The 61,203-nt window shown below is 41.1% G+C and overlaps 1 protein-coding gene across 2 annotated transcripts; it reads left to right on the top strand.

Annotated features, from left to right (window-relative positions):
- The first annotated feature begins 29,229 nt into the window (after positions 1-29,229).
- Positions 29,230-60,672, top strand: RBBP6 (RB binding protein 6, ubiquitin ligase). 2 transcript variants are annotated; one of them, XM_029946064.1, is made up of 18 exons: positions 29,230-30,506; positions 35,289-35,388; positions 37,733-37,769; positions 42,197-42,241; positions 44,334-44,422; positions 44,536-44,632; positions 45,033-45,172; positions 48,042-48,214; positions 49,677-49,780; positions 49,893-50,230; positions 51,178-51,274; positions 51,421-51,499; positions 51,602-51,656; positions 52,967-53,035; positions 54,699-55,061; positions 55,350-55,451; positions 56,308-58,065; positions 58,684-60,672. In XM_029946064.1, the coding sequence occupies exons 1-18, from the start codon at positions 30,341-30,343 to the stop codon at positions 60,251-60,253; spliced, it is 5,382 nt and encodes a 1,793-aa protein (XP_029801924.1). In that variant the 5' UTR covers positions 29,230-30,340; the 3' UTR covers positions 60,254-60,672. The 2 variants fall into 2 exon arrangements, with proteins under 2 accessions (XP_029801924.1, XP_029801925.1); XM_029946065.1 differs by lacking the exon at positions 55,350-55,451.
- The last annotated feature ends 531 nt before the right edge of the window (positions 60,673-61,203 follow it).

Consider the following 61,203-nt stretch of genomic DNA (forward strand, 5'->3'; position numbering starts at 1 on the left):
GTGTGTTACAGAAGAATACTCAATGGCTGAGGAAGACATCCAGGATACATCAGTTTTAAAGAGTGGGACCTCATTTTCTTCAGAAAGACATTTTTTAAAGGCAGGGAAAATGGACATCAAATCCTAAGGCATGCTGGATTACTGGCAGTGTGGCCCATATTTTTATTTCCTTAAATTTTCTAAATGTTCTACAAGGAACATTTTGGTAGTAAGAAACAATAAAAGGAACTTTTAATGAATAAATGTAACATTGATACTAACCAAATTTTGGGGAAAAAAATAGCCACTCAGACAAGCAGGTGCATCAAAGGAGATAATTCCAACTCATTAATTAACGTCTACAGCCTTAGTGAACTAGAGATTGGCTTCTTTCTAATACTTGGTCCCAGGGATCAGTCAGGAAATAGCATGTCTGACCAGAGCTCAAACTAAAGTTTCAGAACCAAGTAAATCTTTCAGAATGCAACAAGAGATACTTTAGAAGCCCAAGTACACTCATTTACTCAATATGCTTGTGTGTACTTCTTTTGAGATTCGACAATATTTTTTAAACTTTTTTTTTTTGGTTCATTTATTTATTTTGAGAGAGTGAGGGAGAGACAGAATCCCAAGCAGGGTCCACCCTGTCAGTGTAGAGCTCGATGCGGGGCCCCATCTCACCGACCATGAGATCATGACCTGAGCCAGAATCAAAAGACCGACGCTTAACTGACTGAGCCATCCAGGTGCCCCTGGGATTTGACAATATTCTTAAACAAAACAAAAAATACTCTGTTTTGGTGACTCAAGAAAGAGCAAAGAACATGAAGAGCCTTCAGTCAACTTCTCTTTCTTTGCTCAGTTTTCCTGACCGTAACAGACACATTCCATGTAAAATGGAAGAGAAGGAAGCTTCTTCATTCACTTCCTCCTCTCCAGGGAAAGAGCAGGAGATGTGGGAAGATATCCAAGGGACCTGAGGGAAGCAAAGGTCCTTCAGACAGCCCAGAGGGGGCGGTGGCCTCCTGAACCTTCTCCCCCTACAGCTGGGAAGTACTGGTGCTAATGCTCATGCCAGGCCTGACAGACCCTACCTCTCCTGACACCAGCCATTCTGTACCCACCTGAAGTTTTCATTTATTTTTTGCTTTGAACAAACACTCTGTACAAAGTGAATGTTTCACACAGATTATCTGGTTTGGCCATCACAGGGTGACTACGGTTGATAACATTGTATTCTATAATTGAAATTTGCTAAGATAGTAGATCTTAAATGTCCTCACCATTCTCCCCAAACAACATACACGTGAGGTGATGGAGGAGTTAATTAACTCGATGGGGGAAATCCTTTCACAATGTATACAAATACCAGATCATCATGTGCACTTTTACAATTTTATTTGTCAATTATACCTGAAAAAAATTGAAATCTTAGGGGTACTTGACTGGCTCAGTCGGTAGCGTGTACCACTCTTGATCTTGGGCTTGAGAGCTTGAGCCCCACGTTGTGGGCGGTTAAAGATTAAAAAAAAAAACCCAAAACTGAAATAAAAAAATTTTAAAGCCTATGCAGCAAACGCGATCCTTTCCCCAATCTTATGGCATTGAGAGAGGCAGAAGCATATGGACGCTAAGAGCTTGGGCTCTGGTTTGAATCCTGCCTCTGCCAGCTCTCTGTGCTATGTACGCTTCCGCAAGTTATGTAAGTTTCCTGTTCCTCAACCTTCCGTTATCCTCATCTAGAAAACGAAGACGGTGATAACAGTACCCGCATAGTTTCGCTGTGGGAAGCTCTAACAGTGCCTGATACAGAACAAATTGTCAATATACATTAGCTACTGTGCATCGAATGAGGAAATCTGGTTCAGACAGATGTATTAACTTGCCCATCATTACACAGCAAGCGTTAGAGCCAAGATTTGCTTGGGTTTCCTTGCGATCCTCAGATCTTGAAGTTCGATTTGGGTCTGTTTCATATCTCCCACGCCTCCTGTTAACATGCTCATGCTTCCCTGTCCCTTCCTGAGCATATGGAGTGCATTTCTAATGGTTGCTTTAATGTCCTTGTCTACTAATTCTATCATCTGTGACGTTCCTGGATCTGCTTCTATTGATTGATTTCTCTCCTCATTATAGCTCATATTTTCCTGCTTTGCATGCCTGGTAATTTTTTATTGGATGCCAGACATTGTGGATTTCACATTGCTGACCACTGAAATTTTTTGTTTTCCTTTAAATATGTTGGGGGGTCGTTTTAGGATGATGTAGTAGCATTACTGGAAAGAATTTGAATCTTTCAAGGCCTGTTTTTAAGATTGCTGAGCAGGTCCAGAGCAGCCTTTAGTCTAGGGCTCATTTGGTGACTCCTGAGGTAATACCTTTCTCAGAATTCTGCTCAATATCCCACATGTTAGGTGTTCTCCTCTTTCTGGCTGGTGACGACACAACTTCCGACCCTGTGGAAGCCCCCTCCACCTGATTCTTCTGGGTGGTCTTTCCCTGGACTCCAGTAACGTCCTCTCTTGCATGCACTGATCAGCACTCAGCTGAAGATTTGAAGGGAACTCTCGGCAGACCTCCTGAGTCCTCTCTCTGCAGAGAAAATCTGCTCCCATTTCCCCAGGACCTCAGACAGCCTTTGAATGGAGTCTTGAACTAATGAAGTTTTTAATTAAGTAGTTGTTGAATAAATAAATATTGTCCTGCTCTCCATTGTGTTAAGCAAATTTGGGTCAGGGCTTAGCAGTTACCTTCCAGAAAACATCCCACAACCTGGCAAACCAAGGGCAGAATCTCCACTAAAAGAGAACAAAGCTCATTTCTCCAGGAGGGATTAAGTTGGAGATAAACATAGAGCCAGGACTTCAAAGCTACCTGCCAACATCAGCAACCCTGGCGACACTAGGTCCCCAAATGTGACCCCTCCAGACAAGAGATTCCAGGGCCGAAGAGCTGCTATATTCAATAAGTGGCCACTAGGCATGTGTGGCTACTGAACACTTGAAATATTGTTAGTCTAAATTAACATGTGATTGCAAGTATAAAATACACACCAGTATTTTTAAAGATTTAGTATGGAAAAAAGAATGTAATGAGGTTGTCTGCTGATAATGCATTGAAGCAATGATAGTTTAGACATACTGACTTAAATAAAATGTTATTAAAATAATTTCACTTGTGGGGAGCCTGGGTGCTTCAGTCGGTTAAGCATCTGATTTCGGCTCAGGTCATGATCTCACGGTTTGTGGGTTCAAGCCCCGTGTTGGGCTCTGTGCTGACAGCTCAGAGCCTGGAGCCTGATTCAGGTTCTGTGTCTCCCTCACTCCCTGCCCACCTGACCCCCCCCAACTCATGCTCTGTCTCTCTCAAAAATAAATAAACAGTTTTTAAAAATAATAATAATTTCACTTGTGTCATTTTATTTTTTTAAGAGGGAGAGCACATTGGGATGAGCACTGGGTGTTGTATATAAGTGATGAACCACAGGAATCTATCCCAAAAACCAAGAGCACATTTTACACACGGTATGTTAACCAATTTGACAATAAGTTATATTTAAAAAAAATAAATGTATCTTTCAATCAGAAAAAAAAGAGTGTGATCAGAATCAGTTCATCGTCTTGAAAAATGGTTTAAATAAAAACAATGAAGGATCAAAAAAAAGAGAGAGTGTTTGCAAGCTTGGGAGAGTGGCAGAGAGAGGGAGAGAGAGCAAAAGAGAGAGAGAGACAGAGAGAGAATCTGAAGCAGGCTCCATGCTGAGCATGGAGTGTAACATAGGGCTTGACCCCACAACCCACAACCCTGGGATCATGACATGAGCTGAATCAAGAGTCTAAAGCTCAACCGACTGAGCCACCCAGGCACCCCTCTTTCTAAGGTGGTTACAAGAAAGTTTAGGGGCACGTGGCGGGCTCCGTTGAAAGAGCATGTGACTCTTGACCTCAGAGTTGTGAATTCAAGCCCCATGTTGGGTGTAGAGATTACTTAAAAATAAAATCTTTGGTGGCTCAGTAGTTTGCGTTTCGGACTTTGACTCAGGTCATGATCTTGCGGTTTGTGAGTTTAAGCCCAGCTTCCGGCTCGGTGCTGACAGCTCGGAGCCTGGAGCCTGCTTCCGATTCTGTGTCTCCCTCTCTCTCTGCTCCTCCCGTTTGTGCTCTCGCTCTCCCGCGCTCTCTTTCTCTCTCAAAACTAAATAGACGTTAAAAAAATAAAATCTTTAAAAAAAGAAAGAAAGTTTAAAATGACGAGTCTGGCTCAGAATGTATTCCTTTTAGCCATGGAGGAGAGGACAGAAGGACAGCTCTGGGCTGAAGGCAGAGTCTTAAACCTCATCCCCAAGTCTGAGGCTGACAGGAAGACAGGAAATAGAATAAGGGAGGGAACAGTAGGCACAGAGACAGATGTGATAGATTCACTTTCTTGTCACTCTGAGGCTGTTCCCTACGCCACCCCCCAAGCAATTTAACATGAGTCACCGACCCATTGCCTTAGGGAGAAAGTTGTCAGCGTAAAGCCAGAGAACAATGGCAGCAATGCCTGAGTTTGTAAGATCAAAGGCCGAAAAAAAAGTCACACTCCTGACTATGGAAAGCCAACACAGCCTCGTCTCTTCACAACATCCAAGAGGGGAGAGTTAATGACCTCCGACCAATGACTCAGATTTGTGCAACTCAGTTTCTTTTTCTGTAAAATGGGGCTGATAACAGCACCTGCTTCACAAGGTGGCTGTGGGAGCTCATTTATACACAGAACTGGGAACAATGACTGACCCCGGGCCAAGTCCAGCCGTGCCCTTACTTGTGAGTGAGCCCTGCCAGCCTCCGAGTGGAAAGGCCACGCACCTGGTCTAGTAAGGGCAGTGGTAGAAGCCATGCTGCTGATTGATTACCACCGGGAACAAGGCCCCTTTGTGCCCGCCCCCCCAATCCTCAACGTCCATCTGATCTACCTGGTGTTGTCAAACCTGCCCACCTTTCAATGAGCCAGAACATGCAGACTGCTCTCAGAGAATGGTGGAGCTCTGGATTCCTAGTGGTAAGGGCCTCCTGGGGCCATCTCCTCTGGGCCCTGTGATACACCCCTTCATAATGAGACTCTCTCCCTTCTGTCCCCAGACTCCCCGTAATTTGCTGAAACCTGCAGGCCTTAAAACAAACAGGTAAGACTGGGTTAGAATGCTTCCAGCTGCATTTAGGATCTAAGGTTGTGTAAGAAATGTCTGGGCATGGGTGGCTTTTGAGCAATCAATGTTAGGAGCATTAGCAGGTTACTTGGACCAGGGAGACCTGGGTCCTTCTGTGCCTCTCCATCCAAACAGGAGCCCAGACTTGAGCAGCCTGTGCAGGGCCATCTCTCCAGGGCGGCCTAGAGAGGCTCCCAGGTCTCGCACGCCTTTGGCAGCTGAGGAGTCTGCCCAGCCCAAGTGTACTCTTCCCTCAGCAGAAGAGGCCGCAGTGGGTTCTGCTTCTAAGGGCACAAGGTCAAGTACACAGGAAACGTCCACGGACAGTGGAGGCAACAGAGGAGGAACCTACTGAGATCTGAACTCATCGTTGCCAGCAGGTCTCATCCTGGCTTGAAGCTCTCAAGAGCAGGCATCTCGGGGCTCATGGGTGACTCAGTTGCTTAAGCACGTGACTTTGGTTCAGGTCATGACCTCCGAGGTTTGTGAGTTCGAGCCCTGCATCGGGCTGTGCATTGACAGCTCAGAGTCTGCTAGGGATTCTTTCTCCCTCTCTTCCCCTCCTCTGCTCATGCTCTCTCTCTCAAAAATAAATATTAAAAAAAGAAAACAAGAGGAGCTCTTGGGTGGCTCAGTTAGTTAAGCATCCGGTTTCAGCCCAGGTCATGATCTCACACTTTGTCAGCCCCATTTTGGTCTCTGTGCTGACAGCTCGGAGCCTGGAGCCTGCTTCAGATTCTGTGTCTCCCTCTTTCTCTGCCCCTTCCTGGCTTGCACTCGCGTGCTCTCTCTCTCTCAAAAATAAATAAACATTTAAAAAATGTTTAATAAAAAAAAGGAGGTATCTTACACCTCTTTATGGACCCACAACTTATCCGAATAGAAGCACAACAGTGTTTCGGAATGAATGAATGGCTTAACAGTCATTAGGAAATGACTGAAGTCATGCACTCTCCGTGAGAATACAGAAGGGGAGACACTTCCACTTTAAGGGACATTCGGTGGGGAGGGTCAGACAATCATCCAGAAATAGTTCTTGAGCACCTACTGTGCCAGAACCTGTCCTTTGCATCAGAAAGAATGTACTAAGCCAAAATTCTTCCCTCAAGAACCTCAAACTGCAGAAGAAACAAGAACCAGAGAGGTTAGAGAGTGACCCGTGACAAGGTTCTACGTCTTTCAGTGGGGGAAACTGAAGCTCAGTGAAGTGTGGACTTGCCCGGGCTATGTGGCTAACAAGCAGCAGTGCCAGGATTTGAATCTCTGTCTGTGTGACCCCCAAAGAGCCCCAGACAGAAAGGGAGGAGACAGGGATCAGGAGTCTGCCCTGGTCCAGCACCCCGGGAGGATGCAGCCCAAAGACGCAAAGGTTCACCACCTGACAAGAGCTCAGATCCCAGGCCTGAAGCGAGTCAGCTGGTTCTTAGCATCCCAGAGAGAAGAACATGTGAATGGGGCCGGCACCCAGGCAAACCCCAGCTGCTTAGGTCCCGCTGCCAGCTTCTCGTCTGTGAAAAGAAACTAATGATACCCCCTCCCATAGAGCTTTGTAAGCCCTGAATCAGTTAATATGCGTAAATCTCTTTTAAAAGCTGTTTTTATTACTTCTAGTTTTCTCTATCTTTTGTCCCCTTTCCCTGAAGACTTCTGAGAAGTAACTCAACGTATTTATCCCCGACAGGACTGCCCATCCTCTCAGCTGAGTGATAAAATCCGGGTGCTGGCTGACAGGGACAGAGACACATCTGGGGAGGTGTCCATACACAGTTTCTTTTTCTTTTTTTAATTTTTTTATATATTGAGATTTATTTATTTATTTTGTTAAAAAGTTTATTGTCAAATTGGTTTCCATACAACACCCAGTGTTCTTCCCCACAAGTGCCTTCTTCCATCACCACCACGTCTTTTTCCCCCTTCCCCCTTCAACCCTCAGTTCATTTTCAGATTCAGTAGTCTCTCAAGTTTTGTGCCCCTCTCTCTCCCCAATTCTCTTTCCCTCTTCCCCTCCCCCTGGTCCTCCATTAGGTTTCTCCTGTTCTCCTGTTAGACCTAAGAGTGCAAACATGTGGTATCTGTGCTTCTCCACCTGACTTATTTCGCTTAGCATGACACCCTCAAGGTCCATCCACTTTCCTACAAATGGCCAGATTTCATTCTTTCTCATTGCCATGTAGTACTCCATTGTGTATATATACCACATCTTCTTGATCCATTCATCAGGTGATGGACACTTAGGCTCTTTCCATGATTTGGCTATTGTTGACAGTGCCGCTATGAACATTGGGGTACATATTCCCCTAAGCATCAGCACTTCTGTGTCCCTTGGGTAAATCCCTAGCAGTGCTATTGCTGGGTCATAAGGGAGTCCTATGGATAGTTTTTTGAGGAACCTCCACACTGTTGTCCAGAGCGGCTTCACCAGTTTACATCCCCACCAACAGTGCAGGAGGGTGCCCGTCTCTCCACACCCTCGCCAGCATCTATAGTCTCTTGATTTGTTCATTTTAGCCACTCTGACTGGAGTGAGATGGTATCTCAGTGTGGTTTTGATTTGTGTTTCCCTGATGATGAGTGATGTTGAGCATCATTTCTTGTGCCTGTAGGCCTTCTGGATGTCCTCTTTGGAGAAGCGTCTGTTTATGTCTTCTGCCCATTTATTCACTGGGTTATTTGTTTTTGGGGCATACAGTTTCTTAACACAGATCCGCTTTTGCCCCTGGACGCTGGTTTAAGGGGCTTTGAACTTTGGGGTTAGCCTGACCTCTAGTGGTCAAGCAGAAAACTGAGCAGACGGCTGGTTGCAGCCGCTCAAACGTGCCAAAGCTGAGGCTGGACCCCCCTCCCTCAACGCCCCAGTAAGCCGCTTTCCGAAAGCTCACGAAATGCTGAATGGTGCTAATGCACAGGGAAGTTACACCCCACCCCGTGGTGAAGTCCACTCATTTACAAGTGGCGGGGTGGGGTTTTAATCCAATCCTGTCTGGCTCCAGAACCTTCTTGTTTGAGTCACAGTGGCTGGAGAGAACCATCATTTGCATTCAGACAGATAATCCTGCCTACAAAGCCCTTCACTTACATCTCCGCAACAACACAAACATCCTGACAAAGGTTTTTACACCTACTTTTCACACCTAGAAGCTGCAGTTCCAAAGGGCCTGCCCACAAACCCATACTTGGTCCCCCTTTCGATACATGTTTATCCACCTGCTCTGGGCCCTACACTAGAGTGTGGCCATACATAGAAAGCAAAACACAAGATCCCTGCCCGCAGAAACTCAGAGACTAAACGAAATGGTTCCAAAACGGAGGTCCTCTGCTCCTCATTCAAATGTTCTCTCTAGGACACTAGAAATGCTGCCATGGAAATGGATCCTTTCAGGGTGCTGGGCTTCCCACCTGGACTAGAAACTCAGGGAGGCCACAGTTCTCTGTCCCCTCCCTCCATCCATGGAGCCTCGTCTAGGGCCTCGCTTGCCATCAACCAGGAGCTCCGGCTGCCCCTTTGGCCCTATGGGGGCTGAAGGGATTCAGGTTTGCCGCTTGGATCAGTCACGGTTTATCAAATATGGCCCACCCCACAAGTGCATTTCACGTGCATTCTTAGTCCTCTCTGACAGTGTTCCCATGAGGCAGGTCCTACTGTATGGTCGTTTTATAAAAGAAAACTCTGAGGCTTCAAAGTGGTTGAGCAACCGGTCCAAGAGATGAAGAGCCAAGACTTGAGTCCAGTTCTGCCGCCTCCTGCCTGACTTCTGAGCATTGCGGCTTGTAGAGCCCCATGTACCCGGTTCCCTACCCCGTTCCCGGTCCTGCTCTGAGAGGTAGGATCTGAGTGCAACGAGTTTATTTGGGAAATGACCTCAGGAGGCACCAGGAGAAGACTGGAGAAAGTGTATACAGGTGCTATAATAAAGGAGCACACACCCGGTGGGCTTACACAGCAGACATTTATTTTTTCACAGTTTTAGGGGCTGGAGGTCTAAGGTCAAGGGGCCAGCAAGGCTGGTTTTTCTAAGGCCTCTCCCCTTGGCTTGCAAATGGCTACCATTTGGTTGTGTTCTCACAAGGTCTTTTCTCGGTGCAAAACCCTGGTGTCTGGGTGTGTCTTAATCCCCTCCAGTCTGGACACCAGTCCGATTGGATGAGGACCCACCCAAATGGCCTCACGTTAACTTAGTCACCTCTTTAAAGGCCTTTGAGCCTTCAGATAGTGGTGCTGGCCACAGTGGGCAGGAAAGGGCTCGGGCCCTGAGTTGGGCTCTGCGCTGACAGCTTGGAGCCTGGAGCCTGCTTCAGATTCTGTGTCTCCCTCTCTCTCTGCCCATCCCCTGCTTATGTTCTGTCTTTCTCTCTCGCTCTCTCTCTCTCTCTCTCTCTCTCTCAAAAATAAATAAACATTAGAAAATAAATTTTAAGGGGGGTGAGGCACACGGGTGGCTCAGTAGGTTAAGCAGCAGACTCTTGGTTTTGGCTCAGGTCATGATCTCCTAGTTTCATGAGCTCAAGCCCTGCATCAGGCTCTGCACTGGCAGCACAGAGCCTGCTTGGGGATTCTCTCTCTCTCTCTCTCTCTCTCTCTCTCTCTCTCTCTCTCTCTTCCTCTCTCTCTGTCCCTCCCCCATTCATGATCTCTCTGTCTCTCTCAAAATAGAAAATGAAAGAAAGAAGCCAGACACAAAAGGCTCACAGAGTGTCTGGTTTTCCATCATGGGACCTTAGGTTACAAAGTCTTGGGCCAAAAAACTCCTATTTTATGATGGAGTGGTCACCACGGGCATGGTATTCCATGTCGCTCAGAAGCTCCCTAATAGAACACAGATATAGCTTCTTAAAAGCACAGTTAGGAAACCTGGGTGCCTCAGTTGGTTGAGCATCTGACTCTTGGTTTTGGCTCAGTTCATGATCTCATGGTTTGTGAGTTCAAGCTTCACGTCAGGCTCTATGCTGACATTGCAAAGCCTGCCTGAAATTCCCTCTCTCTCTCTCTCTCTCTCTCTCAATAAATAAATAAATAAATAAATAAATAAATAAACCTAAAATAAATTAAATTAAAAAAAAAAGTAAAAGCACAGCTAAGACATCAGCTTAGGGATGACACCTTGCAGGGGTCATGATGCTGTCCTTCAAGATGCAATAGGCCCTTTGCCCCAGTGGCCACTACATGGAATAAAGGTCTGATGCATGGATCTGAGAACCAAGAGTAGCATCACTCCCCCTCCGCCCTCACACCCAGTGACCCACTTAGGGAACCTGTGCCTCCTCTCCCTGCGGCTTTAAGCTCCGCTGAACTAAGGCCCTAATTCCTGGGGGAAGGACGTTCCTGCCAGGTGACACGCTAACCATTCCACTGACCTAAAGCGAAGCTGCTGCCTGGTCATTGTGGGCTCCTTCCGCCACTAGCCCAGCAGGCAGGAAAAGCAGTTACTGCATTAGCTGAGCTAATTGACTCTCATTATCACTAGGACATAGGATCACTGCTATGTAATGAGGACAGAGGAGAGGATTCTGAAGCTCTGAGGGTTTGCTGGCATGCCCCTTGGTGCTCCGGTGCCCGATTTTAACCATGAAGAGGCAATTACGCAGCCCCAGCCTCCTCCAGGCCTGGAAACCAGGGGCTTGGAGCCCTTAGGGATGAAGATCTAGGCTAAACCTCCAGACAAGCAAAACCGGGGGCCAAAATAAGCACATGAAAAGATGCTCGGCATCATCCGTCTTCAGGGAAATGCAAATCAAAACCAAAATGAGATAGCACTTCCCACCCACCAGGATGGCCATAATCAAAAAAGAAGAACAAGTGTTGGTGAGAAAGTGAAAAAATCGGAACCCCCGTACATCGCTGGTGGGAATGCAAAATAGCGCAGCTGCTTTGGAAACCAGTTTGGCAGTTTCTCAAAAAGTTAAACTATGAGCTACCATTATGACTAAGCAATTCCATGCCAAGGTAGAAACCCGAGAGAGATGAAAACACCTGTCCGCACAAAAATTTGTGCCCGAATATTCCCAACAGCATCATCCGACATCGCCAAAAAGTGGAAACGACCCAAATGCCCACCTTACATGGGTGAACAAAATAGTATATTCACGCGATGGCATCACCCAGCCACAAAGGAATGCGGTACTGATACATGCTGCCACGTGGACAGGCCTTGACGTATGCTGACGGGAAGGGGCCAGACACGTAAACTTAGGAAAAGGTCGGGGGGCACCTGGGTGGCTGTGTTGGTTAAACAGCCGACTTCGGCTCAGGTCATGATCTCGCGGTTCGTGAGTTCGAGTCCCATGTTGGGCTCTATGCTGACAGCTTGGAGCCTGGAACCTGCTTCAGATTCTGTGTCTCCCTCTCTCTTCCTCTCCTAGGCTCATGCACGCTCTCTCTCTCTCTCTCTCTCTCTCTCTCTCTCTCAAAAATAAATAAACATAAAAAAAAAAAGAAATGGTGATGATGGGCCCCCACCCGGAGGGACAGGTGACAAGACAGAGTGAGGAACCTAATAGGAAGTAGGGGGGAGTTAGCAGCCCCTGGGGGCAGCTGCGATTCTTAGCCTGAGGCTCTGTCTGGCCACTGAGGCCACTTGGCCCATCTGCAAGAGAGGCTGGGCGTGCCCTCAAATGCTGATGAAAATGGAAGGACCAATACCCCATCTCTGTAGTCAGGATAACTCCATAATGCATGTTCTAAAGGTTTGTGTTTTTTTTAAATGTGTATTGATTTTTGAGAGAAAGAGAGTGGAGAGGAGGTACAGAGACAGAAAGGAGGACAGAGGATCCTCAGCGGTCTCTGCACTGCCAGCACAGAGCCCCATGAAGAACCTGAACCCACAAACCACGAGATCATGACCTGATCAACCTACTGAGATGCCCCTGTGGTGCATGTTCTACGCAATCCCCCAGAGTCCCCAGGGGGTTCACACCCCAGTTGCCCACAGCAATAACCTGTTCCTTAAAACGCTCCTAACTGGCTGGCTTCCTTCCTGTGTCTCATGACTCTAACTCCCTGTTGGCACTTCCTGAGGTCAATTGCCAAGTACGGGCTCACGGCCTGGTGTTGAGATCTGCTTCTAGAAGAGCTCACTAGGGGTCGAGACCACTCCAGGCAGGGTCCCCCCAGTGGCCGTCAGTAAACTCAAGTTTATGACTTATCTTTTCAGCAATCTAAACTGTGGGGGAGAGATAGAGCTAGAGCGCTTCTCCTGAATGACTTTGTGGTCCTGCGAGGGGGTGGGGGGGAAGTAAGGCTCCAAGGCATTTACCAGTAGAAAGGGCAACTCTCTGAGATTTCTGGAACTTCCTTGGCCACATTTCCAGCAGCTGCTAGTGTAAGAAGCCACCACTGTCTTGAAAGAATCTTGGTGCCCCATTGGGGTAATATCATGGCTTGTGAAATATTCCCAAACTCTTCCTTTAAGGGGAACAATCTAAGATGTCTCTAGCATGTGGACAGATGTTTCTAGATAGAACAATGTACATGACATAAAGCAGAGTATTTTAAGCGAAGGGGCAAACAAAGTAAGTTATTGCAAGCCACTCCGGAAGCCTAAGCTTTTAAAAAAATTGTAATGTTCATTTGTTCACTTATTTTTGAGAGAGAGAGAGAGACAGACAGACAGAGGATGAGCAGGGAAGGGGCAGAGAGAGGGATACACAGAATCCGAAGCAGGCTCCAGGCTCTGAGCTGTCAGCACAGAGCCCGATGCAGGGCTCGAACCCATGGACTGTGAGATCATGACCTGAGCCGAAGCCAGATGCTTGAGCCTCCCAAATGGCTCCAAAGCCTAGATATTTTGATGGCCCCACAAAGCTCATCATCTGAAATGTGGGATCGGGGGTGAGGGTGGAGGCCTAGAAAGTAGGCTTGGAGGCCGCTCTGAGGCTGTGCAGGCCTGGGCTGACACAGAGGCCCCGTTCTCTTTTTGGCAGGGGTGGGGTGGGGTGGGGCATGAATAGCACCTCTGCATGGAGGGAAGTACGTAATAAACCAACTCTAACCTGCTGGGTATGGCTTTGTAGATAAGTAAAGTTGTCAGTTAGCTCCAGGCCCCGGCTAAGGCAGGCCTGCCCGGGATGATCTCAGGTCCGTGTTCACACACAGAGTTCACACGGGGCAGTTTCTTTTGGAAAACAAAGATTTGAGATAAGCGTGGAATGCTGTGACCCTTTCTTCTGCTATGTGGGAATGTGCCTGCACGGAGGCTCTCTGAATCCGCATACAAGACTTAGGCCCCTGTGACTAATATGGCATCAAAAACCCGTGATAAATATGGCCTCTCTGTATAAAGGGGATTCATGCGCAGCTCTGCTGCTGTCCTTGCAGCGGTGTGGGTGAGGGGACAAGATGAACTATGTGCATGGGTACCGCTGGCCCTCCTGATGAGGTAAAGCTGTGCAGGCTGAGTCTCATCCTTGTCAACCGGGGGCTGTTTGTCCCCCATGAGACATCTGGCGATGTCTGAGGACATTACTGGCTGTGACAGCTAGGGAAAGAATGCTACTGAAACCTAATGAGTAGAGGTCCAGCACGCTGTTGAGCATCCTAGAATGCGCAGGACGGCCGGCCACAACAAAAGAGCATCCAGCCCAAAATGTCAGGAGCTCTGAGGTTGAGAAACTGTGTTGCATTAAAACCTGTTGTGCTTTTCAATCCGAGAGCCACAACCCAAGCTTGTTACCAAAGCTATAACAGGCTGACCTTGATGAGTCCCCAAGAGTGTACGTATACAGCCGAGGTAAGCATGTCATTGCGTGGCTGAGGATGATCAGGTAGTTTTTTCTCTGCCGGAAGCAGATGCTAATACAGAGCTGAGGCCTCCCCACCCAGCAGGGTATTGCTCAGCGCGGCTGAGGGAGTTTCTTACAATCTAGCGGGAGCAGTTTTTCATGAGTCCACTAGGGGGCAGCCATCAGCAGCATCCTCTTGTGGAAATGTGGCTTAAAATTAAACCAAAAAATAAGATAAAACAAGAAAAGCTCTGCTGCCTGTCTTAATGGTGTCCTAAAGAGAAGCAAAAGAGCCTGGAAAAAGAGAGACACGGGGCGGACATACCAGCTCTGCCATCCGCCCGTATTTGCCAAACAAATAATACACGGAGACAGACGGCACTTCCTATTTTTCTGAGGAAATTTTTTCAGTGAAAATATATGTAAGCGTTGTCAACATATGGAAAGTACTTTTAAAGTAGATTTATAAAGACACATTTTTCTTTTTAAAAACATATTGTGTACGTTTCATAAGTGTACATGCATACGGAACAAAATTCCAAACACGCAAAAGAACACATAATGGTAAGCAGATCTATCACACAACTGCAAAGTTGGCAAGAAAAAAAATTAAAAGTGTTCTCATCTGTATGTTGTAAATGTAGAGCTGGTAGGAGCACAAGTGGGTCTGACCACTTTGGAAAACAGTAGGACATTCTTCAAGTTCAAGATGTGCAATTCCTCTCGTCATGCAGATGGGCACAAGGAGACATTCAAGGTTATTCATAGGAGTATTGTTCTTTTTTTAAGTTTATTTATTTATTTTGAGAGAGAGAGAGAGAGAAACAGAGTACACGAGAGGGGAGGGGCAGAGAAAGAGGGAGAGAGAGAGAGAAAGAATCCCAAGCCGACTCCACACTACCAGCCCAGAGCCCAGTGCAGGGCTTGACCATGAGATCATGACTCAAGCCAAAGTCAAGGGTCAGACGCTTAACCAACTGAGCCACCCAGGAGCCCCAGGAGCTTTGCTCTTACTGCTGTCGGAAACACCCCACATGTCCATCTGCAGTAGAATACATACAAGAATTGTGGCATATCCATGTAATGAATATGATACAGCAGTGATTGTCAGTCATTTTTGTCCCAGAACTTCTCCACTTCTTAAAATCTACCAACTACTCTCAAAGAGCTTTTGTTTACATGGGTTACATCTCTATGTATTTGCCAGATGAGACATTTGAACTGAGAAACTTCTGATACATGTATGTATCAATTCATTCCTAAAATAATAAATATACAACATAACAAATTCTATTGTTTTAGACAATACCTTGTTTTAAAAAAACTAGCAAGAATGGCAGTATTATTTTACATTTTTGCAAATCTCTTTAATGTCTTCCTTTATAGAGCAGGGCGCCTGGGTGGCCCAGTCGGTTAGGCATCCGACTTCAGCTCAAGGCATGATCTCATGGTTTGTGAGTCTGAGCCCAACGTCAGGGCTCTGTGCTGACAGCTCGGACCCTGGAGCCTGCTTCGGATTTTCTCTCTCTCTCTCTCTCTCTGCTCCTTCCCTGCTTGCACTCTGTCTCTCTCTCAAAAAATAAATAAATAAATAAACACTAAAAACAAAAGAAGATAAATGAGTTCTTGAATTTGCTTCTGTATCCAGTCTGTTGCAATATTGTACATCACTTGGTTTCTAGAAAGCTCCACAGAACCCTAGTGAAAGAATGAAGATTAAAAAAGGCAAATAACTTCTCAGGCAAATTTATATATACTATGTATGTGTAGTGGAAAGTATGAAAATAGTTTTGACTTCTTGGATGGCCTGATTTTGAGAAGCACCACAATGTAGCAATGAAAATGAATGAGCTAAATCAGTACGTGGGATGTCATAGACAGCTCTCACAAACATATTGAGCAAAAGAAGCAAGATATAAAAGAATACATTGGGGGGTGGGGGAGGAATGGGGAGTTATTGTCTCATGGGTACAGCTTTAGTTTTGTAAGATGAAGAGTTCTGGAGATGGATAAGGGTGAAGTTGGCACAACACTGAAGCACCCAATTCCAGTGAAATGTACACTCACAAGTGGTTAATATGGTAAATCATATGTTATATGCATTTTACCACAATTAAAATGTTTTAAAGAATATACTCAGTTAGATTCCATTCATATAATAATGTTTCAAAACAATCGCAACTAAACTAAATTATTTAAGTATAGGTACATGCATAGTAAATCTTTAAGAGGACCAGGAATTAATGCAAAATCAAGATGATAGTACTCTTGGGAGAGAAAAATGGGGCTGTAATTGGAGATTGATGTGAATAGTACTGAACATACTCTTTTTTTAAAGATTGTTATTTATTTATTTATTTATTTTTAAAATGTTTTATGTTTATTTATTTTAGAGAGTGAGAGAGACAGAGTGCCAGCAGGGGAGGGGCAGAGAGAGGAAGAGACACAGAATCTGAAGCAGGCTCCAGAGCCTGACTTGAGGCTCAAACTCAGACTATAAGATCATGACCTGAGCCGAAGTTGGACGTTTAACTGTCTGAGCCACCCAGGCATCCCTTAATTTTTTTTAATGTTTACTTATTCTTGAGAGAGACAGAAACAGAATGTGAGGGAGGGAGAGGCAGAGAGAGAGGGAGACCCAGAATCTGAATCAGGCTCCAGGCTCTGAGCTGTCAGCACGGAGCCTGATGCAGGGCTCGAACTCACAAACTGCTAGATCATGATCTGAGCTGAAGTCGGACGCTTCACCAACTGACCCACTCAGGTGCCCCAGAGGTTTTTTTTAATTTTCAAAGAATCTTTAAACTCAGGGTGGGGCTTAATCCAACAACTCTGAGATCAAGAGTCACATGCTCCATCGACTGAGAGCCAGCCAGGCACCTCTGTACATAATTCCTCTTTAAGCTGAACGCATTTTATGCATTTTCTACATATATACATATATATAATTGATTGATCTCAATAAAAGTCAAAAGGCATTCAGGGAAGAAAGGAAAGACTATTAAGCAAACCGTACTATTACAATTGTAAACCCACATGGGAACAAAAATAATCCTTGACCCATAGTCAAAAATTAACTCAAAATGGAGGATAGGCCTAAATGTAAAACCTTAAAAACATCCTGAAGAAAACATAAGAGATTTGTTTTCTTACTTATGCAAAAACTTCTTAGATAAGACAGAAAAAGCACAATCCACAAAAGAAAATTTTGATGTATTGAACTTCATCGAAAATTTAAGACTTGTGCTGTTTAAAAGACATGAAGGAAATGAAAAGACAAGCCACAGGCTAATAGAGAATATTTGCAAAATACATTTTCTATATATAAGAAAAACACAAAGAACTTATGAAACTCCATAGTAAGAAAATGAACAATGCAGTTTTAAAAAGGTTAACATATTTGAATAAACAATTCACTGAAGAAGATACAGAGACTATCAGTGAACAAGCCAAAAATGAAATTAAGGAAATGAAAAGACAAGCCACAGACTAGGAGAGAATACTTGCAAAACACTTTCTATATATACAGACGAGAAGTACGATGAAACTCCATAATAAGAAAATGAACAACTCAGTTTAAAAATCAGCAAAATGTTTGAAAAGACAATTTGCTAAAGAGGATACAGACTATCACAGATAAGAAATCCTAATAATGTTAAGATGGCAATACTTCTGGTTGACAAATTCAGTGTAATTTGTATCAAAATTCCAGCAGGAATTTTTTGCAGAAATTGACAAGCTAATCATAAAATTCATATTCTTGAATATCCAAAACAATCTTGAAAAAAAACAAAGTTGAAGGGCTCACACTTACTTATTTCAAAATATGCTATAAAACTGCAGTAATAAGAAAGTGTTACTTTCTCACTTACTGGTTTAAGGATCCACTTACATAGATAAATAGAGTAGATTTGGAGAGTTCAGAAATAAACTCTAATATGTATAGCTAATTGATTTTCAACATTGGGTGCCAAGGCTACCCAATGAGGAAAGAATAGTCTTTTCAACAAAGAGTCCTACGACAGCTTATCACACATAAAAAAGAGTGGAGTTGACCCCCACCTCACACCATGTGCAATACTTAACTAAAGGTGAATCATAGACCTAAATATAAAAGTGAAAACTATAAAACTCCTAAAAGAAAGCATAAAGAATAAATCTTTGTGACTCTAGATCAGGCAATGACTTCTTAGATATGATACAAACAAAAGAATTTTTTTCATCAAAATTAAAGCTTTTGTGCTTCAAAGGACATCAAGAAAAGATAAATCACATAATGGGAGAAAATATTTGCAAATTATGCCTGAGAAGGAACCTGTCTCCAAACTATATAAAGAACTCTTATAATTCCTATAACAAAAAGGCAAATAACCCAATTTTAAAATGTTCAAAGGACTTGAATACCTATATCTCTAAAGAAAATATACCAATGGCCAATAAGCACATAAGATGCTCAACATCATTAGTCATCAAGGAAATGAAAATCAAAACCACAATAACATAGAACCTTCTAATAACCCACCAGATGGCTATACTCAGAAAGGGGGGCAATCACGAGTGTCGGTGAGGATGTGGAGAAACAAGAACCCCCACACACTGCAGATGAAAATGTAAAACAGTATCCTTGCTGTGGAAAATAGTCTGGTGGTTCCTCAGAGGTTAAGCAGGGAGGGGCACTTGGGTGGCTCAGTCAGTTAAGCATCCACCTTGGGTCAGGTCATGATCTCACAGTTCATAAGTTTGAGCCCTGTATCAGGCTCTGTGCTGATAGCTTTGCACCTAACTATATATTTTGAACATCTTTCCACATCAGTATATAGCAGCTGGTCTCATCCTTTTTCTTTTCTCTTTTTCTTTAGTTTTTTAAAATATTTATTTATTTTTGAGAGAGAGAGCTAGTGAACAGGGGAGGGGCAGAGAGAGAGGGAGACAGAATCCCAAGCAGGCTCCACGCTGCCAGCACAGAGCCTGACATGGGGCTCAGTCCCACTCATGGTGAGATCACAACCTGAGCCAAAACCAAGAGTTAGATGCCCAACCGACTGAGCCACCCAGGCACCCTCTTTTCTTCTTTTTTTTTTAAAGCAGGCAAGATTATTTGGTGAAGCTCAAATCACAGAGTGCCTTCCCAGGGGGGAGTGGCAGCTGAAATATCAGTTCAATTTGCTTAGCTTTAAGCCTGTATACAAACATTCTGCTAGAGATGTGAGCAGAGCTCATATAGAGAACGTAGGGCTCCCTCCTCTTCTCCTAGGTCTTCCTCTTCCAGGATTCCCGACTCAATACCCAGAGGCTGTGTTTGGGCCCCCTCTCTTGGCACAGATTTGTCCTGCCCTCGAAAATGGGACACTCCCGCTGTATTGCCCCTTTCTTCCAAGTGATGACATCCCTCTGGCACCTCCCTGTTTGGGGTTGTTCCCCAGAGTCTGCAGAAAGTTTGGTATTGTAGGGGGACAAGGGGGTTGCATTTTGTCCAGAGTTTATATTGTTATCTGCCTAGGATCCGTCTGGAAGGAGTTACTCAGCCATGCCTGGGGGCAGAATTTCGCCTTACTCTGACTGCCACATTTCACCTTCCAGACAACCTTACAACTAAGGTGTTATTCTCCCTCCTGTCTGCAGCCCATCAGACTTCAAGTCCTTGGAGCACTTGGGAATGGACTCTGTTTTGGCTTTGGTTTTTTTTTTTTCCCTCTTTTTGTTTTAAAATAAAACACTTTTCACTATGACCTTGGAAAGGTCACTTAACCTCAGTTCCTGCTTGTAAATCTGAATATTAGGATACTTGCCTCACAAGGCAGTCCCGAAGGGCAATGAAATAGTGCAACTGCGGCCAACGTCTATGCGGCACTTAACTCTGTGCAGGGACTGCCCTCAGGTGCTTTATTCCTGGCAACAGCCTAGGAACAAGGTACTATTGTTGTCAGCTCCATTGCCAGGGAGGAAGCTGAGGCAGGCTGAGCTTACGCCACTCGCTCCGTGACCTCCTGCCAGAACAGGCAGAGCCCGGCTGCGGCCTCCGTGTGCTGCCTGCATCCGTGCGCTCAGGCACGCGCTCCTGGAACGCAGTGGGTCTCCATCTTGGCCGTGCCTCACACTCAAGTGCAAGTCCTGCCAAGCTCTGCTGAATCAGACGCCACAGCCTCTGCCTTTGGAACAAGCTCCGTGCCTTGACACAGTCAGTGCTACAACACCAGCATTTCCCCCACCCTGTCTTCCTTCTCCTGACTCACTGGCTCGCCAAGTCCTAGGACTAGACTATGAGGGTTGCCTTTGACCCATTCCTGACACATCTACATCACCAGCCTGCGTGTCAGGCGGAACAGGTTCTAATTGCCTCCGGAGAAACAGCCATCCAGGATCATCCTCCACCTGTCTGAGGCCATACCTCTGGTCACGTGACCAGTGTGAAAGCTGCTATGAGACATGGTGGATGTGTCACCCAACCTCTCAGTCTTTTAAATAAACCACACTTGACAACACCATGTTATCCGGAGCTCCTTCAGTTTCCTGGAAACTCTCGGGACGTTTCAGAAGGTAGAGTTCAGCTGTAACTTGGTTGGTAAGAACCACTAGTCATAGTCGGATTGCCCTGAATGTTAAAATAGGATGGCTCTGAGTTATCATACCCCTTTAGGACATTCCTCTCTCAAATCAAAATTTGTTAGTATGGGGGAGTGGGGTGGCACCTGGGTGGCTCAGTAGGTAAAGCGTCTGACTCTTGATTTCAGCTCAGATCATGACCTCACAGGTTATGGGTTTGAGCCTTGTGTCAGGCTCTGCACAGAGCCTGCTTGGGGGTCTTTCTCTCCTGCTCTCTGCCCCTCCCCTACTTGTTTTATCCCTCTCCCCCCCCATATAAATAAACATTTCAAAAAAATATTTTTAATGGCTTTTACGGTCCTACATGGCCCCTGCTTATCTCTCTGACCTGAGCCCAGTCACCCCCGTCGTGATCCACACTTGAGCCACACCTCAAGACCCTTACACTTGCCATTTATCCGATCTAGAAACTTCTTCTCCTGGCACCTCACATGACTAGCTCTCTCTCCTCATTCAAATGCCAGCTCCAAGGTCACCTCCTCACAGAGGCCATCCAGTGTAAAGTCTCCCTTCTTCTCCTTCCCCCCTCACTCTCCATCTGGCTCACCCTGTCTTATTTTCTTCATAATACTTATGGCTTTCCATAACTATCTCCCCTTTGCTCATCTAGGTGTTTACTGTTATCTGTCTAACACTAGGATAGGAAACACTCTGTCTGTCACAGTCACTGCTGTGTCCTGAGTGCTAGAAGCCGTGCTTTGAATACTCCATAAGTATCCAGGAGATGAATGAAAGCTTTTGCCATGAGCGCTTTCCCTCGTGCTCACCGCCCCCTCCCCGTCCTCATCCTCCAGAATGGTGTCCTCCAGAAGACAAATTGTGTCTGGAGACAGGCACAGGTGTAACGGCAGGCCACCAGGAGCACCTGACCGGGAGAGTAAGCCCACCCACTGGATTTGAATCCTGGCTTCATCTCTCTTAGCTGTGACCCTGGCCTCACCTCTGCAATGTGTGACCCTGGGCTCCCCTTTCTGAGGGGACTGTTGTCTTCCTGGATAAAGTCAGGAAAAGAATCAGACCTACCTCCCAGGGTCACGGGAAGGTGAAATGAGATAGGACACATTCAGCACGTAGCACAGTGCCAGGCCTATCAGATTGGGGCGCTTCGGGAATTCAGGAAGCAGAGTCGGGGAAGGGCATGCATGAAGCCTGAAAAGCGTCCCCATTTGCGCTTCCTCAACAGCGACTCAGGAGTCTGAAGGGACTTTTCAAGGCCACTGCCCTGCTATAATCTGCCAAGCTTGTTACTGCTGGAGAAGCCAAGCAGAACCACTTATCAAGAGTCCTTTTGGGGCTTCCCAAATAATTACCCGGCACCTGCCAGGTGCCTCACGAAAGACAGAGATGAGACAGATGAGGAGGTCTGGGAACTTCATCTAGGAGCAGAGACCAGATAAAAGCGCAGGACCAAAGGCAGTAGAGGATAAGCAGGTGACAGAAGAGGGCCAGCGGACAGTCTTTTGGCAGTGGCCTGGCCTTCCTCCTGGTACCCGAAGACAGGGCACCCTTCCACGGGCCCCTCTATAGGATGCCTTGGCTATAAAACAGAGTCAGTGGTTAAGAGAATGCCCTTCCCATGCAGGCACACCCCTTTTTAAATCGCAGCTCCTGTATGACCTCAAGCACATGACCTCACCTCTCTGAACTTCATGGCCGCATTTATAAAATAAAGATACCACTGGGACCCATTCACAGGGGCCTTGAGAGGATTTCAGGAAGTCTGCATTAAAAGTACTTGGCACAGGGTGCTGAATAGGAAGCCCGTGTGGCAAACGCTAGCTGTCTTGTTGTTATGTTTATCTGAGTTGGAAGCATTTCAACTTCAAAGAAACCTCTCTAGCATTTGCCGCTTGAATTTATTTTCCAAACATGTATATGGCACTTCTGTGCCAGGGTCTGTCATGGAATTGTCTTAACCACCGTATAAGAAAGGTTCTATTTTTTTGTCTTTTTTTTTTTTTACACATAACATAAAATTTACCTTCTTAACCATGTTTAAGTATAGAGTTCAGTGGTGTTAAGCATATTCACGCGGTTACATGACAGATGGCTAGAATTTCTTGTGTTCCTTTTTGTTTTCGCAAAAAATGAAACTCTGTACCCAATTGAACATCATCTCTTCACTTCCCCGTCTTGTAACCCCTGGTTTCTGTTTCTAGGAAGGTACTATTTTAACTGTTTCACAAGTCAAGAAACCAAGGTCAAGCTACAGTATTTGAGGGACTTGGTGCAAGATGAAAAAGAAAATGAAAATTATGCGGAACGTCAAGAAGATAAGGGCAGAGCGTTGCACCACGCACAATCACACAGGACTCATGAAACAGGCCCCAGAGAAGTTAAGTTACTTTCCCAAGGTCACACAACCAGTTCTGGAGTATCTTAAAATCCTTTACTTATTGTAAAGTCCCTGCAGCCCGGGGCTTTGGTCTGCTCACCGCAGACTGCACAGCACCCAGCACAGTGCATGGGACTTGCCAGAACTCATTACATGGTTCATTTTTGGGGGAATGAGTAAATAGGTCACATTCACCTGACGGAGAAGGGCCTTGTCCGATGATCTGTGCTTTGCCCTCTGCTCTGGCACAATGCATTCCCATTCCTGCTCCTCCTTTGTGTTTACCCAGAGCCCTTGAATTTCTAGGAGAAGCAAGCGTGGCGTGTGTCTATCTATAATGTCCCTGGCACTTTTATGAGAGCCCTCCTTTTCCAAACATTCCTGGGTTTGAGCCCGACATTTATGGGGTGGAGTGGAGTTAGAAGTCACTGGATAGGAATGCTTGGCTGGCTCCGTCAGTACAGCATACAACTCTTGACCTCAAGGATGTAAGTTCAAGCCCTACGTTGGATGTAGAGATTACTTAAAAATAAAATCTTGGGCGCTTGGGTCGCTCAGTTGGTTGGGCATTGGACTCTTGATTTCTGCTCAGGTCATGATCTCAGGGTTGTGGGATCATGCCCTGCGTCAGACTCTGTGCTGAATGTGGAAACTGCTTGGGATTCTCCCTCTCTCTCTCTCTCTTTCTCTCCCTCTGCCCCTTTCCCCCTACTCATGCTCTCTCTCTCTCTCCCAAAATAAAATTTACAAAAATTTTAAATCTTAAAAAAAACAGTCACTGGATAAAGAGAGGTCACTGGTGGTATGTTCTGGTCCCACATCCCCAGGTGTCTAGGAATCTGATGGCCAAGTCCCCTCCCTGATCTCGACACAAGAAAACTAGAACCAAGTTATAAAAATATAAGCTAAACACAACTTTTATTTACAGCTATGGCATTCAGTGCCACAAAAGAGTTTAGGGAGTTAAACTATTTTTTTGTGTCTAAGAAAGAGACTTCAGTTTTTCTGTCTGTGAGATTCTTTGCTGGTGATGGGAAGAAAGGAGACATGAAATCTCAGGGGTACATCAGTGCATTAATCATGATCCTAATCTCATGACCTCTTATTCTTCTGCACACGATTCCCTTTTAGTTTAAGAATGCTTTGTTTATTTTCAGTATAGTAATAACTCCCTGTGAACCCACCCAAGAGCTAGCTCATTGCTGATAATTCATACCTCCTCGGGGCTCCTTACCCATTTTCCATCTCATTTTCCCATCTCAGAGGTGATCACTAGCCTGGATTTTGCATCTCCCCGTTGCCAGTTTTCAGATCCCTTGCATTTGCATGCCTAGCTAAATAATGTATTGTTTGCTTTTAGTTGTTTTTGAAATTCAAAGAAAGGGTGTTTTATGCCATCTTCTGAGACTTGATATTTTGACTCAGGAACATCGAAAAAGATTCCATCGCCATGTTGTTACACATACTGGTATTTTCTTTACTTTCACCAGTATAGAATATTCCACTGTCTGGATAGACTATAACGTAGTTATACATTCCCCTCTGATGGGCATTCAGGTTGTTTCAGCTTTTTGCTATAAAAAAGAGAGCTTCCATGAAATTCTCATGTAAGTACATGAGTCAAATTTTGCCTTGGGTATATATATATATATACACTCAAGAGTGTAACTGCCGATTCATAGGGTACAGTGATGCTCAAATTTGCAAGAGAATGCCAAATCATTTCCCAAAATTACTGCTCCAAAGTGTAGTCCTCAAGGATCAAAGGGGATCCCACTGACTTCCATCTCCTGCATATGGTATTGTCAATCTTTATAATTTTGCCAATTAAATGAGTGTTGAGTGAATAAATAACCAAATAATGGGGAAACTATTGATTATCCACAAAAAAATCAGTTCATATGGTCAATCAATACCCTTTAGCTTTAAGCAAATTAAATGTACTTTAAAGTGTTGCCAAGAGGCGCCTGGGTGGCTCAGTCAGTTAAGCCTCTGACTTCGGCTCAGGTCAGATCTCACGTTCGTGGGTTCGAGCCCCGCGTCAGGCTCTGTGCTGACAGCTAGCTCAGAGCCTGGAGCCTGCTTCCGGTTCTGTGTCTCCTTCTCTCTCTGCCCCTCCCCCTCTCATGCTCTGTCTCTCTCTGTATCAAAAATAAATAAAACATTAAAAAAAAATTTTTTTAAATGTTGCCAAGAAGAGAGAATAAAAAATTTCAAGTAAACTGTTACAAAAAATCTTATAAAAACTACAATCATTCCATCTGTTAGGAAATGCCATAAAATATAAAAGCTAAAAAACAAAAGACAAGGGCACCTGGGTGGCTCAGTTGGTTAAGCCTCCGACTTCGGCTCAGGTCATGATCTCTCAGTTTGTGAGTTCCAAACCGGTGTCAGGCTCTGTGCTGACAGCTCAGAGCCTGGGGCTTGCTTCAGATTCTGGGTCTCCCTCTCTCTCTGCCCCTCCCCTGCTTACATTTTGTCTGTCTCTCTTTTTCAAAATAAATAAACATTAAAAAAAAGAAAACAAAAGACAGAAACTCCCTTTATAAAACACATGTATAATTTGCATCAAACCGTAGTACATATTTTGTGTTTTTTCCCTCTATTAACAATATATTTCACAATTTAAAAAAAGGGATAAAATGGTCTTTGCTTTTATTATGCCCTATCCACAAAAAATTCAAATCGATTAGGGTTTAATTTAAAATCATGATGTCCATACATAAACTGGAAGGAAACATAAGCAAATAAATAATCTAAAGTGGGTGGGCTGGAACTATTATTTACCATACACAAGTAAAGGTAAAAACCACGAGGAAAAAAGATTGATAGGTTTTATTACATAAAAATGCAAAACCTGGGGGCCTGGGTTGCTATCGGTAAGCGAGCCACTCTTGATTTTGGCTCAGGTTCTGATCCCAGGGTCATGAGACCGAGCCCTGCATCAAGCTCTGCAGTGAGTATAGAACCCACTTAAGATTCTTTCTTGGGTCACCTTGGTGGTTCAGTCACTTAAGCATCGGACTTCTGCTCAGGTCATGATCTGACGTTCATGGGTTCCAGCCCTGCATTGGGCTCTGTGCTGACAACTTGGAGCCTGGAGCCTGCTTTGGATTCTGTGTCTCACCCTCTCTGCACCTCCCCCATTCGCACTCTCTCTCTCTCTGTGTCTCTGTGTCTCTCTCAAAAATAAACATTAAAAAAAAAAAGATTCCTTATTTCTCTCCCTCTCAAATGCAAAACTCTTTGTAGGCTTCAATATTAAATAAAGAAAAATATAAAGGTAATCAACCATCTAGGGAAGATGCATTGATAATATAAAAGATCTCTCTTTTGTGAATTTGGGTTGACAACCTGGAGGCCACACTCAGAATCTGATAATGTGACTGCTGTTGGGGCACTTAGTGGGACTAGATTATAAGCATATACAGTAGCCTGGGCAGGACAGAGCCCATTCCCACTTCCGGAGCCTGGATCATAGCACAAGTATCCTACAGCTGACTGCCAGAGTTTCTTGGGTCTCCCAATTCTGTTCACTGAAACTGAAATTTTGGCATACTAAAACAAGGTAGGAAATCTACTAAGTGCATGTGTTTGGCGGAGATGTGATGGTACAGTGGGTTTGGGAATGACAATTTAAAATCCTAGGAGGCAGGAGTCCCGGTGTTGCTACATATAAGAAGCTTAGATAGGTAGGTAGCATACAAAAGTCTTTTCCAGGGCTTACAAGAACATTGGAGTTGAGGGTGGAGAGAAGTGGCAGGGAGAGCAACTCCATATTACCAATAGAAATTTAAAGTTGTGATTTGTTAAGGGATTTAATGGAATGAACCAAATGTAACATTTTGTCAATTAGGCGAGCAACTGAATGAAATCCCATCACACTCACCATTTAATGTGGGTTGTGGATGAACTTTGATCTGTTTGATGTGATTTGCAGTGAGGTCTCCAAAAGCTTTGTGAAGGGCTCTTGGCTGAGGAGAACCATTGGAACAAATCATAACACTGACTGTGGTCTTTCCAAGGACACTTACTCATCTTCTAGAAGGATGCTAATCCACTCTACCCTAAGGATGTTGTCCCCTTTGAGTTCTTTCAGGCTGATCAAATTAGCATTGAATTAAGTACAAAGGGTTAGCCAAGGAGTAGTGAAAGAACATAGATTTACCACTTTAGAGTGGTGAATACAGATAACAGTACATCATTTTCCTGTCCACCTTTTCTTCCAACAGATGTAATGTTCCCCCTTCCATTCAACAGACTTTTCCAGAAAATCAGCCATTCTGAAATGAACCCAAGAGCATGAAAATTTTGGTTAGTTACCGAAGAAGATAAAGGCGGCAACAACTTGCTAGACGTGGAAAGGACTTAGGCTAATAATGTGGTTGAATTAAACTGTGTTTGTGTCTCTAGAGCTGCCCTTGAGTTGCCAAAATCTTACTGCCATGATCTGTCTATGGATCACATAAAAATGTACTTATTTAACACATTTATTGAGTGCCCACTATATCCAGGCTGGGGTTCTTTTTCTATTTATTTATTTGAGAGAGAGAGAGAGAGAGTTGGAACCTGAGTAGCAGAGGAGCAGAGGGGCAGAGAGAGAGGGAGGGAGGGAGAGAGAGAAAGAGAATCCCAAGCAAGCTCTGCACCGTCAGCCCAGAGACCAACTCCAGGCTCAATCCCACAACCCTAGCTAAGGTCATGACCTGAGCCAAAATCAAGAGTTAGATGCTCAACTAACTGAGCCAACAAGTGCCCCGAAGCTGGGGTTCTAAGAGTTGGGTATATGGAATAACCAAAAGAGATAAAATCCCTATTCTCAGCTGTGGTGGGAAACAGAAAATGAAAAGGTAAATATATACCATGTCAAGTAGGAATGAATGCTTGGAAGAAAATAAAAACAGTAAAGAACAGAGAATGGTGGTCATCCTATTTGGATAAAGTGGTCTCAGGAAGACTTTCCTGACAAGACAATGACTTATTTAAACCAAGTTCAGTATGGGGCATGTAGGTGGCTCAGTCGGTTAAGCGCCTGACCTCAGCTCAGGTCATGATCTCACCTTTTGTGAGTTGTAGCTCCATGTGGGGCTCTCTCTGTTCCGACTGCTCAGAACCTGGAGCCTGGAGCCTGGAGCCTGCTTTGGAATCTGTGTCTCATTCTCTCTGCCCCTCCCCTGCTTGTTGCTCTGTCTCTCTCAAAAATAAATTAATGTAAAAAACATAAATAAATAAACCACGTTCAGTAAGGACCGGGTGTATGTATTTAGGAAGTCCCTGGCAAACTTTAGTCCACCCATGGCTGTGTAATGTTGTTTTCGGTGACTAACTTCTCGGACCCTGAGCCTGTAAAAATCCAGAGAGGATGAGAAAAATGCATTGTAAATTGCAGTAGTTATTGCAGTTTATGAGTGCAATTTTGTTACAGTATGAATTTTATGGGTATAATAATAACTTCCTCATTCCCCCAAGAAAAAATAATCCAATCTACTGAGGGAGTCCCCTGCATAGCTCCCTTCATTTATAATTAGGAATGGGATTTCGGACCTTGCTACAGAGCAAGCATTCCCCTAATTCTGTGAATTCAGAAAATTTTTGATTGCCAGCTTCAGTTCCCTCATCTATAAATCGGAGATAATGGTAGTGCTGAACACTTAGGGGTTTTTGTTGATGTTAAAATGACATTTATTGAGCTACATGTGAGACACATTGAACCATATGCCAGGCATGGTCCTAAACAATGGAAACATATTTATTCAATCCATAACGACCCGGTACACCGAGTACAATTTTAAAACTGCACTTACAACCAAGGAAACTGAGGCACGGAGGAGTTAAATCTAGAGTCCCACAGCTAGGATTCCAACCAAGAAAACTGGGCCCCAGAGCCGGAAGTGTTAACAAAGCGCTTAGCCCCGGGTGCCTAGTACATAGGAAGAGCTCAAATCTAATGGTGGTCTGTTCAAGCCAGGAAGGTGCTCCAGAATTTCCACTTAGGAAGAGCTTAAGGTAGCGGGGTTTGCTGGAGGGGGAGGCTAGGGGGCGCTTGCATAGCAACCATAGTTCACTGCATAGCAACCATAATGTTTACTTGAACTGGGGGACGAGGGAGTTGGTGGGGACTGCGGGGTAGGGGAGTTAATTCGCCACCCCGTGGCACTTCACTTTGCCGTGGATGCTAACCAACCAGCACGGTAGCTGCTGAAATCCGCGCGCCCCTCCCGGAGCCGCCCGGTGAGCCGGCCCTCCGCGCAGCGCCCTCCGCCCTCCCCCCCGGGGTGGATGGTTTCTTCCGTTCTCCCGGCTGGTAAAGGTTCCGCGCTCCCGAGTCACAAAGCGCGGGGTCACGTGGGCGGGCCGGTGCGCTTTGTGACGCCGCGGGCCCCGCCTCCCGGCCCGCCTATCCGCGCACGCCAGCCCCGCCTCGCGCGCGCCGCCCGTGCAGTCCCTGCTTAAGAGACCCCGGAGTGGGTCGCTCGCCCGAGGCCAGGCCGCATCCGCCATAGTGCCTGGCTTGGAGGAGTCGCCGGCGCTGGGTGAGGGCCCGAGAGCGGCAGGGGGGCAGAACAAAAAGAGAGCCCCGAAGCCCTTGCCGTTCCCTGGCCGTTTCCGGGCCTACTCTTGCGGCTCGGGGCCGAAAGGCGACGGGAGCGCAAGGCGAGAGACGCGGAGCACACGGCGAGAGGAAGCGTCGGGGAGCCTCGGCGGCGTCCCCAGGGTCCGCCAAAGCCACCCGGCCGCTGGCTTGGGCCCGGGGTGGTGAGGAAGTGCTTCGAGGCCTAGTTGAGGCCTAGTACCGGCTTTGTGTCTGAGGCGGCGGCGGCGGCGGGGGGGAGGCGGAGCCCGGGGCGGCCTGCGGGAAGGCCTCTCCTCCGCCGACCGCGCGTTTTTGGCCTAGGCCGCGGGCCGCTCGTGGCCTCCGGGGAGCAGGCGACAGGGGTTTATGTGTGGGGGGGCCTGGGCCTGGGGAAGCTGACGCCGGTCGTCCGGAAGCCAGGAGGAGGCGAGAGGCCGCTCGTGGACTCCGGGCCTAGGCCCTCTCCCCCAACCTTCTCCCGGGGCCTGGGTCACCCCAATCCACGGAAAGAGAGACCAACCGGGAGGTGCGGCCGCGCTATGGACCCCTGACCCCGCGGGGTCATTTGGACTCTAACGTTGTGGACTGACCGCTACTGACTGCACCGCCTGCCCCCCGTCTCCTGCCGGCCCTTAGCATGAGCGAGGGGGACCCAGCCGGGTGACATTGTGCCCGTTGGCGGATTCTCGATTTCCCCTTTTCCCGTCCTCGTCCGCTTCCTCCCTTATGAAGTGCTTCTGAGTACCGGGGGCGGGAGGGGCGGTTCTGGATTATTGTTTTTACGAACCCCTGCTTGTGGTTGGGGGGTATTTAATCTGAGGCCTTAGGGTCCTTCGGTGTCTTTCGAGTGTTTTTTGTGTGTACATATTTTGCTCTTAAGTTTATAAATATACATATATTGAGAGTGTCCACGTCTCCTCGCTGAACCTTAGGAATCTTTGGCACCATGTCCTGTGTGCATTATAAATTTTCCTCTAAACTCAACTATGATACCGTCACCTTTGATGGGCTCCACATCTCCCTCTGCGATTTAAAGAAGCAGATTATGGGGAGAGAGAAGTTGAAAGCTGCCGACTGCGACCTGCAGATCACCAACGCGCAGACGAAAGAAGGTAAGAGCCACATGGGCTCCAGATACTCGCTGGTCGGAGACAGACACTGGTACTAGGGCCTGGCAGGAGCCTAACCGCCATTACGTCTCCTGTGGGACTTTGGGCACAACTTTCATGGAGATCCGAGGGCTGCAGCCGTCGGCCCGGGAGTTTAACTGGCTTGTTTCATTTCTGTGTGCTTGGGATCATCCGTGCCAGGCTAATCCGAAAACATGGAAGTCTGATTATTCTTCCCAAATGTTAATTTATTCTGAGGATTTGGGTGGGAATGGCCGACGGGTATTACGTCCAGGCTCTTGGGGTGCTTGTCTTGTGGCGTTTTCCAACTTGCTTTTTCCTCGGAAGGAGGGGAGGGGAGCTTATGCTGGCTTCTGTTTTTGTTAAAGCAAATTAGAGCTGCTTCTCTAACTTTGTAACCTGACAGGTTTGGGGTTCGGTGGCCAGTTTTCTGTACTCCTTTTCTTCCTGTTTTTGTGTACTTAATTTATTTTTGTTTTGGAGTTGCCTGTGTCGTGGAGAAGTGACCCTCACTTAAGTATTTTGGAGGATTTAATCCGGCCTGCCTTGAACGTTTTTGGAATTGCTTTTGGAACTTGATGTGTTCTGATGTCACCACTTTTGTGTGTGAATTCCAGTATTAGTAGTACAGTAATTAAGTGGTTGAACTCCTAGTTCATCATGGTACTCTTAAAAAAAAAAAAGGGCAGTTTAGTAAATATTAAAAGTAAAAGGTTTTTCTTTTTTAAAGTAGTAATTGCTAGACTTTGCATGGTTATTTTGTTACAAGGGTACAGAAAATAGTAGGCTACTACTGCATGAGTTTCCAACAAGCCGCTGATTGGAAACATTAAGTACTTTCCCCTTTTTAAAAGGATTTTATAATGTTGAAAATTTAATATTGGATATGACGATGTGATAAACAGTCTTTTTAAAAGATTATGGCTCTGCATTTGTTTTGGCTTTTTCTCAGTACTGTAATGCTGATGTGTAGTTTTCAGTAGGTCAGTCTTTCATCAACAACTTTAGCTTAAGGTGTGACTTAGGTTCTTTTAGTTGGAACTTTGGGGGATCCCCTCACTTCTAGCAGATATGAGTTTGGGGTTTTTGAGATTTTCTTTTTAAATAATCTCTATGCACAACGTAGGGCTTGAACTCAAGAGATCAAGAGTCCTGAGATCAAGAGTCCCGCAGGCTCCACCAACTGAGCCAGCCAGGCATCCATAGCCTATTGTTTTTAATAGAGTAAATCTTGTCATTTTAAAAAGCTGTTTCCCATTTATATCCAGACAGAAGTATAATTGTATTATATTAAGGAATGGCACTGCTGGCATGACTCAAATATTTATTGAGGAACTTTATTCACATGGTAACATGAAAAAGAATATTCTTCACCCTCCCCCCCCTTTAAAGTGTCCTATCGAAGGGATACTTCACATGAAGCTTTGGTAATTATAATTGTGTGTAGAATCGTCTACTTTAAGGAAAGGAAAAATTGCTGATCATCACGAACAGTTGAGAAACATCTTTTTAAAGTAGTGTTCAAGAAAATACCTTAAAAGAAATACTCTTTCTTTAAAGCCACTAAATGTGTCCCTTAAGTATTGCCATCACACTTCATGGCAGATGGATTTATGAGAATTTCAGGATATATGGATATGGTAATAATACTCATAAATAAGAGGAAAGAAAACATAAATGAAAGTAAGGAATACAAAGATAATTTTAATCATATACCAGGCAAGTTTTGTATTTTACTGGAGTATTAAATGATTTCATCATTTGGATCTTGACTTGTCCGTCTTTTCCATCTAATCACTGAATACAACTTTGTTAGATTGGAGTAAGTAATAGTTGATGGAATTCCTGTCCAAAAATCTAAGGGTTTTGTGGCATTGTGTTATTTTTTTTTTCCAAGCCAGGAAATTATATGATGTATAATTTTTACAAACCCTGAAAACCAGGGAAGTGTTCTACCCAGCAGCCTATTTACTTTTATATGTTTGTGTGAACTGTCCTTATTGGAGAACGGTTTGTTAGATGGGTTAAGAGGAGGAGCTTCTGGGGAGAGCATGTGCATTTTGTTCAATCCTCAGATTAGGAGAGGAAAAGATACCATTGGTAGTAGAGGATAGTCACTAAATGAGTTTTAGGGGAAATAATGTCCAGTGTCACAGGCAGTTGAGTAAGAATGGGTTGAGTTTTAAGCACCATCCAGTGAATTAGAGAGTACAGAATTAATGTTTATAGCCTCATAGTTAGGAGGTTGCCCGGGAGAGGATGCTAAACTGGATCACTTTAGTTTATTTGAATTAATGTTTAAATTACCCAGTATATCACATTTCTGTAAAACATTCCATAGAGTTTTGGAAATCTGGCCATGTTCAGGACCCTTATATCTGATGAGACCAAAATACTTGGATCAGAACTTCATGATTTAGATTAAGAGTCTTGCTCCTTTATTTCTGGACTATATTTCAAAACAAATCCTAAATGATTCTTCCTAAAAAATTTTTTTGAGCTTTCCCATTGCTTTTCTGTTTTTCCTCCCCCTCCAGAACAGAACAAAACAAAACAAACCTTCATTCTGAATTGAGTGTGAAAGATTTGAAAGCTGAGAATGAAGTATTTTTAAAAGACTCTTATTATCTTTATCCATTTGTCAGATTCATCTTGTTTTTCATTCTGAAATCCATAGTCTTCATGTTTTTGGATCAAAAATTACCCTGACACCTGGAAAAGGTCTTTTAAACCTAACAGGCTACCTATCAGTAAGGTATTTTAAGGGTAGGGAGTCACCAGTTGTAATTCAGGTACTTAAAATGTCAAATCAGAGCTTCTGGTGTAGGGGCACCTGTCTTTAGTCTGACACAGTATCGTGCCGATCAGAAAGCTACAGTTCAGAAACTTTTTGTCAAATGTTTGACCCCAAGTTTTGTTTCTAGAATTTACTTTTTGATCATCCCCCATCTTCCTATTTTTCTTACAGCCTGCTTAAAATTTGGGACTATCATGAACTATCAAAGCAATGATGATAGTCTTCTAATGGTATGCCTGAATCTAGGAAATTGCATCACATACAGTTTGCTACTTGAAATATACTGAAAAGAACCCGTTCTTGAACAATTTAGTTTGTAACAGGAAATGACTAATAGTGTTATGATTAAAACTAATTATATATGTGTGTACATAGATATAAATAAGCTTAAAATGCTTGTATGTGTGATAAATTGAAATAACTGGAAGAGCAGAAGTAGTCAGCCGCTGCAATAAACTCTGTAATCTTAAGAATGAGCCCTAATGCCTGATTGTGTGAGTCAGGGAGATGGGTACATTCTTGCATCTGTCTCGCTGTAATAGGTTATTTTTCTTTTTGGTAAGTTTACAAATTCCTTCTGCAGGAAATCTTTTTACCCATAGTTAAATTAATTGGTCTGGCTTCTCTTTTAATTTCCTTCTTCTAGAACTATTGCAAGTAATTGAGAATTAAGAGTAGAAAATAGGATCCATTCATCCTCCCTGTTTTCTTTACAGAAAATGACATCACTGTTCTTCCGGTTGCTTAAACCAGGAACCCAGTTACTTATGCCTCATTGCTCTTTTACTTTCATCTCCTCCGCCGCCATTAAATCTGATGATTGTCTTATCAGTTCTACCTCAAAGTATTCTGATTCTCTCTATTTCTTCACCTGTCACTACGCAGCACAGACCATCTCTTACAAGGACTTTGCAGCAGCGTCCTCATTAGTCACCCTGTTTCTACTCTTGTTCCCTTATGGGTTCATTTTCCACATAGATACCAGAGTCATCTTTTTTGTTTGTTTGTTATTAATATAAATCAAATTGTTGTCATTTTTGTTTAAAATCCTTCAATTACTTTCTTTGTACTTAGAAACAAATATAAATGAATATGTGACCTGTAATTCAAGTCATTCTTTTCATTATCTGTCCTTTACTGATTTTTTTTCACCTGCTTTTCTTTCTGTCTTTAAATGCTCTGTCTAGCTGTTTTGCACATCTGTCTGGCTTCTCCGTCTTTAAGTTTCAATGTCAGTTCCCACAGAGGCCTTGAATCAACACTTTACCCAAAGTTGCATGCCAATACTAATTCTTTTTTTTTTTTAATTTTTTTAATGCTTTTTATTTATTTTTGAGAGACAGAGAGAGACAGTGTGAGCAGGGGAGGGTCAGAGAGAGAGGGAGACACAGAATCTGAAACAGGCTCCAGGCTCTGAGCTAGCTGTCAGCACAGAGCCCGACGCGGGGCTCGAACCCACGAACTGTGAGATCTGACCTGAGCCGAAGCCGGACACTTAACCGACTGAGCCACCCAGGCGCCCCTAATTCTTTTTATAAAACCCTTTGTTCTCTATTCAAAACATCATAATTTCTTTCGTCTGTGTTTTTTAGTAATATTCATGTTGAGGGGCAAGGAGAAACAGAATGTCTTCATTTAAATTCCAGCTTTTTCTCATAGTTCAGATGTTTAGCATTATTGGCTAAATTGGGGAATGACTTAGTCTTAACTGAGATTTGGGGTTCCACAGAAGTAGAGGCACCAGAGCCAAGAACCTGCTGGCAGTATTTGGTGTCCTTTGAAGAGAACCTCCTTATGGCTATGGATATAAGTTCTGACAGTATCAGTAATCTAGAGGCAAGGAACATGCTCTCTTAAATTTAAATTCGTTTTCCATAAAATTAATCTTTGGTTGAAGTTTTCTAACTCTTGAGGACTGAATTACCCAAATCGCCAAAGAGAAATTCAACTCTTTATCTTTTTTACAGAATATACTGATGATAATGCTCTAATTCCTAAGAATTCATCCGTAATTGTTAGAAGAATTCCTATTGGAGGTGTTAAATCTACAAGCAAGACATATGTTATGTGAGTGTTTATCAAATCTCATGTATTTAAGTCCTCAAAATACTTTTTTATTTTGTGAGGAAGAACAAGTATTTTAGAATTGAACTCATTACCCTAATAAGTATATCTTCTCAATCCTCAGAATGGTGAGGATGGGGTTGTTATTTCCTATTTCTTCCCCCAGTTAACTTAACCTGTAGTTAGTAGTAGTAAGAGCTATCAGGAGGAATTTTTTGCTTTGTAATATTTACAGAGAAAATGATGCTCAAATTGGTGAATAAGTATTTGCATACGCTTTTGTTTTTTATTTACACACTTTTCTTACTATTCTTTCACTATACAAATATATATATATGTATATATATGAGTGTGTTGGGAGATTTGTCCTGAATATTTTGACAGCATCAGGAGTATTCAGTAATGCTAACATTTGCTTCTCAATAAGGGGCTTTTGTTGGGAGGCTTATAGAGTTTATAGGATTTATTAGCACAGGCTTAGGTTTGATTCCATTTGCAGCTTCCCACCAGTTGTGTGACTTTTTGGGTAAGTTCCCTAAAGCCTCAAAGTAGATTCCTCAAAATAATATTAGGGATATGAGTACTTCACTCCAGAGGAAAGCTGTAAGAATTGAACAGTGCCTGGCCCATGGTAGATGCCCATTAATGGAGTAAGAACACTGCAGTATCTTAGCACTAGTCTAGAGTTTCAGAAATTCAGGAAAGGAGCAGGATTAAAACTTAATCCCTGCTTTCTTGTAGTTTTAATTGTGATAGAATTCTAATAATGTGAAAAGGGTAGTGATTTGAAATTCTGGCAAATTCTGTTTTTGGCCAATGAAAAATTCTGGAATTTCCCAGTTCTAGGAAGTGGAATGTGTCCTTGGAATAGAGGTTAAAAAGTTATTTCTTGGAGCTTTCCTTGTAGGGGCAAATACTCATTCTAAGATTGTCATTAGTTTGCTGTCAAGTTATACTCCATATCCCAGCATTTGGAGATCCTTTTGTGTAATACCTTCTGTGTAGTCACAGTTTTAAGACCTGAATAGTTTTTAAAATCTGAACTATGTGCTTTTAACTGTGTAATTTTAAAAAATGATAAGGAAATAATTCCTAGAATTTGGTGTGAAACTACATTTTAATTTACAAAGTGCTTTTTAAAAAGAGTAAACATATAGTTTTCAGTTGATTTTTTTTTTTGGGGGGGGGGATACCAAGAAGCTCTTAGAGAATTATTTGAAGTACATGGGAAAATAGTTGCCTCTTACAGAATTGCTTGTTAATTCACTGTGTGTGAGATTGCCTTTGTAATAGAATTGTCTTGTAAAATGGCTCAAAGTTTGTTGAGCAATACTAGAAAATGAAAGCTTTTTTTAAATCTCAGGACTTACAAATCACATGCAGACTTAGAAACTCCTTTCAGATGCTCCCTAACATTCCTCTATAGTCAGGACAGCATCAACTTCAACTAAGCATTTAAGTACTGTTATTTAGGAACTGAACCCCCGCCCCCTTTCCTGTGTGGCCTTTTAAAATAATTTCTTCTTGGGCTTTATTTGTATGTACTTGAAAAAATCAATCTGTTTATTTCTTCATAACCACCAAACTCATTCTTTGAACTAAAATACTGTCTGAGTATATTGTGTTTTTCTGAAAGTTAGAATTCTTGTTTAACTTTGGTCGATGTTTTGAGACTTAAAAAAAAATTAAAATTAAAATAACTATCAACCTGTCTTTCTGGATTTGAAATTTAGTTTTTAGAGCACAGCAGTTTCTCAGGGATCCAAATTATAGGTGTTAACAGTGGTCTTCTTTTCAAGAAAATTTGATGTGTGAAAGTTTACATTTGTTAACTATTAAAAAATTGGGGAATGATATAATTTGGTTGTTCAGTTTATTAAGAAATAACTATAAAGTTTCTTAAGATCTTCATGCCTTTGAGAAAACATTTATTGTTTTCTATATATTCTAGAATTCCTTGGTATAGACTTTTGGCCACAGATATGTCTTAAACTGTATAAAGGTGGTTTATAACCTTTATACAGTATAAACTGTATAAAGATTAAGTAATATATTTATTACTTTGGATACATCTATTCTAGAATTCCTTGGTAGGGAGTTGGGTTTTTTTTGTTTTGTTTTTTTCGGGTTTTTTTAGCCACAGGTATGTCTTAAACTCTTTAAAGGTAGTAAAGATTAATCAAAGTAGTGTACTTATTACTTTGGAAATTGGCTGTTTTTAAATGTTTATACAAAGAAAAATTGTGTTTATAAACACGTGATTTGACATACCTGTTAAGATGTTTTAGCATAAAAATTCATAAGTAACTCACTATTTATGTTATTTTTGTTTTTGTTTATTTTTTAGAAGTCGAACTGAACCAGTGATGGGAACTTCAAAAGCAGTATGTAAAAACACAATCTCACACTTTTTCTACACATTTACCTTTTACCTTTATAATGTAGCAGTGAAGTGAATCATTTAGAACTTAATATCCAACTGATTATAGTACATATTGTAAATAAAATGTATTTGGATGACAGCTCAGCTGAAAATGGATATATGTGGCATGATTTGCACACTTACTTTGTAGAAATGGGTAATTTGTGCCCCCCAAAAATGCTGTTTCATATTAATATGATAGCACTCTCCCTGTATGACACTGTGTTGTACAGTTAATGTATGATTCTTTTTAGACCATGTAGGTTTTACACAAATGAACATGATAACATGTTCTACATCTGTCTGTCTATAGTTAGTATTTTGTATGTATGTACAGGCTGTTGTGTGCTTTTTGTTTCTTGCAATAAAAAAAATGTTTGGAGTGTATATTTTGCCATTTTCACGTTGTATCACTTAGTTTTTGTTAGTTTTTTCTGCCTAATTGATGGCTTTAAAAAATGCATTAGCAACATGCAACGCTAATATGAAAGTTTGATGCTTTTTCCAAGTTCAGACACATATAGAAAAGAGCTTTCCAAAGACTTTTGATGCAGCTTTATTCAGTTTTGCTTTATTTGGCAATTTCAAGCATTTATTCTTTGTTTACATCTGTACTATAAAAGTGAGACCGGAAATTGGGCCCCCTGAGTATATAAATGTCTCAGTGATGATTTATACAATTCCGTACATTGTTTTAAAATTTTAATACAAGGTCTTCCAATTCTAGGCTGCTTAGTTCTCCAAAATAAAATATTTCCCTCTTATCAGATATTAAAATGCTGCATTAATTATAAGCTAATTGAAAGCTGTAGCTTATCAAAGGTAACTCCCCTTAAGTGGAATAATCTCTTAATTTTTATGATCATAGCTACAGTATGACACCACGTTGACTTGAAGCTCTTAAGTAAATGGTAGTGGTATTCCTAAGTTGTGGGGCGAAACATTTGTTTCAGAATGTAGGTCTGTAGTAACTGAGTTCTGTAAACTTGATGGTTCTCTAAACATTTTACTGCTCAGGCTTGATTTGTACACAATACAAGATGTCTGAAATCTTCATTTAGAATTCAAGGGTATTGCTTGCTGTTTCACTTTATCCTTTTTAAATACTACTGATCTTTAATTGTGTATCAGGCATTTCACTAACCTTGGATCATTGCATCTTAAACATGATAATATAGAATATCTGAACTTTGGACTTGTTCACTGAAGTATATGGCCTTTAGTTCTCATGGAACTAAATATAGTGATTCAAAGATCAAACCTTAGTGATTTGGGGTTTTTTTCCCCACTCTCTGGGGTATATGGGTGTTTTTTTGTTTGTTTGTTTTTTTGGGTTTTGTTTTGTTTTGTTTTGTTTTTTGGGTTTGTTTTTGGTTTTGGTTTTTTGGTGGTTTTTGGTTTTTTTTTCTTTTTGGTTTTTAAAGCATAATGCTGTAAAAAAAAACAAAAAACAAAACTGTCCAAGTTTGTTTTGCTGGTGATTGGTTTAAAACTGATTTTATGTATCCAAATGCTAGCACAAATCAGAGTGACTATCCTGGTGACTGTAGTGGTTAATGTAACACATTTTGTATAAAGTACTTTTATATAGTATTTAAACTAATTCAGATGAAGTTTTATTTCTTGAAAACAATTATTTCCTTTTTGTTTATTAGCATGTGTATAAACACAAATCACATGTTCATAAATAAAGTTAACATTCTTTTAGCCTTGTGTGTTCCCTGGCATGTCTGTATTACGCTGATAAGAAGCAGTTTATTTTATGCTTATTTAGGTTTCTCTTTTCTTTTCTTTTCTTTTTTTTTTTTTAATACTTTAAAAGTGGCTTTAATTTTTAGGTAGAATTGTCTGAAATGGAGACATTAGATAACTTAATATCCCCAACACTTATTTGCTTGGGGTACATATGCTGGCGTGTAGGATGAGAGAATATATTCATTAAGCATAATTAATGCCCATCTTATGAATCACGTATTCTTGTACACATTCACAAAAGCCAAGTAAGATAGAGCCACTAAACCAGATTTCTGATTAATGCAAGTAAATATGTGTACATCTTTGGTAACTTAAGCCAACTGTAATCAAGGATGGCTATTTCTGTCCGTATTCCTTAGCGTGTTTTATTTAGCCATCTTTCATGTTGGTATTCCAAAGCTGGATGGTCTTCCTGTTTATTAAATATCAGAATTGCATTTTGTAGGATCCTTTAATTTCAAAAGCAAGTGTAAGTGGCATAAAATATTTCAGATTCTTTCTCCCAGAAGCAAGACCACAAATTAGATGTGGGAAAGTGGGTTAATTTAATGATGTCCACAGTATGCATTGATCAGTTTTTTTGAAGAGGATTTTTTTTAACGTGCATTTTTTAAATCAGTATCTGAGAGTTAATACAGTTATTGCTACTTAGTACATATAAATTCCTAGTCATTTTAAAACCCTTTAGCAATTTTCACTGATTTCTAGTTCCTTGCTTTTTGTAGAAAACTATTAGATGCCTTTCACAACTTGTGGTAAATTTGATTTCTTATACTTTAAGGTATTTAAGGTGCTAGAATAATTGGGGGGGGGGAAGTGATATAGATGTTGTTGAGTATCTTAAACCACTTTATCCAATACGAATACCCAACTCAACAGAAAACTAAAAGACATGAAAGCCTGACATTAGAACAAAAAAACATATATCATAGTGGGAAGAAAAAAATGTTAGTATTTTAGTTCTAGCTTTAAGAAAGTTAATATGACTGCCTTCTTTTAAGGAAATGATCAGTGTTCATATTCTAGATAGTAATGGGCTATTTTGAAGGGTTATTGTTTCATTGGTTAGAAACAGTATAGATGATGCTTGACAGCAGTCTTGTTATTTAAAGTAAAAAATTCCTAGCTAATGCAAAAAGTAACCCTTTTCAAAATAGATTGAGATGATCAGAATTTATTCTGGATAAAGATAGGATATTTATGTGTTTTTTAAGCTTCCTTTGAGATTAGTTCTGTAACGAAAGAACACTTAAAAGCTAGATGAGAATAAGAACACACTGGTGAATTATACAGTTGCATATTAGGAATGTGGAGTTAGTGCATGATGAATTCTGTGGCCTCTCAGTGGGGAGCTAAGAACCTTTGGTGAAGTAAGCATCCAGTAATACTATCCATTAAACTTTTTAAACCCTAAGATATTTATAAAATACATTTTAAATTTAGCCGACATGATTTTTATTGATTGAACTCCTGCTGTGGTAGGCATTGTGCTAAGAACTTCATATTGAAACTGGTAACATTTCTGTTGGGGGCTGTAAGTCATGCTGCTTTTATTTTAATATTAGTTCTCTGGAATACTTGAAGAATACCTGATGAAGACTCCGTTGTTGTTGTCGTTGTTGTTGTTTTTCTTTGATCCAGACATCTCGTTACATCCTCTCCATTTTAAACAAGAGTTCTGACCAATAATGTATGGGAAGTTTATGACGTGTTGAATAAGCAACCCAATTACTATATAGGAAGCAAATAATGTCTTCATTTTGGTACTCTTACAGAGAAATCATATCTTTAGCATTAGGTGTTAAAGGTGTGTGTGTGTATATAGATACACACTCTTTAAAAACTGATACTAAAATCATTTCAGGGGATCAAATAATGAAAAATCTTAAAATGCAACATTTGAAAAAACATTAAAATTTTTTTATTCCTCAATATATAATACTTGCTCCTTTTGATTAAATTAACTTTCTTCACGCATTATTAAAGTTCATCCTCCTGTAATATCCCTGTTTGCCTTTGCCCCACGCTACCTCTGGCTTTCCTTTTTTTGGCCTAACATCTTTGCCCTGATGAAATTGTGGTTTCTTTGGCAAGAACCCATTCTTACTCTCTGTGTGGGAGAATAAACAAACTTATTCAGACTGAACAGTACATACTTAGAAAAAAAGTAGCAATTATGTGGGAGCTGTTTTATTAAAGCAATCTTCTGAGCCTTTAAAGAGCTGCTTGTTTTTACTGTGTTATATAATGGCAGTCCACGAAAGCTAGAAAGATTTCTTATTCTCCTTATCTTGAGCGTTACCAGATTTAGAGACCATTGATAGATATGGGACTCTTAATATCAGTCACTGCTCTGAATATATTTTCTGTGATATATTTTTCTTTATCCTGTTTGGTTTTTCATTGTAATTGAATCCCCCTCAACTTAAGCCTTTATTATATGTGTGAAATATGTAGAGAAGGGTAAAGTGGGGTGAGGTACAGTTTCAGGTTTAAAACCGGGAATAACATTCTTGAGAAAACGTCTAAGAAAATGCCCAGTATTTGAACATTAATTGGCAGTAGGGACTAAATGATCACTTTCAGATGTTTTCAGTGTGGAACTTGAATGTGTGTTTAATTTTTTGTGAACAGATTGATGACTCTTCTGCATCTATTTCTCTGGCCCAGCTTACAAAGGTATATATAAATATATATATTCTTGCAAATATAAATCTTTTTCTAACATCGTATTTTTTAAATGTGGAACAATTGTTTGAAGAGGGGTTGGGGGAGGATATGTTTTGTGAAAACCCTGTATACATTATTACTATCCTGTAAAGAGTAGTTGCCGCTTTGAGAAGATAGGGAAGTATTTTGTCAGCCTCACCATAATGTTGGAATGTTGGTCATCTTCAAGACAGAAGAAACACATGAAGCTACACTTACTTGGTGCTTTTTGTTCTTGTTTTTTGTTTTTTTCCCCCCTCATACATTTTGTTTAATTATACATTGGAAACTAACAAAGTTCTGGAGGAATTCCCTGGTTTTGGCTGTAAATTACGTGGACTTTCTTTAAGCAGCCAAAATAGAAGCTTTCCTTTACATGGACAATTGCACGGTTATTTCTTGAATATTTGAATTGATCCCATGAAGGTCAACATTTTAAATGTGTAACGATTGTTTCTTTATGCTCTAGACTTGTAGTCTGTCTGCATTAGAAAAAGTTTTAAACAACCTAATTTGTTTGAACACAGACTACAGTGAATTGTGTCAATGTATAAAGCTGTTTGCAGGAATATACCAATGTGTGTGTTTGGCAGGGGGGCAATTTGTTACCTCCTGAAATAATTGTGTATGCCGTGTTTTGCGACAAAATTGCTTGCATTATCTGCTCAACAATGTGTACCTTTTATTTGGGAAAGCACTAGTGATGATTACTTTTTAAAACAATAGATGTGGCTTGCAAATCATGCCTTAAAAAAAGAAAAGACATTATAGAATAGGCAGATTTTTGAGGACCAAGAAGGAAGTCTTCCAGTTTTCCAAAAGTCCTTTTCCCCCCTAGTATCAGAAAGTAAAACCAGACTTAGCAACCAAGATTAATGAGTTAGATGGATTTTCCATTAGTGCTGTCCCTCTCTTATGCTTGGCTTTGTTATAGATTGTTTCCTTTTCCCCTAGAATGTATTCTAAAAAGATGTCCTAGTAACAAATACAGCTTTTTAAGCTTTTGTTCTGGGGATAGTAAACATTAAAATTGATGATTCTAAAACACAAAGTGGGCTGAAACCATCCTCTCTCAACAATTTTCTAATGCAAAGTGGTGTAGCATAGAGTTTATATCTTAAGCAGTTTATAGTTCATGGTTTTAATTCTTATGTGCTGTAAGGACCCTATTTGAGTTTTGGTCTGTTCCTACCATTGTTTCTTTGTGGGAAGCAGTTGGGGAATTTTGGAGGTTTGGGGGATTTTTTTTAACTACTTGTAAATTAATGTTTGGGTTCAAACAAATTAGTTGTTCAACATCTGTAATCCAGTTTTCTGTAAATGTTGCTGTTGTTCTAAGCTCTGTTAATGTTAAGCTTCTTTGTATATAAAATTACAATAAAATGTTAAAACTGGTTGCTTGTTTTGTGGATGAATGTAAAGATAAAACCCAATGAATGGCTGATCTGAGTGCTAGATGCTTGAAGATTCAAATTATCAGGACTCACTCCCTTAGACCCTGCTTATATCTAGACTCTTCTATATAGTATCTTAAAGATGAAGTTCATAAAACTTTGGAGAGTCAGATTTAAAATGAGTACTCAGTTGCATGTGCTCTGCACTTAATTTGAAATTGATTCTACTACTTAAAGAGCTTTCTGACTTCATATCATCTGCATAATGTTCAGTTGTTTAACCTATAACCCTCCCTCCAAGTTGTAAGTATAAAGTCTTTATGCAATGACACTTGAATTATTTTTAAGGCTTAAAATATCAAGTGTTTTCTTAATCTGTTTTTAACTCTTAGAGGAGTTCTATGCAAATCTTAATGTACGGTACAAACAGGGTCTAAGGTTTGAGTGCCCACAGCAAGACCTTCTTCAGCCCTGCCGACATCCAAACATCATGTAATGACCTAAGGAACCCCTGGTGCCTCTTCTAGGTTATACGTGTAAATAGCTTTCAGTTTTAGGTTTTATGCAAGATTAGATACTGCTCTTTACAGGATGAGTGGTGTTGTCTTTGGCTGTGTGGTCTTAAATGTGTTTCTAATGTGTGTGTCAAATAATTACCTGTTAAACAGACTGCCAATCTGGCTGAAGCCAATGCTTCTGAAGAAGATAAAATTAAAGCAATGATGTCGCAATCTGGCCATGAATACGACCCAATCAAGTAAGTCCATACATGCTTCATACTGATAGGTACATTGGGGTGGATTTTCCGCCCCAGACAAAAGCATTATTCTCTCAAGGTTTTGTGTACATGTAATTCTCTTTCCCTTTCAGTTACATGAAGAAACCTCTAGGCCCACCACCTCCATCTTATACCTGTTTTCGTTGTGGTAAACCTGGCCATTACATTAAGAATTGCCCAACAAACGGGGTAAGTCCAAAGTAGAAACCATGATACACCTTATTTTTCTTTCAATGATTTCTTCACTGTCGTATTTTTCTTGGGTAAATACTGCCTTCTCTATTGCAATGGCAAATGAGCACATGCTGTGAAGCCAGATTGCCAGGCTTCAGATCCTGGCTCTGCCTCTTAATGGTTGACTGAGCTTGGGCAAGCCACTTGATTTCTTCAAGCCTGCTCAGTCTTCTCTATGAAACGGACATGGTAATAATAGTATTGACCTTGCACGGCTCTTGTGATGTTTAAATGAAGTCATATATGTAGAGCACTACAAATAATATAAGCAATTAATAAGCACTGCATGTTCGCTAATATTAAACAAAGGTAACTGCTTTCTTTCTTCCTCCTGTCTCCTTTCCCCACCAAATAGGATAAAAACTTTGAATCTGGTCCTAGGATTAAAAAGAGCACTGGTATTCCCAGAAGTTTTATGATGGAAGTGAAAGATCCTAACATGAAAGGTGCAATGCTTACGAACACTGGAAAATACGCAATACCGACTATCGACGCGTAAGTATTCTAGTTAGGTATGACCTGTGAGGCCATAGCCCATCTGGCCGCTAGTGTTTCATGTAGGCTTGGGCTTGCGACTTGGCTGCCCGGATTTCTTGTGAACCGTCGGTCTCCATGTGTTGCATTTCTGTGTGAAGAATGAGAGGCTGCAGTCTGCTCCATTAAATGCAAATTTAAAATGAACTTGGGGGTTTTTGTTATCACTGAGTGCCACTTCCCTTGTGGGCTTCTAATTTTTTCTTTTTCTGTCATACCCTGCTTTCTTCCTCATTCACATACATACTCCCACATGATCCTATATGCTATCTACATTTTTTTAACTGAAAAAGACCAATGTCTTAATTATTCTGAGAAACAGAAGGCTTAAGCATAAAAGTTCTGTAAGATGTAAGGGCAAATTCAAGTGCCAAGAATAAATTAAGACGTAATTTATTGAACAAATTTGGACATATCGTAATTTATTGTCCAAATTGAACAAATTTGGACATACCATGTGAGTCTTAAAATTCCAAAATATGGTTTATTTTATAAACCCATTAGTAATTTATTGTCCAAATTGAACAAATTTGGACATACCATGTGAGTCTTAAAATTCCAAAATATGGTTTATTTTATAAACCCATTAGTTGAGATGAGCTGCAGCTCCATACCCTATACCTTGATACTTATTTTTAGTATGTTTTCAGATCTTTTGGGAGCCAGTTTTTAATGAAGTGGATAGACCTGAAAACCTAGTGGTATAGGTCAGCTAGACTTCTCATTTTATCTGCTCTTATTAATCCATCTAAGCACCTTTGTGATTTCCCTCACCAGTTATGAACTCACGTGATACAGAGCACCATATTAACTGTCCCTTTGGACTGTGTTCTTTACCAAGTCCTCAGGTGGGGTTACAAAGTGAGGGCGTCCCCAGGACATAGCTTGAGAAACATCCCTTTAGAGAATAGGAATGCCCTTGTTCTTAGTGACACAGAGAATATGTAAAAGAACACAGTTGTCCTCAGCCTCATGCTGCAGTGTGGGAAGGTGTAGTGCTCAGGTGAGGTTGATGAAAACGGCTCTGCCATCGAATGATCCTGCAACGATTTCTTGGTTTTGAGTATGTGCTTTAGTAAGTAGGTTGTTTTCGTTCACAGATAAGGATTAGTGTTTTCCTGAACTCCCAGCCCTGCTCACTTTCTCCGTTTCACTCCCATCAATTTTTGATCAGTCACCATCCTGTGTCTTGTGGTTCATCTTAGAGCAGTTCGTTGTTACACTGTTTCTGATTTCATATGTGCTTCCAGACAACGTAGGTTGAAATGGACGGTTTAAGAGCAGACCGCTTCATCTTAATATAAGATATACAAATAAAAGTACTTAAATAGAAGTTTGTGTCAGAAAAATTAATATCGCCCTTGTGAACCCTAACTAATAATTAAGTTCATTGTTTTTGAATGCTGAAATATAAAAGCCCATTTGTGCCAAACACACAGCAAATACTGGGGAAATGGGAGCCCAAATATTTTAAATGAAACTTTCACCCTCTCCACTAACACCACTGATAAACAACTTAGACTCTTCTTCTGTTTCTTTTTTCTATCCTCTGTTCTCCTTTTTTTTTTTTTTCTTTCTTTCTTTTCTCTCTTTTGGGCAGTGGGAGACTCCTCTTTCACAAATTGGGAACAATGGGGCATAAGCAAATTGATACTTATTTCTGGAGTCGTGGTGATGTCTATGGAGCAGCTGCAACACAAATAACACACCTCAGGTACCCTCCTCTGTACAGCTGAGATGCTTTCATTTGCAGCGTTGAGATGGACACACTCTGTTCCTAAATGAGCTAGAATTTACCTAGGAATTCCTATGTTTTACAAACCTGCCTGATTACAGAGAAGATGTGGGTGTTGAAAGCAGTGGTGACAACTCTGAGAATAGTGTATTTTGGTTTTTTACTTTCAAAAAATTAAAAAAAAATTTTTTTAATGTTTATTTTTGAGAGACAGAACGGGAGCAGGGAGGGGCAGAGATAGAGACAGACAGAATCCAAAGCAGGCTCCAGGCTCTGAGCTATCAGCACAGATGCAGGGCTTGAACTTAAAAAACTGTAAGATCATGACTTGAGCCAAAGTTGGATGCTTAACCAACTGAGCCATGCAGGCACCCCTGGTTTTTTTTATTTTCAATATGTTTAATATACAACATTTCTGCAAAATGCATTTCTACTACAAAATGGACCCCTAGTGACTGAAATGTTGCTTTGTTTGTAACACATATTCTAATCATTGAAGTCGTTAATATTTCTTAGTTGTCTATGAATAGATTAATCTTGCTTTAAAAATACTAATTAGAAGTAGACCCCTGGTTTTGAAGTCTGTTCTAGCTACTGGTGTGGTTGGTGGCATAATATTTCCCCCCCCTTAATTATATGTCAGCACCAGTTTCCGTTTCCCATGTTACAGCATGCTGTCTAATACCTTCACAGGTTCTGGGGACTGTTGGTCTGTGGAAAGGCATTTTTCCCCCCAAGCAACATTGTAGGATAGAGAAAACTGTGGTTAGTGTGTTGTCAGGTCCAAGTTCCAACCCTGTCTCTGCCACTTAAACTTGTGGCCCTCAGTTCTAGAGTTGTGGATTCTAAAGATCCTTTTAGCCAGTTTTATAGCATTTGTTTTTTTGTTATACTTGTTTAGGATTTTGTTTTGTCTTTTTGTTGTTTAGGGGGAAGATGTTCATAACTACTCCCTATTTTGGAATTATACTTGTGTAAACAAATTTGGCATCGTACTGAATTATAAATTCCCATTATGGTATAGTAGAACGTGTACTATCTCAGTAATACTTTGCTTTGTTAACAATGTTAAAAGAGTAAAACCTTCTTTTACAGAGAAGCATATGCAATTGGAAAGAAAGAAAAACCACCTTTCTTACCAGAGGAACCATCTTCTTCTTCAGAAGAAGATGATCCTATCCCAGATGAATTATTGTGTCTCATCTGCAAAGATATTATGACTGATGCTGTTGTCATTCCCTGCTGTGGAAACAGTTACTGTGATGAATGTAAGAAATGTTGAACCTTCAAAGATACACACCTTAGAATATATTTATTTGGAAAGGCTCTTTGGGAACACTCTATGTTTTAATAATGCAGTATGAAATGTTGATAGGTTGAAAATTGGTCAGTTCATCAGTGCACATTTAATAGCAAGAACTGTTTTTGATGCTACATTTTTTTTCTTTAAACAATAGCCTTTTTGTCCTTTTAAATATTAGAATTGACCATTTCTTGTACCTTCATTAGGGTAACTGTACTGAGGTTTTATAAAATGTAGGACTTTTGTTTCCTACGCATTTTATTTTCCTTTATTTTGTAAAGTTTATTTTTGAGTGGGGGCACACAGAGAGGATCCAAAGTGGGCTCTGTGCTAACAGCAGAGAGGCCCATAGGGGGCTCAAACTCACAAACCGTGAGATTATGACCTGAGCAGAGTCGGACACACTTAACCAACTGAGCCACAGGCATGCCCCTGTTTCCTACACATTTTAAATGGTATGCAGAATTTTAAAAGCCTTTTGGGCATTAGATATTCTGGATATAATTTTAAATGTTACCTAAATCCCTTTTCTGGATTGTGGAAAAATAGTTTATTCTAAAATTCCTAAGTGTAATTGAGTACTGCTCTCTGTAAACTTATTACCCAACATCTGCCATGCGGTTACTTGTGACTTCTTTTCCTGATCCTTTATATTAGCTCTTGTTTTTTTTCTGCCACTTATTTCTTACCCAGATGCAAATGGCATTGTCTAAAAATTTCTCTGCTCAATCCTGTTCTGGACTTCTTCATTTCTAAACATAGCTTTGGAATATAAATCTTTCGTTTGGGGCCTCTTCAGTGAAGACCAAAGTTAAGAGGTCACATAAGATTTGTTTCCAGGTGTCTTAGATTTAACAAACCACTTCCATTACTGAACTTTTTACTACACTGAAGTGTAATTTGTGAATCTAATTTAGTGTTACTCCTCTACTGTGCTATAGGTATTGTTGATTTCCTTGCCTGAATAATGTTTCTGGTTTTTTATAATGCCCTTTTCTCTTTTTTAAGCTATTTATTTATTTATGTGATCTATGCACCCAATGTGGGGCTCGAGCTCACGACCCTGAGGTCAAGAGCTGCTTGCTCTTCTGATGGAGCCAAGCAGGTTCCCTCCTCCTGATGCTTTTTTAAAAACCCTGTTAGCCATGTACATTTTTTTACCCTTCTAGACTGTATCTTCTATTTTTTTCCCTGTACTATTCCAGTTTTTAGCTAAACAAAGAGAATAGTATTTAGGAAAGAGTACTTTTTCTCTCAGCTTAAATTTTAGTTTAAATTCTATTCGTGACTTCTGTTTTTAAGGTAGAGAGAAGTTAGAGCAAAGGAGTGCTCTCAGGCGAGAGTCTGTTCTAAGTTTCTTAATCTTAGAAATGATTAGTAACATGTGCTTGGAAAGAGTAATGTAGTATTTAAAATATTTTACATAGGTATAAGAACAGCACTCTTAGAATCGGATGATCATACGTGTCCAACATGCCATCAGAATGATGTCTCTCCTGATGCTTTAATTGCCAATAAGTTCTTACGACAGGTAACTGACTTTGTATCCCTTTTGGACATTTTTTTTAAGTTTGATGGTTTAAACTGTGTTTCAGTAAGTACCACCTTACATTTCCCTGCATCTTTCTGTTTGGTATCTATAGGCTGTTAATAACTTCAAAAATGAAACCGGTTATACAAAAAGACTACGAAAACAGTTACCCCCACCACCACCCCCAGTACCGCCTCCGAGACCACTCATTCAGCGCAACCTACAACCTCTGATGAGATCCCCTATATCAAGACAACAGGATCCTCTGATGATTCCGGTGACATCTTCATCAACTCACCCAGCTCCGTCTATATCTTCGTTAACTTCTAATCAGTCTTCCTTGGCCCCTCCTGTGCCTGGAAATTCATCTTCTGCCCCCGCTCCTGTACCTGATATAACTGCGACGGTGTCCATCTCAGTCCACTCTGAAAAACCAGACGGACCTTTCCGGTAAGTCTGTGTATCTCTCACTATCAGGGAACAAGTGAGATCAGGAATATGGGTTTTCATTGTTGTTTGTTGCTTCAGTAGTTATTGTAGTGACCAGCGTGTATCATCTTTATGTATGAACCACTGTGCTCAGTAACGTGGGTGACTCCATAAAGTAACCCATTGCTAACCAGGTACTTTTAAGAGACGACACAAGTCTTATTGGAAGAACCGGCAAATGAAGTAGTTTCACTTGGCAAATGATTAAGCATCCCAGGGTCAAGAATTATACAAGTTGCCAACAACCTCTGTTAAATTATATACTACAAGAGTGAATTACTTGTAGTCATACTGATGATATTGAAAGCGTAGGTTTGAGCAGAACTAAGTACAATTTGGTTAGGTGAAAAAGAGGGGGTAAGACATGGGTGGAGGTAGAGAAGGAGGAAGCTAACTGTTTTGGAGCATAATTATGTAGGAGACTAACGAGAACTCACTTTATAATCCTACCTCTTTGGACATAAAAAGGATCTTTAGACATGTAGTCCAGTGGTTCATAAATTCTTTTTTTATTATTATTTTCAAATGTTTATTTTTGAGTGACAGCATGAGCACACATGACCCCAAGTAGGGCTAAGACCTCACTCAGAATTTGGCTTTTTAGTGGTGGGGCTGGAAGGAGAATTTACTCTTAATCTTGTATTCTTTTGGTCCCACAGTTTGATTTTCTTCCTTTTTGAAGCTTTATTATTCTAATAATTGATTTCTCTCCCATCTATCATAGATAGTACTTCCTTCTTTTTTCCTTACCACTTTTGTGTCCAAAGAGCTATCCACTTGACCCAAAAGTTTAACGCCTCTTCATGCAGGTGGTGGGCCAACAGACTTACAAAATTACTAATTTGCTTACTCTTACTCTTCCATTTCTGGTAACTTTTTCACATATTGCAAATTCTCTGGTCTTCTAGGGATCCTGATAATAAAATACTGCCAGCTGCAGCCCTTGCATCAGAACATTCAAAGGGAACCTCCTCAATTGCAATTACTGCTCTTATGGAAGAGAAGGTAAGTTTTTTTTTGGCTTTCAAATTTGAGGTTTATCTTACAGTTTTCTGATTTTGTTGTTGTTGTGTTTTGTTTGTTTGTTTTTTTAACTCTCACCCCCCCCCCTTTTTTAATTGTTTCTTTTTATTTATGTTTTTTTCCTAAAGGGTTACCAGGTGCCTGTACTTGGAACCCCATCTTTGCTTGGACAGTCACTGTTGCATGGACAGTTGATCCCCACAACTGGTGAGTAAAGTCATTTTGGTTTGAACATGGTCTCCTTTAAAAAATAATTTTAACTTTATTTAACATGCAATTTCATCTTTACCTACTGTTCTTGTTTCCAAGGTCCAGTAAGAATAAATACTGCTCGTCCGGGTGGTGGTCGACCAGGTTGGGAACAGTAAGTATATATTTAAAAGAATCTCCAGATGATTGCTTTCAAACTAGATAATGGGAATTATAACTAGTATGTTGCCAAATGTTCATTATAAACTCCCTTTTACATGACATGTTAAGAGTGAGCTGAAGTTAGATGCTTAACCAACTAAGCCACCCGGAAGCTCTCCCTTTTTACTTTCATGTGTTAACAAAGTGATCTTGACAGGATCTCTGTTAATAAATAGACAAGATTAATTGAAAGAGTATTTGAAATACTGAGTCATTTTTTGTGCTAATAGATTGACCTTTTTCTTATCCTTTATTTTTGAGAGAGAGAACGCATGTGCGAGAGAGAGTGTGGGGGAGGGAGACACAGAATCTGAAGCAGGCTCCAGTCTCCAAGTTGTCAGCACAGAGCCAGATGTGGGGCTCAGACTCAACCTGAGCCAAAATTGGATGCTTAACCAGCTGAGCCACCCAGGCGCCCCACCTTTTTCCTATCCTTAAATGGATTTCCAAATTTCGATTTAACACATTAAGATTAAAGGCTGCTTGCTGAACATAGAATTTCTCATTTTGAATGATCTGTTAATGAGATTTTATTGCATATTAAAATCTATAAGATATTTTTTGCCCTGTGAAATACAAAGAATTATGATCTTTATAAGATGTTCTATGGCATTAAAAATTGGAGTGTTTATTGTCTTTTTATCTATACAATCATTTGTATCTATAGTCTGTATAAACAATCTTGCATATTTATATAAACTGGTTTTCTAAAATTATGATTTTTTTTTAAAGATAAATCAAATTTTCTGTTTAAACAAATAGGCTAAAGGAGAGAAATAGCAGATTATGTCAGTAGAAGGAACATGGGATTTGGGGACAGGTAGGCCTGAGTTGGAATCCCAGCCCCTGCACTTGGCAGTGCCATGACGTTGAGCATGCGATTTTACTCCTCAGCCCCATTGCCTCATTTGCAGAGTTACTCAGAGCAGTGCTAATTTCTCACAAGCACGGTGTCCAGCAGCCAGAAGGGCTCTTCCTTACTTCCATAACAAGTTCACAGTCACTTGTAGGATGCTAAATGAAATACCATATTGTGGAAAATATTGTACATTGAGGTTTAATTATTGTCACAGTAGTTAATCAGGAAAATTAATTCAAGTAAATGTAATGCTTGCTCTTCTCTCTTTGGAGCAAGTTTCAGAATGGGGATCAGAATGGGGAGGAAAAATTTTTCTAGAATAGTTAAAATAGGTGTCTTTAAAGCCTATACACTAAGAGGTTGTATATTGTACTCAAGCCCATTTTATCTTTCTTTCCACACAGTTCCAATAAACTTGGATATCTGGTTTCTCCACCACAGCAAATTAGAAGAGGGGAGAGGAGCTGTTACAGGTATGCTTGTTAAAGATTATGAAGAGCTGTAATCTGATGACACTGCTGAAAAATAGAACACAAAAAAATTAAAGCACGGCAGGGGAAGGAGGTTACTTGTCTTATTCTTATCTCACTTAAGTCCTCAGTAGTTGGCCTTGAGGCCTAGAGAACAGGTTACATTTAGTATTGTAAATGATGGCTTTAGGCTATATCTTTAATACCCCGTCCCAATGACTACTTTTTCCAAAACACAGCAGAATATTAGCTTGCATTTACTCTTTTGAGGGTAGAAGGAAGTCATTAGGGCCCAGACAGTATTTAAGGTGTCAGTTGAAGATGAAAGTTAACTAGCTTACCTCCTAAGCATGAAGAATTCCATTTACTTCTCTTCTAGACTCAGTTGTCCCAAGTCTTCCATCTTCTCTTTTCCAAAAGAAGAGACAAGGAGATTGTTCAGGGCTTCTGCCCTGGACAGGCAAAAGCCGTGTTATTCTGCAAAGTAAGCCATAGGTCTTATTGTCTAGGTCATTCTCACCACAAAGGTAAAGGGCCTCCAAATGAACTTTATAACAAAAATACTAAGGGTATCTTTTAGTGCTCCACTGAGAATTACTCAGGAACTCTGTTACTAGATCCATGTTAATGGAAGATAATATTTACTAATTCAGAATCTGAAGAGGCTTAAAATCTAAACCGCTGCTGCTGCTGTTCAGTATCTGTTACCTAGAATTTAAAGAATCTTTAGCCTAACAGAAATCAGCCAATGTTTTAAAGAAGCCACTATTTCTTTTAAGGGATACAATTCAGAAACTTTGGCCCGCACTGTTCTTTTCACCTAACCCATTGAGAGAAAATATTGAGATTTTTAGTTGTTGGTTACAAATGTTAAAAGTGGTACTTATTTTCTTGAGGATGAAAGAGCACAGGGAATATAATCAGTGGTATTGTGATGGCGTGGTGTGGTGGCAGTGACGGTTACACTGGGAGCATCACATAACGTGTAGACTTCACAGAATTGAATTGCTGTGTTGCACACCGGCAACTAATAACGTAACCGTGTGTGTCACCTATACTTCACTGTTTAAAAAAGATAATAAATAAAAAGTACTTTAAATACGAAACACCCCACAAAACTATGAAGCCACTTAACAGCTAGGTTTCCAAGGGCATATGAACAATGTGGAGAAATGCTCATGATAAAATGTCAGGTGAAAAATAGAATTATGTTATATTATACAAATAAAAAATACCTAGTACTACTTCTACATTGAAGGATCTTTTCACACTTCCTACCTCAAAAGATTATAGGAGGTGGTTTTTCTTCATTTAAAGTTTTAATCTTGGAAGGCATTTTGGAGAGGCCTAGATCACTGAACCATTAACTTTATTAGTTCCTTTAAATGACAGATTAGGAAGTCACCAGAGATCATTGTCGAGGGATAATGAATCTGAACTTCATAAAAGAGAACTTCTAAATATAGCATCTCCTTATGGAGAAGGCCCTGTAAACTTGGATTATCTCAATCCTCAAGTGGCCTTAAAAATTATATCGGTGTTACTTGAATAGTTGATTCTGTTCCATTGTTTGCAAGTTTGAAGACAATTAGATAGAAAAAACAAGCTTACTTGTCTCAGGTGTTGTTAGTTTGAAGGAATAATATCTTGGAATTTATTTCTCCAGAAGTATAAACCGCGGACGACACCACAGCGAAAGATCACAGAGAACTCAAGGCCCGTCACTACCAGCAACTCCAGTTTTTGTGCCTGTCCCACCCCCTCCTTTGTATCCACCTCCTCCCCATACACTTCCTCTCCCTCCAGGTGTTCCTCCACCACAGTTTTCTCCTCAGTTTCCTCCTGGCCAGCCACCACCTGCTGGATATAGTGTCCCTCCTCCAGGGTTTCCGCCAGCTCCAGCCAATTTATCAACACCTTGGGTATCGTCAGGAGTGCAGACAGCTCATTCAAATACCATCCCAACAACACAAGCCCCACCGTTGTCCAGGGAAGAATTCTATAGAGAGCAACGACGGCTAAAAGAAGAGTGAGTGTTTCAGTGTGAAATTATCATACACTTTCATTTTCTGATGTAACATTAAACAGGTATCTTTGGAAACATTTTCTCGTGTTTCCATCTAGTACAAGAAAAATCACCTAAAATTAAACCAAAGCCATACAAGCAATTTCCTTAGGGAATCCTAGTTATTTATAGTTTTAAAGTGGAAAACTAATGGCAATTTCATTCATTTCATTCATGATCTAATTACATTTGTCTTGTTAGTTTTCTTAAATGGTTTTTGTTAACTTTCACTCTTTAACTTTATTTTACTAGGGAAAAGAAAAAGTCCAAGCTAGATGAGTTTACAAATGATTTTGCTAAGGAATTGATGGAATACAAAAAGATTCAAAAGGAGCGTAGGCGCTCATTTTCCAGGTTAGTGTTTTGCAAGCCTTCACAACAGAATTACAAATGGGACTCTGAATATCCAGGGATTAGCTATGGATATAAATAACATTGCACTTACGGAATTTTTCTGATTCGGTCCAGGCTTATAGAGATGGAGATGTAGCTTATTTCCCAATATTTGTTTATTGAAATATTGTCTCAGTGTAAATTCTATTGTGTAGAACTAGCAGTTATGGGGATTAAATTGCCCTTGTCCCTTGAAGTTACTTATATTGTGAAATAATTGGGAAAATGTTTGTGGAAGGAAAGAAATAGAGGACTAGCCAAAGAACATTTCTGAGGACCCTTTTACCTAAGGCTACAGCTTCTTGCTGGAACATTAACCTGTGTAATTATGAAGTAGCGGTAGAATACAAATTGCTTTATCAACAGAAAAACTGAATTATAAAAATTCCCTGGAAGTTTGTTTAAAAGACTTATTTTTTTAAGCTTACATTTGTGGTTCCTTTCAAAGTGTTAGACTACTGGCCAACGTAGGACAAAGTAATTACTCCTACTTCAATAACCAGATAGGAAATACAGTTTAAATTTAATTGGCATTTTGTTTAATGTTAAGTTAATTAGCTCATATAACTCACGGTACATTAATGCGCTTCACTCTAATTGTCAAGATTTCACTTTTGTTTTGTAACAAGTGATTGCTCTGATCTTTGTGTACTTTATTCCATTCCAGTAGAGGTCACTGTGCCTCTTTAATCATCTAAAATGAAATTTGATGTAAAGATGGATGGAACCGTGAGGAGAGCATGCTAGAATCTAAGTCTGTATTTTATTTTGTAAATATTTCTCAACTATCAACTATTGTTTTGTTTTTTGTTTTTAGGTCTAAATCTCCTTACAGTGGTTCATCATATTCAAGAAGTTCGTATACTTATTCTAAGTCAAGATCTGGTTCAACACGTTCACGTTCTTACTCTCGATCATTCAGCCGCTCACACTCTCGTTCCTATTCCCGATCACCTCCATACCCCAGAAGAGGCAGAGGCAAGAGCCGAAATTACCGTTCACGGTCTAGATCTCATGGATATCATCGATCTAGGTCAAGGTCACCCCCCTATAGACGATACCATTCACGGTCAAGATCTCCTCAAGCATTTAGGGGACAGTCTCCCAATAAACGTAATGTGCCTCAAGGGGAAACAGAACGTGAATATTTTAATAGATACAGAGAAGTTCCGCCACCCTATGACATGAAAGCTTATTACGGGAGGAGTGTTGACTTTAGAGACCCATTTGAAAAAGAGCGTTACCGAGAATGGGAAAGAAAATACAGAGAGTGGTATGAGAAGTATTATAAAGGTTATGCTGCTGGAGCACAGCCTAGACCATCAGCAAATAGAGAGAACTTCTCTCCTGAAAGATTTTTGCCTCTTAATATCAGGAATTCTCCCTTCACGAGAGGCCGCAGAGAAGATTATGCTGGTGGGCAAAGTCATAGAAGTCGAAACTTAGGTGGCACCTATCCAGAAAAGCTTTCAACAAGAGACAGTCACAATCAGAAGGACAACACAAAGTCAAAAGAGAAGGAGAGCGAAAATACTCCAGGAGATGGTAAAGGAAACAAACATAAGAAACATAGAAAAAGAAGAAAGGGGGAAGAAAGTGAAGGCTTTCTAAACCCTGAGTTATTAGAAACTGCTAGGAAATCAAGAGAACCTGCAAGTGGTGAAGAAAATAAAACAGACTCATTGTTTGTTCTCCCAAGTAGAGATGATGCTACACCTGTTAGAGATGAACCAATGGATGCAGAATCCATCACCTTTAAATCAGTGTCTGAAAAAGACAAGAGGGAGAAAGATAAACCAAAAGCAAAAGGTGACAAGACCAAGCGGAAAAATGATGGGTCTACTGTGTCCAAAAAAGAAAATGTTTCAAAACCTGCTAAGGGACCCCAAGAAAAACTAGAGGGAGAGCGTGAAAAATCTCCTCGATCTGAACCTCCACTTAAAAAAGCCAAAGAGGAGACTCCAAAGACCGACAATGCTAAATCATCATCTTCCTCCCAAAAAGATGAAAAGATCATTGGTACCCCCAGAAAAGCTCACTCTAAATCAGCAAAAGAACACCAAGAGACAAAACCAGTCAAAGAGGAAAAAGTGAAGAAGGATTATTCCAAAGATGTCAAATCAGAAAAGCTGACTAATAAGGAAGAAAAGGCCAAGAAGCCTAGTGAGAAAAGTAAGCCACCTGAAAGCAAGGGAGAAAAAAGGAAAAGAAAAACTGAAGAAAAAAGTGTAGATAAAGATTTTGAGTCCTCTTCAATGAAAGTCTCTAAATTGGAAGTAACTGAAATAGTGAAACCATCACCAAAGCGCAAAATGGAACCTGATACTGAAAAGATGGAAAGGACTCCTGAGAAAGACAAGATTTCATCATCAACTGCCCCGGCCAAAAAAATCAAGCTCAATAGAGAAACTGGCAAAAAAATTGGAAGTACAGAAAATGTATCTAATACGAAAGAACCCTCTGAAAAATCGGAGTCAACATCTAGCAAAGTTAAACAAGAAAAGGTCAAAGGAAAGGTCAGACGAAAAGTAGCTGGAACTGAGGGATCTGGTTCAACTCTTGTGGATTACACCAGGTAATCTTGATTATGGGTGGTTGAGTGTGTGTGTTAAAGAATTTCCTTTAATTTTATCCATGCTTTTATGTAATATATAAGTTAAGAAGGGGTTAGATTTGGTACACCTTGGTGACTCAAGTCATTTGAACGTCCAGCTCTTGATTTCAGCTCAAGTTGTAATCTCTCTCCCTCCCCCTCACTCGCCTTCCCTCCCCCTCCTTCCTCCTCTCTCCCCCTCTCTCCCTCTCTCTCCTTCTTTCCCTCTCTCCCTCTCTCACTCCTTCCCTCTCTCTCCCTCCTGCCCCTCTCTTGAAAAAAGGAAGGGATGAAGCTGGTTTACTCCTGTCTTTAAAGAAAGGAGTTGAAATAAATAGATACTGTGAGCCAAGATTTATTTTTATACAATCCTGTATTTAAATCATTTAATCTCTATCAGAGTAATTGGGTTTTGAGAGTTAAAAGGACATTTATATTTAAGTTATTAGCCTTATGTATTTATCAGTGTTGAGGGGCACCTGGGTGGCTCGATCAGCTAATGTCTGACTCTTGAGGTCTGCTCAGGTCTTTAAGTTCTATTTATCAGTGTTTAGTAATAGTAAATTTTTCATGAATTAACAACATTTTAATTCTTTTTAGTACGAGCTCAACTGGAGGTAGTCCTGTGCGGAAATCTGAAGAAAAAACAGATACAAAAAGAACTGTGATTAAAACTATGGAAGAGTATAATAATGACAATACAGCTCCTGCTGAAGATGTTATTATTATGATTCAGGTTCCTCAGTCCAAATGGGATAAAGACGACTTTGAATCTGAAGAAGAAGATGTTAAGACCACACAGCCTATATCCAGTGTAGGAAAACCTGCCAGTGTTATAAAAAATGTCAGCACAAAACCGTTAAATACAGTCAAGTATACTGAAAAAGAAAGCGAGTCATCAGAGAAAATTCAAAAACTCACCAAGGATGTTGGCCATGAAATTATACAACATGAGATCAAAAGTTCAAAAAACTCTGCATCCAGTGAAAAGGGAAAAGCCAAAGATCGAGATCATTTGGTGTTGGAGAAGGAAATCCCTGAAAAGAGGAAAAACAGCACTCAGCCAGAGAAAGAGAGTAACTTGGACCGTCTGAGTGAACAAGGGAATTTTAAAAGTCTGTCTCAATCTTCCAAAGAGACAAGAACTTCAGATAAACATGATTCTGTTCGAGGCTCCTCAACTAAAGACTTTACTCCCAACAGAGACAAAAAAATGGACTATGACAACAGAGAGTACTCAAGTTCCAAACGTAGAGACGAAAGGAATGAATTAACAAGAAGGAAAGACTCCCCTTCTCGAAGTAAGGATTCTGCATCTGGACAGAAAACTAAGCCAAGGGAAGAGAGAGATTTGCCTAAAAAAGGAACAGGAGATTCCAAAAAGAGCAATTCTAGTCCCTCCAGAGACAAAAAACCTCATGATCACAAAGCCACATACGATACAAAACGCTCAAGTGAAGAGACAAAATCTGTAGATAAAAATCCTTGTAAAGATCGTGAGAAGCACACATTAGAAGCAAGGAACAATAAAGAACCAGGTGGCAATAAATCACTGTATGTGCTTAGCCCCCCAGACCCCCCGATTGAAAAGGAGCAAGTTACTGGGCAAACAGACAAGAGCGCTGCCAAGCCCAAGCCACAGTCAAGCCACTCCTCCCGACTTTCCTCCGACTTAACTAGGGAAACAGACGAAGCTGCTTTTGAACCAGACTATAATGAAAGCGACAGTGAAAGCAATGTGTCTGTAAAAGAGGAGGAAACTTCAGGAAAAATTGCTAAGGAACTGAAAGATAAAGTTGTAGAGAAAGCAAAAGACAGCCAGGACCCTGCAGCAGTCAGCCAGGTGGACACCGCCAGGAGCCAGAGTCAAAGCAGTCCTAGTGTTAGTCCAAGTAGAAGTCATAGCCCTTCTGGCAGCCAGACGCGAAGCCACAGCAGTAGTGCCAGCTCTGCAGAGAGTCAGGACAGCAAGAAGAAGAAGAAGAAAAAGGAGAAGAAAAAGCACAAGAAACATAAAAAGCATAAGAAGCATAAGAAGCATGCAGGCACTGAAGGAGATGTGGAAAAAAGCCAAAAACACAAACACAAGAAAAAGAAGTCAAAGAAGAGCAAAGATAAAGAAAAGGAGAAGGAGAAAGATGACCAAAAAGCAAAATCTGTCCCTGTATAAAAGGACAGATTTTAAAAATTGACTTAATTACTAAGTCATCTGTATTAAATTTTGTTATAATGTAAAGAGATTCAAGCCTTGTAAATAATGATATGGAAGACCCTGTGCTGCACTTAAAATATTGCTGCTTGATTATTTGATTTTTACATCAGAGCTTTATAACACGAACTTTTGTACAGAATTGTGAGTTGTGACCATGTAACATGAGAGGTTTTGCTAGGGCCTATTATTTTTAACCACCATTAATTAGTTGGGGTGGAGTTTACTGTACTGTGAAATTTTCACATTTGAATTTTTTTAATTGCCTGGCAAAAGCTGGTATCAGTTCTAAAATATCAGCAGAATGATTTGCTGAATTCATTACAACCCCGTTATGTCACTTTTTGATTACAATAAAAGTTTTCAGTAAACTTTTCAAATGTCGAATATTTGAATTATTTGAAGAAAGTGTGTCCTGTTTCTTCCCTCCTCCAATTTCCTCATTTAAAGTATCCTTGAGCCTGCATTATAAGCCAAACTGAATGTTCAAAATTAGGGAGCAGACATGGTAGAGAGACTTCATCAGTGGGCTGGTAGGAGGTGGTCGGAAATAAGAAATCAGGATTAATTGGAGATCTGGGTGGGAAAAAATCGTAAGGGTCTTAAACATGTAATTAGAAGTTTGGACTTGAATTTTAGCGATGAGGAACTGTGATTTGCTTATCGTCGTGTATTTTTCTGGAAACCCTGATAAAGGAATATGAAATTCATTGATGAGCTGCCAGCTAGAGAGTACACATCAGTGAGCCTCTGTGGCCAACCCGGTTTGCCCAGTTGACCAGCAGCAGTCGGTCTGGGAGCACTGGGTGGACTATAGTGGGCTCCTCCTTTGTGTCTGCGGATCAGGAAGTATTATAGGCAGCAAAAAGCTATCAAAAGGGTTTGGGGAGTTGGGGTAAGAATAGGAACAC

The sequence above is a fragment of the Suricata suricatta genome, chromosome 8 (genome assembly GCF_006229205.1).
Source record: "Suricata suricatta isolate VVHF042 chromosome 8, meerkat_22Aug2017_6uvM2_HiC, whole genome shotgun sequence".
In the NCBI taxonomy this organism is placed as follows: Eukaryota; Metazoa; Chordata; class Mammalia; order Carnivora; family Herpestidae; genus Suricata; species Suricata suricatta.

Coding starts and splice junctions, on each gene's coding strand:
- RBBP6 (XM_029946064.1), top strand. CDS start 30,341: ATGTCCTGTGTGCATTATAAATTTTCCTCTAAACTCAACTATGATACC. Junction 35,389..37,732: donor ACAAGCAAGACATATGTTAT/GTGAGTGTTTAT, acceptor TTTATTTTTTAG/AAGTCGAACTGAACCAGTGA. Junction 49,781..49,892: donor CCAATAAGTTCTTACGACAG/GTAACTGACTTT, acceptor TGGTATCTATAG/GCTGTTAATAACTTCAAAAA.